The sequence below is a fragment of the Pogona vitticeps genome, chromosome 13 (assembly GCF_051106095.1).
Source record: "Pogona vitticeps strain Pit_001003342236 chromosome 13, PviZW2.1, whole genome shotgun sequence".
Lineage (NCBI taxonomy): Eukaryota > Metazoa > Chordata > Lepidosauria > Squamata > Agamidae > Pogona > Pogona vitticeps.
This window is the reverse complement of record NC_135795.1, coordinates 5,889,290-5,959,974: the sequence shown is the minus strand read 5'-3', so window position 1 is coordinate 5,959,974 and position 70,685 is coordinate 5,889,290. Positions and strand designations below refer to the sequence as shown.

The 70,685-nt window shown below is 45.7% G+C and overlaps 3 protein-coding genes and 1 non-coding gene across 5 annotated transcripts; 2 read left to right on the top strand and 2 right to left on the bottom strand.

Annotated features, from left to right (window-relative positions):
• Positions 1-334: 334 nt before the first annotated feature.
• On the bottom strand, positions 335-7,263 carry MCRIP2 (MAPK regulated corepressor interacting protein 2). Its single transcript, XM_072983026.2, has 5 exons — positions 6,828-7,263; positions 6,309-6,465; positions 2,531-2,658; positions 1,698-1,799; positions 335-755 (listed from the first exon to the last, which is right to left on the bottom strand). The coding sequence occupies exons 1-5, from the start codon at positions 7,063-7,065 to the stop codon at positions 685-687; spliced, it is 696 nt and encodes a 231-aa protein (XP_072839127.2). The 5' UTR covers positions 7,066-7,263; the 3' UTR covers positions 335-684.
• A 9,647-nt stretch (positions 7,264-16,910) lies between these two features.
• On the top strand, positions 16,911-16,981 carry TRNAG-CCC (transfer RNA glycine (anticodon CCC)). Its single transcript has one exon. It is a non-coding gene; the product is annotated as a tRNA-Gly (tRNA).
• Positions 16,982-18,085: 1,104 nt separating this feature from the next.
• Positions 18,086-32,030, top strand: METTL26 (methyltransferase like 26). Of its 2 annotated transcripts, none has more exons than XM_072983019.2 (6): positions 18,086-18,490; positions 26,533-26,695; positions 27,807-27,866; positions 28,523-28,590; positions 29,165-29,243; positions 29,818-32,030. In XM_072983019.2, the coding sequence occupies exons 1-6, from the start codon at positions 18,102-18,104 to the stop codon at positions 29,863-29,865; spliced, it is 807 nt and encodes a 268-aa protein (XP_072839120.2). In that variant the 5' UTR covers positions 18,086-18,101; the 3' UTR covers positions 29,866-32,030. The 2 variants fall into 2 exon arrangements, with proteins under 2 accessions (XP_072839120.2, XP_020663844.3); XM_020808185.3 differs by lacking the exon at positions 18,086-18,490 and adding an exon at positions 21,378-22,706.
• Positions 32,031-34,344: 2,314 nt separating this feature from the next.
• On the bottom strand, positions 34,345-50,849 carry WFIKKN1 (WAP, follistatin/kazal, immunoglobulin, kunitz and netrin domain containing 1). Its single transcript, XM_072983018.2, has 2 exons — positions 50,538-50,849; positions 34,345-36,249 (listed from the first exon to the last, which is right to left on the bottom strand). Exons 1-2 carry the CDS (start codon positions 50,697-50,699, stop codon positions 34,753-34,755), a joined length of 1,659 nt encoding a protein of 552 aa, XP_072839119.2. The 5' UTR covers positions 50,700-50,849; the 3' UTR covers positions 34,345-34,752.
• Between the last annotated feature and the right edge of the window lie 19,836 nt (positions 50,850-70,685).

Genomic DNA, 70,685 nt, shown 5'->3' with positions numbered 1-70,685 from the left:
TAAAATGTAAGCCAAGAACACTGAGGATCTGCGTTTCACAAAAGCTGCTGCAGTCTAAGGATGGTGCCGCTCTGAGCCCCCACCTCGAAGGGGAAGGCGCCATGAAGTCCTCCAAAACATGAGCACAAAGCTTGGGGTCAAGACAGCTTTGTGAACTAGCCCATAAAAACTCAGGCTAGCTTGCTGAAGACAGAGAAGCCCATGTCCTGCCTCTTTTTCGCCTTTCCTCCGGGCAGGCAGGACCTTGCGCTGGCTTTTCCCAGGAGGGGCGTCCTTGGGCATCCCACCTCTCCCTCCCTCCCTCCTTCCTTCCCAGATCAAGCTTCATTCCACGGACAGGGCCATCAGTGCGTTTATTGTGATCCGCCGTCTCGGCCTTACAGGTCAGCGCTGGTGTAGAGGGAGGGCACCATCTCCAAGCAGGAGAAGGCCACCAGACCCTCCCCAAATTGGCTGCCGCGGGAACAACACAGCAGTACCTAGGAATTGTCCTTGTGCGAATCCTCGTGCTTCAAAAAAAGGAGCACGAATCGGGTGGTTCTTCCGCTCCCCAGACAAATGAGGACAAGGACAGGACAGCTGTGGTCCACTTCTCTCTCTCTCTCTCTTCTTGCTTCGACAGATGTGCATTTAGAGTTACATTCGTTTATTTTGCTATTTGAATCTTCCAAACCCCGCCACTCACTAAGACCCATTCTCAAGTCCGGCCAGGAACTGCTGGGCCCACCAGTCGTCCAGGTCTATAGGCACAAAGTCTGGGGTGGGGAGGGGGGAAAAAAAGAAGTGGTTTAAATCAGGGCTCCATGGAACAGAAATCTCACCTGCAAACGACAAGGACATGCTGTAGAGGGAGCGTCCCTGGGCGGGTGGGGGGGCTTTGCAACGTTTGGGGCTGCAATTCCACAGTTCCTGCCCATGCTAAGAGAGACAGATCGGAATGGCAGGCGAAAAGGTCTACTTTTCATGTTCGGATAAGTAATGGGAGAGGACGCTGAGAACTCTTTTGCAACTTGGAATACGATCTAAGTCAGAGAAGAATTCGGTGGGTGGGGGGCCTCTACAGTTCATCTTTTATTTTAAGGAAGACTTTGGAGGATGTGCAGTTTATTTGGCGAATAAACAGAAATTTAATCCAGACAAGACAGAGGTGCTCCTGGTCAGACGAAGAGCGGATCAAGGAATAGGGACGCAGCCTGTGCTGGATGGGGCGACACCCCCTCTGAAAACACAGGTGCGCAATTTGGAGGGTTGCTCCTTTTTCTCCTTCAAAAGGACCCATGGCAGCTTAACCTCATTAAAAGACATTTATAATTCATCATCATCATCATCTTACATTTATACCCCATTTATACCTAGTAGTAATCAAGGTAGCAGAACAATAATTGTAAATAAAAGGAAATTCCAGCACGTGGGGGCTCACAGGACAAGGAGCCCTGTTCTCTTTTGAAACTGCAGAGATGCCCCAGATGGGGCCCTGTGCCATATAACAGTGGTCCCCAGCCTTGGGCCTCCAGATGTGCTTGGACTACAACTCCCAGAAGCCTTCACCACCACCTCTGCTAGCCAGGATTTCTGGGAGTAGAAGTCCAAGAACATCTGGAGGCCCAAGGTTGGGGACCACTGCCATATAATATTCCTCATTGGGTTGTAGGCATTCTCTCCATGCTGTGTCTTGAAATTAGACCATAGGTACTTACTTTTTAGTTCTGGGCAAAGTGATTTCTCTACGTATGATACCGGGCCAGACGTCTTGTCTCCTGGTTGACTGTCATTCAGCTGTTGTTCTACTTGTTGCCATGCTAGAGTGAGAGAGGAAAAGAGTGCATGAGGCGGGAAAGGCAACCGATTCATCAAAGCCACACATCAGCCCTGTACCCAGACTTTGGAAATCCCTCCCTCCCTCTTCTTGGCCTACAACTCTCAGAAGTCCCAGCCACCTTACAATCCAGAAATGTAACTTTTCCGATCTGGGAATTACTTGTCCTGAGTCGAGTCAACAAGTTCTTTGTACTCCAAACAAGCGAAGTGTTGCTTTTCTTTCCATGGACTGGAGAAGTAATACTTGTTGAGTTTTCCCCACAACAGGCGATAGATAGATAGATAGATAGATAGATAGATAGATAGATAGATAGATAGATAGATAGATAGATAGATAGATAGATAGATAGATAGATAGATAGATAGATAGATAGATAGATAGATAGACAGACAGACAGACAGACAGACAGACAGACAGACACAGACAGACAGACAGACAGACAGACAGACAGACAGATAAGAGAGAGAGAGGACCTTCTCCTACCAAATCAGTTCTGTTTATTTATTTATATAAACACTGTGGGTGCCGAAAGCCACAACGAACTGAACACGCTCCTGTCGGTAAAGGAGTCAGGCAAATGATATGGGGAAGAACATGTGTGTAAAACACCACAAAAGCGACAACGACATGCCAACAAGAGGCACTGGAAATGAAGAAAGGGGCTTTCAGCCGAAGTGGGCGGTGGCCCCTGTTCCCAGGTAGCTCACTCACCTTCGTGCACAAACCGAACGTTTTCCTCATGAGCCGCAGTGTAGCTTTCTTCTGTGGTTGACATGGGGAAGGGCATCAGCGGTGGTCTTTTGCCATTTATCCTGTTGAATACGAGCTTGGGAGCCGGGCTGCCATGAAAGACAGAGACCAAAGACTTCAATAACAAGTAATAACCCTAAACCTGTCCTTGAGTCAAAGCTTTTGCAACTGCATACAAGCCCATGTGTAAATGAGATGTGAGAATTGTAAATCACACGAATGCAGTTGCATCACTAGAACAATTCCTCCAGAACAAACAGGAATGCATTTCGTAATCCGGGGGAACAGAGCGGGTAGACCAGGGAAGTTGATTACATGGTTGTTTACCAATATCTCTCATCCATTCACAAGTTATATCACTATGTGCGGTTGTAAGTTAACCAGGTCTGAGGTACTGAGCATGCAAACCAAAGCACACCATTTCCTGACCTTTGAGGGAGGCATGGAGAGTCCAGTGCCAGCTCAGGATAATTTGCTGCCTGAGCCGGAGGACAAAAATGGCACTGTTTGCCTCTGTCCAGTCGGAGCAGCCATGGACTCTTGCTTCAACCCTGAGACCAAGAGTAAACAAAGGCATCTCTGAGGCAGCAACGCAGGCTGTCTCATCTTTCCACACCTCCCGGCTGAAACACAGATGCCGACATCAGGTGCCTTGCGATGCCCGAGGCCAGCTCTGGGAGGTCCCTCGCTTCACAATCGCCTTGCGTTGCATAATAAATACGGCAAAACATGAAAACAATCCCAGCTACAGGCCTGCAGATTTGCGTGGCGGACTGCAGCTCCTATCATCCCCCCAGCAGGAATGGGTGATGCCACCTGAGGAGACCATGGGCCACACAGCCTGGGGAATTCTCGGAGCCGCCACCCGAAAGAGCGGATCTGCACACTTCTTAATCATGGTGAACATTGCTTGAAACGTGTCTGTTCCTTCTCAAGAAGCGAAGGTGGTCTTCTGACCCCCCCGAGCCCCTGCAGCATCTCATCCAAAACCGCTGGGAGAGGCTGTCTGTGGAGTTTCAGAATCAGGTGTCATTCAATCCTCTCTCTCCTTTTCATCCAAATCCAAGGATGTTATTTCGGCTCTACATCATCATCATCATCTTGGAACTGCAGAACTGGAAGGGACCCTATGGAGCATCCAGACCAGCTCCTGCCAAAGAGGCACCGTGGGGGAATCGAACTCCCAACCTCTGGCTGCACAGCCAGAGGCCTGAAATTTTTTCAAGCTGGCTACAGATGCACCAGGCGGGGGCCCTGTGCCTTTCAATTCCGGAGGCTCTCCTCCCTGAGCTTCCTCTCCAAGAGGGGGGCTTTTGGTCATTCAAGAACATTCTTTCCATGGACTGTGTCCTGGCACCATTACTTTTTAACATCTACACAAATGATCAACTAACATTCCCACACTCCCCGAGTTTCACCTACGTTGACGATTTTGCCTTGACCGTGGGGAACCTTTGAAGCCACCCAGAACCAGGCAGTTGACCTCTACCTTAGAAGATCATTCCTTATCTTATAAAAACAACCAGCTGAAGCCAAACTGCTTAAAAACACAGGTCTTCGCCTTAAAGAATGGAGAAGCAGAGAGGAAGCTCTGAGTTATCTGGAAAGGTGAGTTTTTGCAACGTTGTCCTGCCCCAGAGGACTTGGGAGTCACTCTGGATCCAAGCCCTGACCTTAAACAAGAATTGGCTAAACACCAAACAGAAAGTTGCAGGCCGAAATGACATGCCTAGGAAACTGGCTGGATCAGATTAGGGTGCGCATCCACAAACGACAAAAGTAACAGCTGTGTCCATGTGTTACTCCACTGAATATGCTAGTGCCACGTGGTACAAATCATTACGTGCCAAATCATTATGTAGCTCTTAATGAATCATGCAGGGATATCATGCCGGCTGCCTGAAACCTACCCCCACTAAAAAAGGTCTGATTATTTGGCTGTTATTGACCCTCCGCAAGTACATTGAGAGATGCTAGCGGATAACGAATGAAATAAGGTAAACCTGTGTACTTCATGGACACCAACCCTCCCCCCCCAGACAATGGCTAAAATCAACCTTTCCTCAACCACTGTGCTGTATGGTGCGGTGGTTAAACTGCAGTACTGTAGTCAAAACTCTGCACAAGACCTGAGTTCAATTCCAGGTAGCTGGCTTGAGATTCACTCCTCCTTCCATCCATCCTTCTGAGGTTGGTAAACTGAGTACCCAGGTTGCAGGGGGCAGGGGGGAGGAATGTGTTGCCTGCATAATTGTAAACTGCTTGCATAATTGTAAACAGTCTCCTTTCGTCTGCACATTCCCTCAACCATGGTGTTTGGCAGCTGTTTATGGAATGTGGACCCTCTTACCCGAACACGGAAATGTTCCCATTTTCGGTCTATAGATCCCAACCTGATGGCCATTAAAAGAGTTCTGGGAACTGTATTCTTTATAAAGTAATCGTTTCAAGCCCTCGGTTCTATTGACAATGTAGGCAGCTCTAAACCATGCAGGGTTCTTCCCCCACTCAGGGCCGGCGCTATTGTTAGACAAAGGTGGCCGATCATTTCTTCTACAAACAGCACAGTCAAAATGTGGAACTCATAGCCACTAGAAATCAGCATCTTTTAGTAGAGTCAGCTTTTTAAGACAAAACAGTGGCCCTGCGTACCCCAGGGGCCGCCCCCACAAGAGCTAAATGCAATCCTAAGGTGAGGCCCTAACATGCACCCCTCCTGATGTGTTGGGACTACAACGCCCATCCTCCCACCCAAAAGAAATCTAGTTGGCCACCAAGGACATGGAGAAGGTTGTTATATGATTCCACCCGGGCTTGATCCAGCTGAGCGCTTCCTAGTAAGTAAACAAAGGGCTGTTTATGCAACAACGCTGATGGAAGCAAAGGAGCAAATTCCCACAAGCAACGCACGTGGTCGCGAAGGAGGAGGCTATGGGGAAGGTGAAGTGCCTCCTCCCGAGGGGTCACGATCCAAACTTGGACGAACGGGAGCGGGGGGGGGGGGAGAAGCGAACGGAGAAAGGAAGCCCTGCCGCCCTCCGCTCCCGCTGGGAGGGGGTCCCCCCTCCAGGCTCCACCCCCACCCGCGCCAGCCACGCCTCCCTTTCTCTCGCCCCTCCCTCCCCCCCCCCGGCCAGGGGGTGTGTCCGTCCTCGTGGTCTCGGGGGGGGGGAAGGTGACCAGGAGTCTGGGGCTTCCACCGCCCTCCTGCAAGCGCGCGCCCCCCCGTGACGTCACCGCGAGAAGGGGAATCCCCCCCTCCGCACAAAACACGTGCCAAGCCTGCCCGCTTCTGCCATCGGCGGGTCCCGCTCCCACCCACCCCCTTCGCTCTTCCTGGCCCGGCCCTCCCTCCTCCTCTTCCTCCTCCTCGGATGGCGACAAGGACAAGCCCGGTAACCTTTCCACAAGGTCATCCCGCCTCTCTCACCCCCCACCCCCGAAACGCCCCCACCCCCCAGCCGGGGCCCGATGGCAAGAGCGGCCGGCCTGCCCCCCCTCCCCACCCCGAGCCCCCTCCTCCCGAGGAAGCCCCGAGGAGGAAGAGGAGGCGCGTCATTCCCGGCGCCCCGCCTGCCCGGGATCGCCTCCGTCCCACGCGGCGCGCAAGGTCACCGGCGCTCTCCCCCCCCCCCGAGGGACGTCCCTCTCGCCTTCCGCCGGCATCGCGACCCGGAGGAGGACTGTCTTCCCCCCCCCCAGCCACCCCCGCTGACGCTCGTCCGCCTCCGCCGCTCACCTTGAGAGAGGCCCGGCGAGGATCGGGTGGCTGTGCTGCGCAGACGGGCTTTGCCCCGGGTGGGGGGACGGGTGCGGGGGCTGCTGCTGCTGCTGGTGGTGCTGCTGCCGCCGGCATTTCAAGTCCGCCAGCTTGCTCTCCACCTGCTGCGTGGGACCTGCGGGGGGGGGAAGGGGCAGAAAAGCCAAGCAACGTCAGGATCGCGCTGCGTCCCATCCACCGGCCAGCGCGCGCGAGAGGGGGGGAAGAGTTCATAGAGGGGGGGCGCAAAGAGGGCTTTTCTGTTCAGACTTCGGGGGGCGGGAGGGGATCCCGGTGGGTTTTGATGGGAGAAATTAAAAAAAAAAACTTCCAGAGGGGCTCCTGCAAAGGTCCAGGGAAAGAAAGCAGGCGAGGATCGAGGCCCCGCGGCGCCCGAAGGCGATGCTCTTCTCCCTCCCGGGGATGGGGAGGCAGGACTCCTCGCGTGCAACCGTACACCCCGGGCGGCTACCTCTCCTCTTGCCCCCGCTCCCTTACCTGTCCGCCTCTGGGTGACCAATTTACTCGGTCCCTTGGTGATGGTGTACATGATCATGTGCTCTCTGCGCCCGGGCTGCCCGGCGGGGAGGTCAAGGCGAGGCGGCGGCCAGAACTTGCACGTGAGCAGACAAGGAGGAGGAGGCCCTTTGGTCCGGCAACTCGCGTGCACCACTTTGTCCCGCAAGGTCCGGCAATTGCAATGTCCTGCGAGTCTCCTCGGTAGCAAGCGTGGCATTAAATTAAAAGGCACCCCAGGCCATCTCTTGGTCTCGAACACCTATGCACGTGGAGATCGGGCTGCGCCTCCGCTCCAAGGGCCGGATCGGGGCCCCCCGGTGCCGCCTGTTGCAGCGTCCGCGTCCCCTCCACGGCAAGTGGCCGCCGGGCGCTCCGGGTTTGGCGAAGGGAGCCCGCGAGGGAGGCTTGCCCGCAACACCCGCCCCCCCCGTCCTCCCGCCTCCCTTAAAGGCGCCGCGACTCTCCAGGACTTTCCGCGGGTTGCGTAAGGAAGGGGAGAAAACTTTTGGAAAACTGCCACGGCTTCCCTCTTGCGCAACCGGGCAATTCATAAATAAGTAACACAAGCCGGGCTCCGACGAGGCGCCTGACTCGCGGGGCTTGATTCACACGGGGACGCGTGTCCGGGTCGCTGGCTTCATCATTCCCACCTAGCAGGGGGAATCACAGTGGGTCGGAGCCCTTCATCGGGCTGGTCGGGGTTAATGTATCTCGCAGATGCTGGTGTGCGACTCGGGACCTTGGCAAGTCTTTGGTCTGGAGTCCCAAGTCCGAGTCCCAATTAAAAACGAGCTTTTTCTCCCCAGAAAAAAAAGAGAGGGTTCGGTGGGTGCCGAGTCCAGACCAAGCCTACTCGCCGGTGCAACTGAAGTCCAATTTGACAGCAGTCCCGGCCACTCGAGTCCCCCCCCCCCCCACTTTTAGGGACAGAAGCTGAGTAACCTACAGCCACCCAAAAGTTGCTAGAATTAAGTTTCCACCCGTTTGGGCAGGGATGAGGGATGATGATGGGACTGGAAGTTGGGGTTGCTGACCTTCTGGGCCACCGCAGGATCTTCATCTCATTCATAGAATCATGAAGTCGGAAGGGGCCTCTAAGGCCATCCAGTCCAACCCCCTGCTCAACATCAAAGCAGATCTGCCAGGTGATTATCTTGAATGCCTCCAGGGTTAGCGCCCTGGTTCCATCGTCGTACTGCTCTAACAGTTAGGAAGTTTTTCCTGATATTCAACCAAAATCTGGCTTCCTTTAACTTGAGCCCATTGTTGCATTTCCAGCGTTCCTGGAACACATCCTGCTCTCATATTCCAAATTTCTACTTAAACAGAGGTTTTGGGGTTGTTGTTTTTTTTGGAAATGTAACGGAGTGCTTTCTGAAGTCATGCAGTCTTAATTCTGCACCCAACAGTTTTTTTTCTTTTACAACTTGTCCAATTTAATACAGTAGATGGCCCAAATAAGTAATAATGCAGCTGGTGAAACACTGTAGAGAAATTAAACCCGGGACTTCTTGAAATATGATGATAGCACATTCCTGCACAGATATAAGTCCAGCCATATATGACCTTAGAAGAGTCAAAAAAAAAAAAAACTTGAAGAACTGCAAGGCTCCTAGGAAGAATGTGGGGCAGAAATGGAGAAAGTAACTTCTTCAGACCGTGCAGTTTTCTGGGAGTCGTTGTTCAAAAGAGCAACTTCTTCCATGAGGGAGTTGTTTGCCACACCCCATCTACCCAACACCATCCTTTGGAGCCCACCCAAGATATTCTGTTGCCTGAAGCGAAGAGTCTTGGCTGCAGTACTGCAGTCTAACCACTGTGCCATGAGGCTCTGTTAAATCCTGTGCCAGAGTGGCGAGATAGGGCTGCCTGTTTCCTTGTACTCCAACTCCCATCAGTGGTGAGGGATGATGGGAATGGCAGGCCAAGAAAATAAATGGAGACCCACTTGTTACCCACTTCTGCCTGATAGGAGGAACTAGCCTCTCTCCTTTGAGTAATTACGTAGAATGAGATTTTGCAAGACGGGAATATTCTCTTTCAATTCCTTCTTCCAGATGTGCAGGCACGTCTTTCTCTTCTTCTGCTTCTGCTATCTTAGCTTTTGTTGACACACTTTTATGTATACTGTGAAAATATAATACTTCTGGATTCGACCAATATTCTCTCTTGCCTTTGTTTTGTGTATACAAAATAAAATGACGGTAGCATTTATTACTCCTCTGCGCTCACAGAGCAAAACAAAGAGTGAAAGATAAAACATTGCAGAAAATCCATATTTTACCAAATATTATGACAGAAAGGCAGCAATCAATTGCAGTCAAGTTTTTTTTTTCTTTAAAGGCAGAACTAAATCGATTTCCTCCGCTCGAGAATCTGCAGCCACGAGTGCATGAATGTGTGATCATATGACCAAGCTTTGGAACTGTGCGTGAATCACAAGTGGTAGCTGGCAGCTCTGCTTACTGGGTCTTCTGAAACAGTGAGATGAGATGAGATTCAGAGGCCACGATCCAGTGCAAGCAGAACAGGATTGTTCTTCATTTTTCCTGCAGCCCCTGAGTACCAGAGAGAGAAGAATTATGGGCCCAATTCCATTTCCACTCCACATTTTGTCAGCAGGATTCAGGCCACGGACATTAAGACTACAGCCAAGTATGCTGCAGTATTAAAACACCAATTAGATTAAAAAGAATTGAAATCAAAGTACAGTAGGACCCCTGTCTCTGGGGGGGAATAGATTCCAAGCAGATGCTGAAAAATGTGGATCAGAGCAAACGCTAGACATGGCATGATCTCTGGCTATTGGTCAGTTCTGGTAACTTAGAAATATGTATTACTAGAATTTAAATATATATGTATATGTATGCATGTATGTATGCATGTATGCATGTGTTTATACACACACACACATATACACACACACATACTGTATATATATACACACACACACATATATATATATATATATTCAGACTGTGGATAATTGGATCAGCAGATATTGATCCTGTGGATAGGGGAGCGCTACTGTAATTAAAATTATTAACAGTTGCACCCCAAAAAGCATGTTCCCCAGCTAGCAAGCAGTTGGCCAAAGCCTGCCTGAAGGTAAAGCTTTTGCCTGCAAGTGAAACTGACAACAGGAAAACGGCCAGCCTAACTTCCCTCAGAAGGAATTTCCCCAATCTGAGGGTCACCACCAAGAAGGCCCTGCAGTGGCACGCTGAAAAGGACTGGTTTCCTCCTGGGGAGTCTTGTGGCAGGCCTCCTGCTGCGCTTCATGGATAAAGTATCCCTAATTACTATAAATTCATTGTTTACTCTCCCATTTTTTTCACCCTAATAGGGCTTTCAAGTTAAGGAGTGAGATATTTAAGGAGTGGCTTTACCAGTTCCACACCCTCAGTGAATTTCCGTCACTGTGTGTGGATTTGAATTCAGGCTCCAGAGACCTAGTCCATTACTCTGTCCACTACACCACACTGGGTATCTCACGAGGAAAGCTTAAGTTACATTAAATCATTTGCCAAACGCCAGCTGTAGAGACCAATTAAAAGCCCCCACCCTCAATTATCTATGGAAGCTTCCAAGATAACACATTTCTTGTGTGTTGTCATGTTATTACAAAGGGTAGGGTGGGGTTCATGGGGATATAGGCTGCAAACTGGCTTAAAGCGTAACAGGAAAGAAGTGGCCAATAAATCTGTTTGTCACTATTAAACGAGACCAATATATCTGTCAATCCAGTGTGTGCATGTTTTTAATGTATTTGTTGCATTGGGTAGCTGTGGTTTGGTTTTTAAAGGTTGTTAGCCAGCCAAAATAGTGCGGAGGCACTAGATGGGCAAAGAATCAAAGTAATGAATAAAATAAAAAAATAAAATTTATCTCCCACCTTTTCTCCAGTGAGCTCAAGACAAGATGCATGGCTCTCCTCTATCCTCCATTCTCACAACAAACCTGTGAGGTAGGACACATTGAGAGGGAGGGACGGGCCCCAGGTCAACCAGCCGGTTTCATAGCTGAGTGGCAAAGAGATGATGAATCTCCCAAGTCTCAGTCCAGTGTGCCAATCACTGCATCACAACGGAGCTCCCAGATCTACTCCTCCAGAAACCCTGCTGTGGCTAGCAAGGATGATGTTGGGATGATGCGAGACTGGCAGTTAATCAGATCAAAGCAGGCTTGGCAGAGGAGTTTAATCCTTTCCATAAATCAGAAGCTAATTGACAGCACGTAATGACAATTTGCATAGGAACTGCAAGGTTCAGAAGAGGGGTTTTACTCAGCTTTGCTACATCAAAAGGAAGGCTTAAACCTTCTCCCTTTGCCTGCTGCAAACACAAGAGTTATTATAGACATAACTCTTCCCCCCCTCATCCCAAAATAAACAGGACCCTTAGATCGGAAAGACAGGATTCAGACACGTCGCACAGAGTTTGAAAACAGACATCCTTCAGCATTTTACAGATTCATATCTTTCCCCACTTCTTATCCCAAGGATCACTTGGGGAAACCACACATACACATCCTATATACACATTGCAAAGGGCACTATGTGAAGAAGAGGGAGGGCCAATTCTTTCCTGTTCATCCCGCTTCTAGCAAGTTCAGGGTCTATTCTGGGTGGGACGTACAGTAATAGTTATTAGTTAGCCTGCTATGTTTTTATAGCAGGCTAACTATAGTCTCATTCTTTCTTCAATAAACCTTTTATAGTCTTCATAGTCTTTTTTTCCGTAAACTCAAGGAGGCATACAAGGCTGGTCATCTCCTCCCTTATCACCCTCACAACAACCTTATGAGGCAGGTCAGACTGAGAGAGTGGCTGGCCTCAGGTCACCTGCTCCATTTCACAGCTTAGGAAGGACCTCATTCTTTCAAGTCTCTGTCCAGCAACCTAACTAACTGCTTTTGTTCCGTCCTACAACCTAATCAACTCTTACCTGAGACTTTTCAGAGATTGGAATATACGAACATGCAACCCAGCACGTTTGTATGCATATACAAGAATGTTTGAGTTGTGTCGTTTGTACAGTGATGCCTCGCAAGACGAATGCCTCGCTCAATGAAAAACTTGCAAGACCAAAGCGTTTTGCGATTTTTTGGTGACTCGCAAGACAAATTTTTCTATAGCCATGCTTTGCAAGACGAGTAGGAACGCATTAATTAAATTTCAATGCATTCCTATGGGAAACCGCGCTTCGCAAGATGAAATTTTCGCAATACGAAACGACTCATGGAATGAATGATTTTAGTCTTGCGAGGCATCACTGTATATTGAAATTTATGTAATGAATCAGATTCTCCCTGATACAGTATTAGCCAACAGGTGTTAAGTGAGTTAACTGAGAAATAGAAAAATAAGTGACAGCCATTATTCTGTTAGAAGAAATAACCTGTCTAGTCTGTTAAGTATTGTCTGCTTGTAGTCTGATAACTTGTTTGTTACTATGTCTGAAAAGAATGCATTATGAAAAGGTTATAAGCACTTTTAGCTTATTCTACATATATGTTATACTGTACACTAAAATGTTCTTTGAAGTTTCACCAAGACGAAATGAAAATTATTTTCAACCGTTGGCACACGTAAAAGTGAATACCATTCACAATCTGTGTGGGTTTTTAATATTGTGCTTGTGCATAGTATTAAACTCTTAGTATATTCAACATCAGATTCTTCTGCCCCATCACATCCCAAAACAAGATCCAGCACCTATGGTTTAAGGTCAAGCCCACCTCCTACCCCCCCACACCACTGTCTTTTTGTAATGTTACCTGCTGAAAAAGAGCCACCGCTTTATAAGATCTTGCTGTACGTGGTTTTAGGCAAGCTGCTCTTTCAGCTCTGCTGCCACCTAATATCTGACATAAGGGAATGATATGGTGGCTTGCCTTACAAGGTAGTCAGAAAGATTCCTGTATAGTAATAAGGTATACTGTATGAAACTCTCAGGTTGTAAGCTGAGTCTTGACTGCAGTACTGCAGTTTAACCACTGTGCCATGAACCTCTTTCAGTGCTCAGAAGATGTTAGGTTCTTGTGTACCTATAGCTGTTACAAATCAAAACTTGTTTCTTGTTTCTTACACTGGTCAGCCGAATTAGTTTGATCCCTTTTGAAATCAGGTCGAATTGCAGCTTCCCTCGGCCCTGAAATTGTTGTTACCCTCCACACTGTACACAAAACTGGTGTGAAATGAATTGCTGCTCAAAAAAAAGAAAAACACAACCCAAACAGCAACCTAAATCAAATCAAAACATAAGCAGCCTCTGCCAGGTAAGCAAAAAAAAATAATAATAACAAATGACCACAGAAAAAGGCTCTGCTGACTTGTGTTCAGCTGTACACAAGTACAGTTAGCAGGAAAAAGTGCCACACTACGTTATTTGACAATGTAGTCACCTCCGTAGTGAAAAGAACATTAGAAGCATTAGACTGCTAAAACGTTTCTCCGGGCAAGTCTATAGTATGAAATCCAGACAGTTTTGTGTGCAATTAAAAATATATATTTACACATTCCAAGGTCCAAAGTCCTCTTACAAGATATTGCATTCTCAAACTGGACAGGTAACTGCATCCACCAATGTCTGGGACATAGGTGACTCCCGTTTACTCAAAGATTATCCTTAGGTACAAAGAAGCCCTCGTAGGATCTGAGCAAATTGTCCCTCTGTTTGTTTACCTTATCTTTATCGATCCCAAATTATTCCTCACTCCACCCTATGTACTTTGTGTTTGCTTCCCGCTTCCTCAAGCTCAGAAAAGTTCTAAGTGCAACTTTACGGGCTCACTTGGAGAACCGTGCTTAGATGCACAAAAGTTTATGAAAAATAAAAAACTATGTGGTTCATCTTATAAGTGCCCCATTACTCTTTCTGGCATAAATTCTTATGGGATTTTCTTTTATAGCTGCCGTGGGAAGACGGTAGAGCTGGACAATTCCCAGTAGACCAAGAAGGATGTCTAACTGCAAGCTTTGTTGTTTAGTCGTTTAGTCGTGTCCGACTCTTCGTGACCTCATGGACCGGAGCATGCCAGGCCCTCCTGTCTTCCACTGCCCCCCGGAGTTGGGTCAAATTCGTGTTGGTCTCTTCGATGACAGTGTCCAACCATCTCGTCCTCTTTCATCTCCTTCTCCTCCTGCCTCCACACTTTCCCAACATCAGGGTCTTTTCCAAGGAGTCTTCCCTTCTCATGAGATGGCCAAAGGATTGGAGCCTCAGTTTCAGGATCTGTCCTTCCAGTGAGCACTCAGGGTTGATTTCAACCCTGCAAGCTGGATAGGAACAAAATGTTACAATCCTCCCAAATTACATTTCTGTCACAAAGAGAGCTTGGGAGTGATTAGAAGCAGATTTTTATGAAGTGGGCCTCTGAGGCCCAAAACATGTAGTGCCCACCCTCTTACAAAGATCTTGTCTCAAAGTGGCTGAAGCGTGAACAAGGGAAGGTAGCTCACATTTTGTTATATGTAATCCCACGTGGGATTTTAATTTTAATCTGTAAACTGCCCAGAGTGGTGGTAGCACCAAAGGGGTGGTATATAAATTGAATTGAATCAATCAATCAATCAATCAATCAATCAATCAATCAATCAACCAACCAACCAACCAACCAACCAACCAACCAACCAACCAACCAACCCAACCCAACCCAACCCAACCCAACCCAACCCAACCCAACCCAACCAACCAACCAACCAACCAACCAACCAACCAACCAACCAACCAACCAACCAACCAACCAACCAACCAACCAACCAACCAACCAACCATCCATCCATCCATCCATCCATCCATCCATCCATCCATCCATCCATCCATCCATCCATCCATCCATCCATCCATCCATCCTCCTTACTTGGCTCACCAGCCACTAATGAGCAGAATGTTTTAATTCTTTGGCACAGGACTCTGCTTGGCGGATCTCAGGTTCAACTGGAAGAACAACGTTGATTACACAAGTCCAAAGTCTGTGTCCATACTGTTTGGTAGAAAGACAAAGCACTGGAGATGTAGAGTGTTTGTAATATTGCTTTGCTTATATATACCCAAGTAGGACATGCCTGGAGGCAGTTCCATGCAGGGAGGTTGGCAAGTCTTTGGGTTCCAGACTCCAAGTCTTTCAAGTCTTTGGTACCAAGTCCCAAGTCCAAGTCCCTATTAAAAACAAGCTTCCCCCCCCCCAGAAAAAAAGGAGGGGTGGGTGAATTCCAAGTCACAAGCCCAGTCCGAGTCATTGAAAAAACCCAACCCTGAATGAAGTCACAGGTGTGACTGCCCCGCAACTTTCTTTGTTGCAAAGTAAGTTACTTTTTTGGATTACAAACACCCAGAACCCCAAAGAGCCACGCAGTCCAAAAGCAACTTTTCCAGCAGTATTGTAGTCATGGAAATCCTGCTCACAAACAGACCGTTGAGCTTCAGATTTAAGTAATGGTTTTTCTCTGTGCAATTAAAAACATGTTTAATGGATGGGAAAGGCAACGGAGCCTTTCTGAGGGTAACTTTAATTTATGCTGTAGTTGATCTGCTATATTATACCTTCCACTCTTGTTTGTTTGTTTGTTTGTTTGTTTGTTTGTTCGTCCTTCCTTCCTTCCTTCCTTCCTTCCTTCCTTCCTTCCTTCCTTCCTTCCTAATTTTAATGGGATTTGGAGCCCTTCTATAGAATACATATTTACAAAACATAGAGGTTATATCCCAACACAAGAATAATTTTATTTTTGGAAAAAGACGGGGCACATGATATAAATTAAGATGAAACATATGGATGAGAAATGTATATTTATAATAAATGTATACAGTATTCCTGATGGTGGTGGGCTATACTGTATATTTGAGCTGTGATTCTACAGTATTTGTTATTTTTTGTTGTTGTTATAATAAATTTTTTAAAGGATACAAACTGTTTTGATTTATTTTGAGCTAGTTTGGCCAGGCCCCTCCTGTCCTTTCTTTTGTCGCCAAAAAAACAAAAAAACAGTACCCTATCTAAAATGTCTCTCTGGATCCTTAAGACTGTAATCCCATTTCAGGGGCGGGAGAGTTAATTCCAGGGGACTTTTAAAAATAATACATGTATTTAAAAATAATAATAATTACATCAGAACTCAGAACTTTACTTTTTAACAGTTACTTATTGTTTCCGTTATAGGTAATAACAAAATAAAAGTAAAGAAAAAAATTAAAAGACCGAATAAAAAGGCTGAAAATGAGGTGGCACCTATATTTAGTGGGTGAAATATATATATAAGTTAGCTTGCACATTAAAAAAAATATATAAGTTAGCTTGCACATTAAAAAATATATATAAGTTAGCTTGAAAGATGCCACTCCATTTTTGTCTTTTTAAATTTGGTCTTTTCATATATATATATATATATTACTTTTATTTTGTTATTATCTATAATGGAAGCAGTAAGTGACCCTTAAAAAGGAAAGTTCTGAGTTCTGGTGCAACTAATTTTTAAAATTAGTTATTATTATTATTATTATTATTATTACTATTACTATTACTATTACTATTACTATTACTATTACTATTACTATTACTATGATGATGATGATGATGATGATGATGATGATGATGATGATGATGATGATGATGATGATGATGATGATGATGTTTTTACCTATAATGCTTGCAACAGACTTTCTTCTTCTGCAACTACACTTTATGACTTCCAGGCAGCCACGCTGGTGTTAAGCCTGCCTCGGTAGCATCAGCAATCTCAGAAAATTCAAGCCGTTCCTAAAAGATCTGCGGATTTGAGAAACCCTGTACAGTATTGTACTTCTTTTCGAGCAGAAACCCAGATAGGACTGCACTGTCTTGCGAGGGTCCGATTATCTTTCATTTCCCTGCTTTACGCTGTGCAAAGGGCACTACGTAATTCCTTGCACAATTTTTAACGTGCAAAAGAGCTTTCCCGGGGCAATACCTGGACTAAAGAAAAATACGTTACACAAACCCCACGTTCCTTAACACCCACATCTTCCTCCAGAGGGCACACTCCTTTCGCTTCACAGGAATTGCGAAAGAACAACTTCGCCAGCCGCGCCGCTGGTGTAGTGGTATCATGCAAGATTCCCATTCTTGCGACCCGGGTTCGATTCCCGGGCGGCGCAGGAATTTTTGCTCCGCTGTTCATTTACAAATGGATGGCTGCACTGCATAAAGTCACGCGTCTCCCCTTTATTTATTTTATTTATTTATTTATTTATTTGATTTTTACCCCGCCCCTCTAGACCATGTCTACTCGGGGCGGCTTACAAAATAAAACAAAACAGTATAAAAATATATAAAATCATAAAAATTACAACTACAGTTTCAATTTAAAACAATTAATTTAAAGAGAGGATTACCAAGATGGAATAGCAAAGAAAAAGAAAAAGAGAAATACTTAATTGACTGGAGGGAAAGGTGTGGGTCCGTTCCCTGTTTCTTTAGCCCTTTAACCCCCTGGGATACTCAGGGAGCGTGAGAGGGTTCTCCAGAAAACCTAAGAGGAAAGCAACAGCGCCTGTTTCCGCACGCACCAACAGTCTTGTGGACTAGGAGCTTAACAATTTGTTGCGTGGCATCTACTTGGGAAGAAGACGAAAATTTCACCCCCCCCCTTTTTTTTTTGCATAAATCCAATTAATACCACAAGGCATTAATTGGATTTATGTACGGCTGCTGTAAATTTCTTTTATCTACCAAGCATAGTACGCAAGGAATAAATTCCACTAAGCGCACCAATGTGATATGTGTCGATGGAGGGACCGCACACAGCACATCTTGTGGTTTTTAAAATAAGATTCACCTCTCCAGCCTCCCAGAATATGCAGCGCGACTTCCAAGCGAATGACCCTCTTTTTTGCGCTGCCTTCTGGGCATTGTAGTCTTTTATCCACGTGGGTGTCTGTTAACCCAGGAAAATCACTCCTCCCTTCTCTCCAGTTTTCTGTCCGGAAAAAACAAAATCTCGAGCTGACTCTTGTGTGGTTGCGTGGAAGGTGGTGTGGGGTTTTTTTGGGGGGGGTGTTCGGGTTTTTCTTTAGTCTTGGGCCTCAGGAAACACGGGAAGCATGTAAGGAATTGGGGAAACCTTTTTTTCAGCCTTTGCTAGTCATATGTAGGCTTGGTTCTGGGCTTGTTTGTTTGCACTACAACTCCCATCATTCCCCATGATGGGAGCCACAGCCTCCTGGAGGATTCTGGGAGCTGTAGTCCAGACAGGCACCGACCCTGCCCCCCTTGTCAATGTTTGCAGATGGTTGCACAGCCTCTCGCTCCCTTCCTGGTCTTGCACCCATCCGGTCTCCTCCAGGGATTCTCCCCATCCCGCCCCACCGCCTTATCCGGGGGGCGAGCCGGCAGCTCAGGTCTAGGAGGGGCTCTGCGCCCTCTTTCTACCGGGACCCCCCCCAAACCGGGGGCTGCGCGACTCCCAGCATGATCGTGGCTGCAGCGGCGGACCGGAACAAGGAGCCCATCCTGAGGGTCCTGAGGCAGTACGTGGACGCCCACGAGGCCCAGGTCCAAGTCCTGGAAGTGGCATCGGGCCCCGGGCAGCACGCGGCCCATTTCGCCCAAGCCCTGCCCAACGTGGTCTGGCAACCCTCCGACGTGGACCCCAAGTGCCTGGAGAGGTGAGGGAGCGCGCGGGGGCCGGGGATGTGCAAGCCCATCATCCGCGGGGCCTTAACCAGTGGTGGGTCCTCCTCCTCCAACTCTGTTGCGGTGTCAGACTTCCGACGATTTTGATCACACTAGAACCAGCGGGATCAGTCCAGATGTTGGCAAGGCTATTAACTATTCATTCATTCATTCATTCATTCATTCATTCATTCATTCATTCATTCATTCATTCATTTCTTACATTTGGTTATCAACCAACTTATTACAAAGCACCACTCAGAATAGTTAGTAACAGACATTAAAAATATGTCGACCTTCCCCCAAATTCCCAACAGTAAGATTAATTTAAAAAATAAAAAACCCTGCTCATTCACCATCTTCACCTGCTAATACCATAGAAAAGACTATACGTAGAGAGCATAATGGTTCATAGAAATTTCTGTTCTGTGCAGTTATTTTAGATCACAGCATTTAATTCCTGACGCATGCACTCCTTCCAGGCAAAAGTCATAAAAACTGAAAGTTACTGGCTTCTCATCTTGTGTGAATAATTCAATTTTTAAAATGCTGTTAGAAGTATGAAAACTACTTTTAGTACAACTTGAAACAAAAGCTGCCTCTGACTCACAAATGGAAAAATTTAGGTCCATAACGTTTCCTCTGAGCCCCCAGCCTCTTCTCCCCACTTTGACTCAGAAACGGGTTTGCTTCAAATGATAAAAGCATTTTTGAAACTCCTAACAGTGTTTTTGAAACTAAATTATCCATGGAAAACTGGAAGCCAATAGTTTTCAATGGTGTGACTTCTGCCTGGAGGCCGTGCACGCTGGATTCCCAGTGTGGTATAGTGGACAGAGTGACAGACAAGGAATCTGGATAACAGGGTTTGAGTCTCCAATCATCCATGTAAACTCACTGGGGGAACTGGTAAAACCAACTCTTAAATATCTAATTTACCTTGAAAAGTCCTATTAGGGTCGCTATAAATTGGTTCTGACTTGATGACACGAAACACACAGTGCATTGATTAGAAAATCTGTTGCTGAGCTTTAAAAATAACCTTTGTGAGATTATGCAAGAGAGGTCATGTTAAAGTGGGTAAAAAGTTATTGCTCCTTTACAGCCAATTTCGGGAGCTGTACAAGTATGTCAGGTTTTACTAGACCCGTGTAACCTATATGTTACGAGATTTGTTCTTTAGATAAACGCACCAGACTGACCGAGGAAAGGAATCTTAACTAGTGATTGAATTAAATAATTGCAAAGGAGGTCAGCAGTAAAAGGCCAAGCGAATCCCGTGTTTTATTCCAGAACCAGCAATTCGAGTAACAAGCTAACTCTTAACATCGGCAATCTGTGACACTAATCATTTAAATTTTTTGGCACAATTTACCACAATTCAAATAGAAGGGGTGGCAAAACCTGGCAAGTTACTTCTTAAATACATAGTTACAGTCCCTGCTCCGCAGTGCTAAGACTATTATTTTGCAAATCCTCCTTGACTGCAGGTGTTTCCTAAAAACGGAGGGAGCAGCAGATTTTAATATTTGTTTGTTGTTGCTGTATTTTTTTTTTAAAAAAATGCCCATAATGATAAAATTCTACAGATGGCGACTGCTTTTCTCCCTTGGAACGGTCGCTTTTCTTGTCTGATGGTCTCTGTCCCCATTTAGTTGATGATGGGACAGGTTTCATTCAATTTGACGATAGTCTGGTACCGGAATGGGAGGCACAGCCTCCTGGAGGATTCTGGGAGCTGTAGTCCAGACAGGCACCGACCCTGCCCCCCTTGTCAATATTTGCAGATGGTTGCACAGCCTCTCGCTTGCTTCCTGGTCTTGCACCCAATCCGGCCTCCTTCGGGAATTCCCTCCCCATCCCGCCCCACCGCCTTATCCGGGGGAGTCGGACAGGCAGCTCAGCTTTAGGCGGGGCGGGTGGACGGGGTCTCTGCGCCCTCTTCATACCGGGACCCCCCTCCTTCCCCAACCGGGGCTGCGCGACTCCCAGCATGTTCGAGGCTGCAGCGGCGGACCGGAACAAGGAGCCCATCCTGGGGGTCCTGAGGCAGTACGTGGACGCCCACGAGGCTCAGGTCCAAGTCCTGGAAGTGGCGTCGGGGCTCGGGAAGCACGCGGCCCATTTCGCCCAGGCGCTGCCCAACGTGGTCTGGCAACCCTCCGACGTGGACCCCAAGTTTCTGGAGAGGTGAGGGAGCGCGCGGGGGCCGGGGATGTGCAAGCCCATCATCCGCGCGGCCCTAACCAGTGGTGGGTCCTCCTCCTCCAACCCCGTTGCGGTGCGTGTGCGCTGCAGACTTCCGACGGTTTTGATCCCACTGGAACGAGCGGGGATCAGTCCAGATGTTGGCGAGGCTTCCCCTCCAAGTCCGAGTCTTTGGCACCAAGGCTCAAGTCCCGAGTCAGTCCGAGTCCCTATTAAAAACAAGTCGCCCCCTCCCATCCGCCAGAAGAAGGTAGCCGTGGGGGTGGGGTTCCGAGCTGCAAGTGGAATAATCCGAGTCATTGGTGGGGGGGGGGGGGGAAGTAAAACCCGAGTCTAGTCCGAGTGGAATCCCCGGTGGGACCTGAGTCTGACTCGAGAGCAAGAGTCCCGCAACGCTAGTCCCCCCCCCCTTGGGATCCGACAGTTGCCCTCTGCAGGGCTGGTATTGTTAGAGGAGTGCAGAGTTGGAAGATTTGGACTAGGCATGGGGTATTTTGCGCCAAATATCGGCACCACAGGTGGTGCCAGGGGAAATTATTGAGCCCTCTCCCCAGAGCCCCACCCTCCGTGCAGTGTGTGTGATTTGCCATCGGTTGCATAGCCCCAATCGTAGAAGTAGCCCAGTGGGCGCATCCCTGCCTCTTGCTCAGCCGCTGAGTGGGGAGACTCTGGATAACAGGGTTTGAGTCTCCAATCATCCATGTAAACTCACTGGGAGAACTGGTAAAACTGCTCCTTAAATACTGTATCTCATTTACCTTGTATGTCCTATTAGGGTCGCTATAAATTGGTTCTGACTTGATGACACGAAACACACAATGCTTTGATTAGAAAATCTGTTGCTGAGCTTTGAAATAACCTTTGTGAGATTATGCAACAGAGGTCATGTGAAAGTGGGTAAAAAGTTATTGCTCCTTTATAGCCACTTTCGGGAGCTGTACAAGTATGTCAAGTTTTACTAGGCCCGTGTAACCTATATGTTACGAGATTTGTTCTTTAGATAAAAGCACCAGACTGACCGAGGAAAGGAATCTTAACTAGTGATTGAATGAAATAATTGCAAAGGAGGTCAGCAGTAAAAGGCCAAGCGAATCCCGTGTTTTATTCCAGAACCAGCAATTCGAGTAACAAACTAACTCTTAACATCGGCAATCTGTGACACTAATCATTTAAATTTTTTGGCACAATTTACCACAATTCAAATAGAAGGGGTGGCAAAACCTGGCAAGTTACTTCTTAAATACATAGTTACAGTCCTTGCTCTGCAGTGCTAAGACTATTATTTTGCAAATCCTCCTTGATTACAGGTGTTTCCTAAAACCAGAGGGAGCAGCAGATTTTAATATTTGTTTGTTGTTGCTGTATTTTTTTTAAATGCCCATAATGATAAAATTCTACAGATGGCGACTGCTTTTCTCCCTTGAAATGGTCACTTTTCTTGTCTGATGGTCTCTGTGCCCATTTAGTTGATGATGGGACAGGTTTCATTCAATTTGACGATAGTCTGGTACCGGAATGGGAGGCACAGCCTCCTGGAGGATTCTGGGAGCTGTAGTCCAGACAGGCACCGACCCTGCCCCCCTTGTCAATATTTGCAGATGGTTGCACAGCCTCTCGCTCGCTTCCTGGTCTTGCACCCAATCCGGTCTCCTTCGGGAATTCCCTCCCCATCCCGCCCCACCGCCTTATCCGAGGGAGTCGGACCGGCAGCTCAGCTTTAGGCGGGGCGGGTGGACGGGTTCTCTGCGCCCTCTTCATACCGGGACCCCCCTCCTTCCCCAACCGGGGCTGCGAAATTCCCAGCATGTTCGAGGCTGCAGCGGCGGACCGGAACAAGGAGCCCATCCTGGGGGTCCTGAGGCAGTACGTGGACGCCCACGAGGCCCAGGTCCAAGTCCTGGAAGTGGCGTCGGGGCTCGGGAAACACGCGGCCCATTTCGCCCAAGCCCTGCCCAACGTGGTCTGGCAACCCTCCGACGTGGACCCCAAGTTTCTGGAGAGGTGAGGGAGCGCGAGAGGGAGCGCGCGCGCGACGGGGATGTGCAAGCCCATCATCCGCGCGGCCCTAACCAGTGGTGGGTCTTCCTCCTCCAACCCCGTTGCGGGGCGTCTGCGCTGCAGACTTCCGACGGTTTTGATCCCACTGGAACGAGCGGGGATCAGTCCAGATGTTGGCGAGGCTTCCCCTCCAAGTCCGAGTCTTTGGCACCAAGGCTCAAGTCCCGAGTCAGTCCGAGTCCCTATTAAAAACAAGTCGCCCCCTCCCATCCGCCAGAAGAAGGGAGCCGTGGGGGTGGGGTTCCGAGCTGCAAGTGGAATAATCTGAGTCATTTGGGGGGGGGGGAGTAAAACCTGAGTCTAGTCCGAGTGGAATCCCCGGTGGGACCTGAGTCTGACTCGAGAGCAAGAGTCCCGCAACTCTAATCCCCCCCCCCTTGGGATCCGACGGCTGCCCTCTGCAGGGCTGATATTGTTAGAGGAGTGCAGAGTTGGAAGATTTGGACTAGACGTGGGGTAATTTGCCCCAAAGGGGAAATTGAGCCCTCTCCCCAGAACCCCACCCTCCGTGCCGTGTGTGTGATTTCCCATAGGTCGCATAGCCCCAATCGTAGAAGTAGCCCAGTGGGCGCATCCCTGCCTCTTGCTCAGCCGCTGAGTGGGGAGACTCTGGATAACAGGGTTTGAGTCTCCAATCATCCATGTAAACTCACTGGGAGAACTGGTAAAACTGCTCCTTAAATACTGTATCTCATTTACCTTGTATGTCCTATTAGGGTCGCTATAAATTGGTTCTGACTTGATGACACGAAACACACAATGCATTGATTAGAAAATCTGTTGCTGAGCTTTGAAATAACCTTTGTGAGATTATGCAACAGAGGTCATGTGAAAGTGGGTAAAAAGTTATTGCTCCTTTATAGCCACTTTCGGGAGCTGTACAAGTATGTCAAGTTTTACTAGGCCCGTGTAACCTATATGTTACGAGATTTGTTCTTTAGATAAAAGCACCAGACTGACCGAGGAAAGGAATCTTAACTAGTGATTGAATGAAATAATTGCAAAGGAGGTCAGCAGTAAACGACCAAGCGAATCCCGTGTTTTATTCCAGAACCAGCAATTCGAGTCACAAGCTAACTCTTAACATCGGCAATCTGTGACACTAATCATTTAAATTTTTTGGCACAATTTACCACAATTCAAATAGAAGGGGTGGCAAAACCTGGCAAGTTACTTCTTAAATACATAGTTACAGTCCCTGCTCTGCAGTGCTAAGACTATTATGTTGCAAATCCTCCTTGACTACAGGTGTTTCCTAAAACCGGAGGGAGCAGCAGATTTTAATATTTATTTGTCGTTGCTGTATTTTTTTTTAAAAAAATGCCCATAATGATAACATTCTACAGATGGCGACTGCAATATTAGGTGTGGCACGCCTTCAGAGGTGATGCCTCCTGCTTTTCTCCCTTGAAACGGTCGCTTTTCTTGTCTGATGGTCTGTGTACCCATTTAGTTGATGATGGGACAGGTTTCAGTCAATTTGACGATAGTCTGGTACCGTAATCGAAAGACATTTATCCATATTTGGTATCTAAAGACATTTATCTATATTTGGTATCTAAAGACATTTATCTATATTTGCACTTTGTTATTTTGCCTTTGCATTCCAGAGAAATGTGAAGGCCCTTTGAGTTTGTACTTGCTGGGTGCAACCTTCTTAGTAGGTGTGCAGAGGGAGACGGTGGCCATTCATTCCACCAGGCTGTGGAAGTAGGGGAGAAAGGAGGTAGTCCATTCCCCCCCCCCTTCCAGAAAAGTCAGCTCTGTTAGGCTTTCCTCCACGATTAGATGCATGGCATCTCCCTGTAGATGAAGGGGGAAGAGGAATCGGGATGAGATCATTGGTTTGGGTAATCAGCAGGGGATGTGGTGGCGCTGTAGGTTAAACCTCAGAAGCCTCAGTGCTGCAAGGTTGGAAGACCAGCCGTTGTAAGATCGAATCCACGCAACGGAGGGAGCTCCCTTCGCTTGTCCCAGCTCCTTCCTGCCAACCTAGCAGTGCGAAAGCATGTAAAAATGCGAGTAGATAAATAGGTACCACCTTGGTGGGAAGGTTATGGCGTTCTGTGTCTAGTCGCGCTGGCCATGTGACCACGGAAACTGTCTACGGACAAACGCTGGCTCTACGGCTTGGAGATGGAGATGGGCACCGCACCCTAGAGTCGGACACGACTGGACTCAATGTCAAGGGGAACCTTTACCTTTACCTAATCATCAGTTTTGGACTTCGGAGAGTAATTTATCTGGAAATAATAATAAAAGCATGAAGTCCGATTGCATTATAAAAATGGTTGCTGCTCTGGTCATGATCTGAAAAAGGCATGAAGCTCGGCTGTGTTGTAGCAGTATAGCTTCCTTACTTTTGGTCATTAAATGGATTTTATGAGCCAAATTCAATTAAACTCACTGAATAATAAGAGTCACACTAGTCTTGTTCTACCAAAGTCACACGGATTCGGTACGTCTGCTGTGGCTGGGGGGTAAGGACTGGGTGTAAACCTGAAACAGACCAGATCTCATTTTCCTTCGCCCCTCTTCTTTTCCCTTTGTGTTGTGACTTTTCAGGATGTAAACCTGGGAGCAGGAAAATGTGTTTTCCTCTTTTTACTGATGCAAAAGCTGCTTTCTACAGTTGGTTGGCTGAAGGAGTTGCTGTTCTCTACCTCCTCAGTGAGTTTCTATGGCTGAGTGTGGATTTGAACGCAGGCCTCCTGAATCCTAAATCCATTAAACCATCTGCTCAACCGCTTTGGATACATTGTAATCATATAGCATTATCTAACAGTGCTCCTCAACCTTTTCTGTAGTGCGGACCGGGGGGAGCCTCTGAGGGAGCTGGGGCGGCCCCTTGCGCTCGCGCATTCCCCCTCCCGCCCTCCCCTGTACACACTTCCCTCCTCACAGCTGCTTTGCACGCGCCGGGCGCTTGCATGAAAGGGGGAGGGAGCGCTCGCGCTGGCAAGCGTGCCCACAAAGCAGTTCTGGGGAAGGGAGTGCGTGGGGGGGAGGTTTGTCTTCGCTGCCTCCTGGCTCTTGCCCACCCCCACCCCCTCTGCTGTCGCTGCTGGGAAGAGACCAGCCGGAGTACCCAGCCATTTGCTGACTCCGGCTCTTGGCTACCCCCGCCCCCGCCGCTCTGAGTGCGTGCGGGGGAGGGGGGCTGGTGGGAGGTCTGTCTTCACGGCCCGGTCAGGGTCAAGCCACGGACCGGCAATGGGCCGCGGACCGGGGGTTGACGACCTCTGATCTAAAGGGCAAAATCCTGTTGGCATAACTTTGCATTGATGTAACATAGATTGGGCAATGGAACCAATTAATTTACACTAATTAAAAGCTTCCTGTCCTCCTGTTTTAGGTTCCAAGGCTCCCTTTTGCCCTTGGGAGCCTTGAAAATAAAATTTAAAAAATACCAAAAATTGCTGCCTGCTCGCTGTTGGTGGATTGGTACTGCTGGCAGTGACTCCACCATGAATTTTTTAAAAAAACTAAGGTCCCTGCCTGCAGTGCCGAGGCTCCCAAGGCTTCCCTGGGGCAAAACGGAGCCCTGAGAGCATAAGGAAGGGGGAGAGGAAACTTTGATGGTGTACATTCAATGTTTCCAGTGCCCGATCCATTGCAAAGTTAAGCCACTAGAATTTTGCCCAATGTCAGAGAAGAGCAAACTTCCACAAGGGAGTGATCGACGCCAACTCTACCCTTGACTGCCATACCATGTGATGTACAGTGCAGGAAATCCATCTCTTTCTCTCTCTCTTTCTCTCTCCCCCAGCATCTCTGCATTTACCAGAGCACTTCACCTCACCAATGTCAAACCGCCCATTTACCTGGATGCATCTCAGAGCTGGGAATCATGGGGCGGCTTGCGTCCTGGCTCTTTGGACCTCCTCATCAACATCAATATGATTCACATCTCAGAACTGAGCTGCACGGAGGTGAGGGTTTCCTTTGAGGTCCTTTTTAGCAGAATCTCACGTGGCAATTCATCTCATCGATCTGCTAGACTACTGTAATGTGCTGGATGATGGGCCGCCCTTGAAGTCTGGTTTGGGAGGGTGGTTAGACCTGGTTGTGGCTGTTGTATCACTAAGTGAGACCAGGTTTTATGAATATGGGCATATTAGGCTTGTCCTCTGTTGGTGGCACCAGTTTCCAGTTCATTTCAGGACCCAATTCAAAATGTTGCTTCTGATCTTTAAAGCCCTTCACAGCTTAAGCTCTAACTCCTTCACGACCCCTTGTCTCCATGTGTACATACAAGTATATGGAGATCTTTGGAGCAGGGGAATCTGGGGGGGGCATCTCCCCATCAAACTGGTGACTGACAGTGGGACACCTTAAACTGCAGAATGCTGGCCCCAGAACGATTCCCCTGGTGCCTTCTTTATTATCCTTTTAGCACCATTGAAAGGTCTTTTTATTCTCCCTGAAAGACGTTTTTATTCTACTGTAAATATGGTATAAACCATAAATGATTTTTATACCATATTTATGAACTGGTGGTTCAACTTAATTGAAGTGGTTCAACTTAATTTAATTTTTGTGGATGCATTTTACATAACATGTACAATGGTGCCTCGCATAACGAGCGCACCGTTTAACGATGAATCCGCATAGCGATCCGTTTTTTGGGCTCGCTAATGCAATTGCATTGTGATGTTTTTTTAAACAGCTGATCGGCGGTTCCAAAATGGCCGCTGGGTGCCTAAAATGGGCAAGAAGGTGCTGGTCAAAGCATTAAAATTGCAGCTGTTTTTTTGTTTTTTTGTTTGAAGCAGACTTTATACAATAGTTAAGGCAGGCAGTGCGCCATCTAGGTGTTTGTGGAGGGATGATTTTTTTTTAAGAAATGAAAGATAGTGATAGCAATAGCAGATATATAATGTGGTGCTTATAAATGCTTGTACGGCAACAGAGGATGAATGCAATGGGCAACTGGTCATTCATGATTTTGATAAATGCCTTGCAGAGTTTCCAGGATTGGCTGACCTTTGTTTTTCTTTGCTTTTTTTCTCGTTATCCTTTTTGGTCTTCACTCTTCACCAGGGGTTATTCAAAGGAGCAGGAAAGCTGTTGAAACCCAAAGGAGTGATGCTCACTTATGGGGTAAGAGATTGTTTGTTTTATGAGGATGTTCCCAAAATTCTTTCGATTACATTAAACGGTTTAGGACCTCGATATCTGGCAGAGCGCCTTCTCCCACCCAGTTCTGCCAGAGTCATTCAGTCCAGCCAGGCCGGGTGGCTGAGAGGCCTAACGCCGAGAGAGGACCGGCAGGAAAAACCCCCATCCTGCCTCCTCATCGAAGTGGTCAGCTGCCAGAGGAGGTGGGGAAAGGAAGCCCAAGCTCCTTCCCATATTGGACAGTCCATGACCCGTGGGGTGCGTGGAGGGTTTTGAGCGGGGCAGCTGGCCAGAGGTGGGGGGAGAGAGAATGCACAACACCTGTGGAGCTGTGCCGACGAATTTCATCACTCCAGCCCAAATTAATTTGGGACTATCTCTATTTAGAACAGTAAAGCCAGCCTTGGCTTGCTTTGGTAGTAGAAAGATTTTGGCCCCGGAAATCTATTAACAGATCTAGAGCCCCCCCTCCCAACTGAGATGAGATCCGCTGGTTCTATAAGTGAGGACTTTTCTCCTTCCGTTTTTTTATCTGAGTTGGGGGTATGGGGAGCCAAGAGAAGGAGAGGACCCCCCAACTTGACTTGAAGTCCTGAAGCAGGTATTATCTTCTCCAACGTGGTTTTGCTTTCCAACAGCCCTACTCCGTGAATGGGTGCATCACCCCCCAGAGCAACGTAGACTTTGATTACAGCCTAAGACAGAGGTAAGCCTAGTGTGGTGCAGTGTGTTTGTTTGTGTGTGTCCATATGGCTATAAGAGAGATAAACACCCAGCCAATATGAAAATGAGAGTAGTGTATATTGTACTCTTCTATCTACTTCCAGGAAGCTGGTGAAATATTACAACCCGGGGAATCTTTTATTTGTTGTTCCTGTTGTTGTGTGCCATTAAGTTGCTTCCGACTTAGGGGGAATCCTGTGAATTAATTGCCTCCACAGTTCATTAGCAGCCCCGTTCACCTCTTTGTAAACTCAAGACTGTGGCTTCCTTCATTGAGTGAATGCATCTCATCTTTGGCCTTCCTCTTTTCCTGCTGCTTTCAGCTTTTCACAGCCTTATTGCCATTTCCCAGTGAGCCTTCCCTTCCCAATTTCTTGTTTATTGAATCATTTAAATAATATTGTTCTACCAAGAGAATATCATAGAAATTATGAAAAATACTTGGGAGGCATGTTGGGGGGGGCGGTCATCTAGTCCAAACCTCTCGTTCAGAGCAGGCATCTTCGAAACACAATTTTCTAAACTTGAGGCTTATTCTTTCTGCTTCTCATTCTCAGAAATCCAGCCTGGGGCCTCCGGGATACGACTCTGTTGCAGCAGCTTGCCGAGGCCAATGGAATGCAACTGGAGAAGATGGTATGTTGGACAGTGACCGAGAAGGAGGGGGAAAGGTGGGGAAAAGAGATGGGATAGAACAAAATAACCCCTTCGGTTGGCACCTCCAGCTTTAACAAGGATAGAGAATATCCGGAATTACAACTCCCAGTGTTTCTTGCTCTTCACTGTATGGGCCAAATCCTGTGGCAGCTGTCGCCCAGCAACATCTGGTGGCCCTCATCTATCCTAGCCCCAAACCATCAACATGTCCTGTTCAGAAAACAAGCATGATCTCCCACCATTGGAGACTGTTTTCTATAGAGTAGGGCCAGTCATTTTCTCCAGTGGTTTTTTAAACTCACCTCCAAGCAGAGGGTCGGCAACGTACAGACCTGCCCATCCTTATACCTTAGAAGGCTCTGCAACTGACCCCCCCCTCCCCTCAAATCCTTACAAATTTGGGGTGGTGGTGGTTGCTTTTTACCGAAAAAGCTGCCTTTCGTGCTTTCGTGGTCGAAACTTTTTTTAAAAAGTTTTAACGGCATATGTCAATCACTACCAATGGTTCGGTGGGTGAAACATCCCAATATGACGACGGTGTGTTTGTTCCCAGGTGGACATGCCAGCAAACAACAAGTGCCTCATTTTCCGCAAACTCTAAACGACCAACGGAGGGCGTCTTATGGGCCAAAGCTTTCCTCCCTTCGCTGGATGTGTCTGTCGGTGTTTGACTCTTTGCTGCTTGTTGCTTCCTCCACCTTCGCGGGGGGAAAACGGAGTCCTTGGATGCCGAGATAATGCCCTGTGGAAGATTTGTCCTGGGAGAGACAAGTTCTCTTTCTCTCCTTCTCTCCACGTTCTGTAGTTATGTTTTTTTGGTATCATGTCCTTTCCTCTCTTTTTTAATGGTGTTCGAAATTAGATGCAGCATTTGGAAAAGTTGGCTCATTAGACCTACACCAGCCGGCTCAGAGATTCTGGGAATTATTGCCCTAAAAGGCAACTTTTCCGAGTTCTGGGCCGATGATGTTCATGCGCCCGTCTTGGGCCACGCCAGCTCTCTCCAGGGGCTTTGAGAGAATGGGATGTAGGTCAAGCAACCCAGTCCTGTATCCCTCCACGGGCTTGTGCTATATTCCCTCTTCTAGGCTTTTAGCATCAAGGTCTTGCGGTGGCTAGTAATTAATTTCGTAGAGCCCAATGAGACAATGAGAAACTCTAATGAAGTCTAGGGTTCCTGCTTGTATGGGGTGGGGGTTCTACTGGTATCTATTGCTGTGTCAGCAACAGAGGCAACCAACGCAGGATTTGCGGGGTATAAGCTGGTACGTGCAGTGTTCTCCTCCATGGGTCCCAGTTTCCTGTTCAGTCATAATGACAGAACGAGGGAGTTGTCTCTCATGATGTCTGTCACTTGCTCCAGCAGTGCAGAATGAAGGCTTTATTCGCAGGCCATCTGATCTAGTGGTTCCCAACCTTGGGTAACCCAAAGTTTTCTTGGACTGCCATTCCCAGAAGCCTTCCCCACCCACTGTACTGGCCGGGGTTTCTGGGAGTTGCGGTCCAAGAACAATTTGGGTTACCGAATGTTGGGACCCAGTGTGATAGAGAGTGATCATTGACCCCGTATGGTGATTGGGTGGCGGCCGTAATGTATTAGGGAAGAGGGAAGCTCGTATTCACTTTTCTGTGTTTTTGGACTCTAGATCTCAGAATTCTCCACTGCGGGAATTCCCACCTGCCAGACCGATGCCTAAACGGCTTGCAAGCCGCGAGGCAATGTCCGTTTCTAGCAGCCAGCTTGGCCTTTTCTCCAGGCGAGCGCAATTTAGGTGCCTGTCTGGCAGGTGGGCCTCCTCCCATAAGAAAGAATTTGGGATTTGGAGTCCAAAAAAAAAAGAGGCCACGTGTATCAAGAGCATGGTGATGAAAAAAAAAGGGTTCAACACATTTGGAAAAATCATGCGGTACAGCCTACCCAAAACGGTAAGCTGCAGGTGGGAAATTGTGTGTTTGAACCCACATAAAGCTAGTATGTAAGGCAGAGAGCAGTGTTGGGCATTTTTTTCCACCAGGCTTCTTTTCGGCATGCAAGAAAGAGGAAGGAAGGAAGGAAGGAAGGAAGGAAGGAAGGAAGGAAGGAAGGAAGGAAGGAAGGAAGGAAGGAAGGAAGGAAGGAAGGAAGGAAGGAAGGAAGGAAGGAAGGAAGGAAGGAAGGAAGGAAGGAAGGAAGGAAGGAAGGAAGGAAGGAAGGAAGGAAGGAAGGAAGGAAGGAAGGAAGGAAGGAAGGAAGGAAGGAAGGAAGAAAGAAAGAAAGAAAGAAAGAAAGAAAGAAAGAAAGAAAAACAGACAGACAGACAGACAGACAGACAGACAGACAGACAGACAGACAGACAGACAGACAGACTAAGCAGCATTCAACCATGTATCTCTACTTTCTGATCTGAAACAACTCCAGGAATTTTGTGCCATATGATTTATCTGCCTGTGTTTATCAGCTTATAGTCTAGCAGTTTTAATATGTCACTCCTTTGGTGACAGTCATCAGTAAGGTTGATGAGCCTTTTGAAAAACTTGCTTTGTTGCTTCTCCACCATCTAAATTTTTGAAAACATGCCACTTCCAACTGTGGGTTGTTGATTTTTTTTAAAAATTGAATATGTCTCACTCAAGTCTATATGTGAAATAATGGTTCCCTCTTGTGGTGATCTGTAGATTTGCAAAGATTTAGACTACAGAGGTGGGAGATCATTGAGAAGGGAATCTGGTGTAAGGAATCGAGGTGGAGATATGTTGCATTTGGAGGCAAATAAATACGATGCTTGAGCCTTGCCTTTTGAGATTGTCTTAATGTGCATGGTATTCAAAGGCAGTTACCAATTCATTACCCTCCTGTGTGGTTTGGACTGATAATTAATGCACTCTGGAAAATGAGACTGATCATATGCAAGCAGAAGGTTCCACAGCCTGTCACTGGGAGTTTGAAAGGGTCGTTTGTTTTTTTTACATCAAAATACTGCATTCAAAGTAATCATCATTTTAATTATCCAAATACATGAAATTGTGAAGAAGGAGAAACTTTGCAATTGTCTCTGTGTGTTGCACCAAACAGTCCTACTTTAGCTCAGTAGAGACCCCACAGCTTGTTTTAAGACTTAAGGTGGACAATATGGAGCACCTCCACCCCACCTCACCACCCCCCAAAAAAACTAGTGGAAAAAAGAGGTATCACCATGCAAAAACAAGATTTGCAGTGAAGGTGAACCTGGTTTTAGAAGTGAGTCATACTCCAGGAAGTCAAGTTCTTCACTAAAGCAATGCACACTCCCAATGCGTACCTTGCTTTAGTACTGGAAGGCAATTTCCAAAAATCCCAGAAATGTCCCCATCCCCCAATTCTGTCTTATTACTGAATTTAAGTACAGTGGTGCCTCGCTTAACAATTGCCTTGTTAAACGACAAAACCGCTATACGATGACTGTTTTGCAATCGCTTTTGTGATCGCAAAACAACGTTTTAATAGGCAAAATTCAGTTCCCGACAATCGGTTCCCTGCTTCGGGAACCAACTTTTCGCTAGACAATGTTTTTAAAACAGCTGATTGGTGGCTTCAAAATGGCCGCCCGCTGTGTAAAATGATTCCCCGCTGTGTTTTTGGATGGATTCCTCACTTTACAGGCACCGAAAATGGTGGATCTTCACTGGACAGTGAGTTTTCAGCCCATTGGAACACATTGAACGGGTTTTTAATGTGTTTCAATGGGATTTTTTATTTTGCTTAATGAGGATTTCGCTCTACAGCGATTTCGCTGGAACGGATTATCCTCGTTAAGCGTGGCACCACCGTAGTGTGGCATCATGTGGGGCCCATAGGGGGACCTGAGGGAGCTGAAATTAGCCCCTGAATACACTTAAACTTGCCTATCCTCTGTTTAAGAACAGAACCTTACAGCAGTGGTCCTCAAACTTGGGCCTCCAGTTGTTCTTGGACTTCACCTCCCAGAAATCCTGGCCAGGAGAGGTGGTGGTGAAGGCTTCTGGGAGTTGCAGTTCACGAACATCTGGAGGCCCAGGGTTAGGGACCACTGCCTTACATTATATCTGAGTAGATTCTCAGACATTCAGGTAAGGTTATCTAGAAGTTGAATCATGGCCACTGGACTTCTTTCTTATTAGGTTGAAACATTTTGCTACTCCTCCAAGTAGCTTCTTCAGACTGAAGAGAGTTATATCAGCCTAATAAGAAAGAGGTCCAGTTGCCATGAGCGAACTTCCAGAGTACCTTACAGTGTTTTTCTAGCATAAAAAGGGGGCTTTTTCAGTTAATGCTAAAGGGATCACATTGTTCCAGTACAGATCTTAAGAGGCAAGAGATATTGACAAGACTTAGTCCTTACAAATAGCTTCTTTCTACTTCCCCTTAATGCACAATTGAACAAACCAGGAAACCTCTTACTATACGATGGTTTCTGGTTTTATCTGAATGAGGAATCTATGGTTCACCAGCTTTGAAACAAGCAAGGATGTTAGAAGTTTAATACCCAGACTTGTTCTGGACCTGATAACCCTAACTTTCTGGATTTAATCAGAAATTGTGGTTATTGAAGAATTAAAAATCGGTTAGTGAAGCAACAATTGGGCTGTGTGTGTGTTCATGTCTTGGCTTGCTAAGCCAAAATCTGAAAATTGAAATATAACCTAATGACTGCCTTTTCTTTCTTATGAACCCTGTTTCTTATGAACCTTTTCTTTCTTCAGCCCTGTTACAGTAAGGCTGGTAATTCTCCTCTCTGTCATTGTCACAGGGTGGTCACTTCAGATAACACCGCCCACCGCTCCTTTTGGGTGTGAGCTAACCCTCTGCACAGGCTACCCAACAAGCTATTTATGATCCCTCTGAATCTCGCCAAAAAGAAGAGGGGCCCTACTGCCGTGCCACAGAGGTGCAGGACAGCTGTTGAAGGGGCAGGATGGGATCAATCTAAGTTGAAACAGGCATGGACGCTGTTATTTGGTTCAAACCAAATTGTACCAACAGCAATCTGTATACCAGTAATCTCTATGCCAGAATGGCTAGGCCCTTTTGTTAATCAGAGAGATGTTAAAACAGAAAGGGAAGGGAAGCAATCAACCTTCACTGTGACTGGAGAAGAAACACTGCTTGTTTTTTTTTTATTAATATTACAGTATTATTAATTGTACACAGGATAGACTGGGATGAGGACGTGGTTGTCACAGGCACAGATAAATTACAGCTCACACAAAAAGCAGATGATAGGTAGTTACAAGCATAATAGAGCTTCATTGTAATAGGATAATGATAATCTTTGAAAAACAAGAGGCTGGTCCATGGAACCGACTGAGGAAAGAAGTCAGCGTTTACCTCCTCTGTTCGTACCGACGTCTAGGGCAGTCGCTCTTCCTAGAACAGATTCTAGTCCAGTCCTGCGCAACTGCGGTGCATGAGCAGAGAAGAGCTGCGTCTTCGGGGTGTGTGTGGCACGTTTTGTCTCTCTTCCCTCCCCACCCGAAGGGCAAACAGCCCACCTTAGTCCTGGAACCGGTTGAGAAGCTCACAGGTCTTCTTCTCAAGAAGCTCATAGATCTTCTTCACCCGCTTCTCGTTGGCAGTCCGGACGTAGCTGTTTGGGTCCAGAACCGCCATGCCGTCGTGCACTTCCCCCATGATGATCAGGGGCCCGTCCTCCGTGGTCATATTGGGGCAGGGGCAGTTCCAGTCCATGTCCGTCAAGGTCACCTCGAGGTACTTGATGTTGAAGAACTTGAGGCCCATCTTCTCGTCCTTCAGGACATCGTCCAGCGCAAAGCGGGCAATGCCAGAATCCTGGTCTTCGATGATCTCCATCAGCCGCCCCACGATGGCAAAGTCGCTGCGACAGAGACTCGGGACCATCTTGCTCTTTAGGCGGCAGGCTTTGCACTGCAGGGTCTTGGGAAAGGGGCACAGATCCTCGCAGCTCTCTTTGCTGTCAAAGTTGTTCTCGTTGCCCTCACAGCCACCGTAGATGAAAGAGTGGCATTGTTTCATCAGGTGGTTGTAGGCCCAGCGGGGTTCCCAGTTCTTACAGGGGCCCTGGACCATGGGGAGCGTACACAGGTTGACCGCGTTACTGACGCAGGCCAACTGGCACTCCTCATAAGTATCAAAGTGGTTCTGGTTGCCCCCACACCCACCATAGCGGAATGTGGCGCAAGAGCCTTTCTTGGCATCGAAATGCCAGCGGACTTGGTGGGCCTCGCACTCTTGCTTATCTGGTTCCTTCAGGCACTCGTCAGGCGGGAGCTGTGGGGCGGTGGGTGTCTTCGGCTCTCCTCTGGAGTGCTCCCTCTTGATGACGGAGAGCGGGAAGTCTGCTCGCAGAAGACCGGCGGAGTTCCTGGCCGTGCACGTATAGATCCCAGCATCCTCCAGCTGTGCATTGTAGATCACCAACTGGCCAATGTTGGTCACGACGACGTTGCCATACATCTGGTCGGGCCGCATAATGAAGTTCTCCTGGTGGTCGCTCTGCTTCTCCCATGTGATATCCGGACGGGGCCGCCCGCTCACGTCGCAGTGGAAGCTGACGGTGCCGCCTACGTAGACCGACTGGTGGAAGGGGTTGTTGTAGAGGGCGGGGGGTATCGGCAGCTCAGCGGCCACGGCGCCAGGGGTCGGGTGAGCCGTGGTCTCCACGGGCACCGGGCTGGTGTTGGGCCAGGTGAAAATGTACTTGCAGGGCACGACGGCGAGGCTGATGCCCCGGATGCAAGCCTCAGCATCCATGTAGCACTTGTTGTAGTAGGTGAGTCCATCAGAGGCGCAGGTGAAGTTGGGCTCCTTTTCACACCTGTCCTTGCACTTGCAGACCGGCTGCCCGTCCCAGATGTCGCAGTCCGAGCCCTGCTGGGTGCAGACAAAGCTTTCGCAGGTGGCCTCCTGCACCTGCTCCAGGGAGGAGAGGCTTCCGTCAGCGTAGCGGGCGGCCACGCAGCTCCGCAAACCACAGACGTTGGTGCAGCATTTCTCGAAGCCTTCGCAGTCCTGTTGGAGGAGGAGGAGCAAAGCGTGTCAGTTCAAGCCACCTTGGGCCCTTCTCGCCATCGCAGTGGCCATTCTCTGTCTTAAGAACCCAGAAACCCACCCCATCCCAGACAGAGCATTGGTACATCTAGCTCAGGAAGGCACCAATTTTTTTTTCCGGGGGGATGCAAGGGACACCTACCATATTTGGCTCAGGAGCGATAAGCAAACTTCTATCCTACCTCTCTCCTTACTTGGAGGGAGCTGGGAGCTTTTCCTCCACCCCAGATCCCAACAAGATCTATAAAACACTGGCAAGTCTTCTCATTTGGCTGGGGGGGGGCATCGGATCAGGGCCAACGACAGCCATTGCTGGAGGCATGAATTGTGCAACTGCCCAGCTGGTGGGTTTTGTCCCCTGTGTCTACACTGGCCAGCAACTACTCTCAGCATTTCAGGCACAAACCTTTCTCGCCCCTAAGTGAAAGAACTGGGGATCAAACCTGGGACAGCCGACATGCCCCTGAACTGCTCTGCCTTTAAACCTGATGGAATGAAATTATTTTATTTTATTTCATGTCTTTTTTTCTTTTTCTTTTTTGCAACAATGCTGTCTTAGGTCACAGAAAACAGTGAGCAAAATCCTGTGCCATGAAGTTGCACCAGTGTAGAACAGATCCAACACCAGAAATAATTAACTTAAATTGAAAGCTTTTTATCTCCCTCTCCCTTTCAGGCTCCCTAGAGGTCTTTTACGACCCAGAGAAGCTGTTGGGAGACTCGTAAGAAGTAGGGGGGGGAGCCTTCAATAGTCAAAAATTGTTGCCAGATCGCTGCCACTGGGATCGAAAATGACAGTGATCTATTTATTTATTTATTTATTTTAATATTAAAGGCTCCTCGTTGCCACCATTAGTCCTCGGGAACCTCAGAAGCTGAAAGGGAGGGATAGGAAGGTTTCAGTTCATTTAAATTTATTACTGTATTTCCTACACGGGATCTAGTCTATGTCAGGGCAATTTGACGCAACAGGATTTTGCCCAATGACCTATACAACAAGAATCCTTTTCTATCACAATTCAAATATTTCATTTTGTTATCAACTCTATAACTGTTTTAAAATAAAATATGTTTTAGTCAGCATAAAGGTAAAAGGTTCCCCTTGACATTTAGTCCAGTTGTGTCCAACTCTAGGGGGCGGTGCTCATCCCTGTCTCCAAGCCGCAAAGCCAGTGTTTATCCGGAGATAGTTAGTTAGCATAATATTCAATAACCCATAAAACATTATTTAAGAATATTTGTATAATGCTTATTCATAATAATAAATAATATATCAGAAATTAAAATAACCATAGGTAAAAGGTAAAAGTGTCCGACTCTAAGGTGCAGTGCTCATCCCCGTTTCCAAGCCATAGAGCCAGCGTTTCTGCGAAGACAGTTTCCGTGGTCACGTGGCCAGCGTGACTAGACACAGAACGCCGTTACCTTCCCACCGAGGTGGTACCTATTTATCTACTCACATTTTTACATGCTTTTGAATGGCTAGGTTGGCAGGAGCTGGGACGAGCGACGGGAGCTCACTCCATCACGTGGATTCAATCTTACGACTGCTGGTCTTCCGACCTTGCAGCACAGAGGCTTCTGCGGTTTAACCCGCAGCGCCACCACGTCCCATACACAAGAATTAAACATTGCATAATAAAAAATAACCTGAAGACATTCGTAAAATACCACAGACCCGTGCAAAGGAGGCCATGTTAACTGCAAGGTGACATACTCCATCAGAATGTAATCTGAAATATTATTTTTTTTAAACTTACAATTCCTCTAAGGATCTCAAGATGTCATCCATAATGACGCACACACCCTTATCTTTACAATAAGCCCCTGTGTCTGCCCATGGCCACCCAGAAGACTTCATTGAGGATTTGAACTGAGGTCTCTCTAGTCCTGGTGCTTACACCAAGCAATATCTTTATCAAAGAAACCCAGGTGTGGTAAATAACTTTTCTTTAGGGTTGGCTGCTAGTTTAGCAGAAGCAGGACAGCTTTTGGCAATAATGCACGAAAAAGCATTAATCATACATCTGTTTAAACCACAAACATTAAATTCATTAGGTTTCCAGCCAAATGACCCCAAAAGCTACCAATCAATGTAGCTTTATGAAAATAACATTTTACAGATAGCAGTAATGACAATTTTAACCATTAAACAACGGCTAGGTTGTGATCAATGTTTGTGTATGGTCTGCGTAGACTGCTGTGGGTAATTGCAGCTAATTGATTACGTGCCGGCACAGTCGTGAATTACTTTTATAAACATCTGTTTAAATGCCCAGTTGTGCCACAGCGAGGCCTTCTGGCATCTTGTCTCTTAGCCATGACACATTTCACCAATCTTGGGCAAACATCGGTAGGATTCTGGCCATTTATTTAAAGCACACGTGTTCACACGCTCCCTCCCTTCATAAAGAAAAAGAAGAAGGATACATTGATCTTCAGTAGAAGACAACCAGGAGAGAACTAACATTTGTCTTAAATAGCTGCTAGCTTTTCTAAAAGTACCGCGGTCAGAAGCTATGGCCAATAGTGGTCAGTTCTTCAGGCAGATCCAGGAGTAACTTGTACAGAGTTAATAACTCATTAACTCCTCTCACATAGATTTTTATAGCACACATACAGAAGCTGTTAGAGATTTCTTGGTAGATTAGATTTGAATGTAAATGCCTTTGCTTACATCCAGCCACCTCATCTTAGCCTTTTCCACCTTGAGACAGAGACGGTTTCGCTTCCAGTTCTTGAAATGCTAGAATAATATTTTGAACTTCAAACAGCATTTTGCAATTACATTATCCATAAGAAACAAGAGGCACTAGCTTTCTGATTGGATCTTCCCGGGGAGGGTGGGGGTGGTATGGGTTAGGAAATGGGCTGTTGTGACCTGCAGAAGTAGCTGAGATTTTGGCAACCCTAATACTGTGTCCTGTATCTAATGGTTTCTGTGGTGTGTGGTTTTATTTATTTATTTGTTAAATTTATACTCCGCCCATCCAGACCAAAGTCTACTCTAGGCGATTTTGTAGTCTACAAGAAAGTGGGTACAGAATTTGGTCTTCCTTTTGCATATAACCATCTGGTAACATAGGGTGTGCTTCTTAAAGAGCAGATAGACATGGTTCCATCATCTTTAGACTGTCCTCGGTATTGTCATATAGGCCTATCGCCTTTCTTTCTCAGCTGAAAGTTTGCGTTGTGGTGTTCATTGTCTATTTTTTTAAAAAGAAGTCCATGAATCCAGAGGGTGGTTTAAAAATTTACACTCCTGATGGTGTCAACAGTGAATAAACTCTGTAAACCCCACTGTTTATTTTAGAGTTAGCAAATCAAGTAGCAAATTAATTCTGCTACTTCAGCATGTTAAACAAGGATGTCAGCGCCAATGAATTAATTTTCCAGTTTCTAATATTGGCTAGTGTTTAACATTAACAAATTAAAGTTCTAAGCTGTAGGCACATTTTGTTGCCCAAGGTAAAAGACAAGATAGTGTCCCTATAGGATGATTTAACAGCCAGGGACGTGATTCTGGTACTCCCACTCTCTTCCAATGGCAAGAGAAAGCTTCTCCATGTGCTTCTCCGCCAGGTGGAGGTAGGTGTACAAGTTTTTAAAACTATTTCACAATCAGAAATCAAGGTTTCTCCTCTAGGACTACTCACTCTGAGATTTGTCTCCTCAAGCCCAGAGAACTGGAGAAGTACAGAAATTCCCTCTGACTCCAAGGGGCAGTCTAAGACTCGCTCCCTGGGGCAAATATCTCACTCTACCTAATAGCAGGAATGGTCTTTGCAATCAATAAGCATTAAGGTACCTTAGCAAAGTAAAGTTGCTAAGCAGTTCTAAAACTTCTTTAGTGAAGATGGCTCCGGTAACCAATCCCCCTTTTCAAGACAAATTTTTCCACCAATTTTTAAGTTGATATCTGTTTAATTCTTTTTAAGGACTGCAATGACTTATGGCTTTTAATATTGTTTGTTTTTAATACTGTGAGCTACCTTGGGTCCTCTTGAGGTGTAGGGTATAAACACTTTACATAAATAATAATAATAATAAATAAATAATTTGTTCCGGGATAAGTTGGTTTCAACTCAGCCCAGTATTTGCTCTGAATAACTGTGAATGTTAAAAATTGCCACCCCCTCAAAAAGCTTGGGGAAAAAACCCTAATTACCACTATGACTTCATGAAGTGCCTGTTTTACATCCTTAATGAGAATAAGATTCCAGATATATAAGTGGATATTGAATTTTGGCCTCCAACCCCAACCCTGTATGGCTGGGTTCTTCTCTGCCTAACATTAATTAGTTGTGTGCTGTCAAATTGGAACTGACTTATAGGCACCCTGACGGATTTCAAAGTAAACGAAATATTCTAGGCAGGGGTTTTACCAGATCCACACCCCCAGTGAGCTTCTATGGCTGAGTGGGGATTTGAACTCAGGCCTCCTACATCCTAGTCCATTATCAGTCTATCTACTACACCACTCTTAGTCATCTGCAAAGGGAAGCTATCTTATGGGCTTCCAAGTGATCAAGCATTCAGTCTGAAACTATCAAATGTCCTACCACAAACCCCTGCTAAAGTCATTCTTTCACGCTTCATCCTGGTCTGAAATTCCAGCCCGTCCCTACATCTTATCTTAGACCATGGCAGCTACCGAAAGCCTAGGCTTCTTAAGCAACCCTCCACCCTCTCCCTCAATGCTGGCTAAGCCTTCTTAGGGTTCTTTGTCTTTAAATGGGACTTGGCAGGGACAGCTCCGATAATAAAAGACGTATTTGCACAGACGACAGTCCTCTGTAAAACAGGACATCTACGGTGACCCTAGCCAAAGAGCAAACGCCAGCCTCCTCTCAAATAAAGGGATGGAACACCCCAAATCAGATAAGTTACTTTAGCACAAGAGATTTGAAAAAACCCAAACAAGCCTCTTCTCAGCTATGGTAGGGAAGAAAATGCAATAATTTCTTTCCCTTTCAGGGCATCTAAAATGTGCTGCAGTAGGTAACTGTTGCTCTTTACCTAATGACAGACCTGGTCCTAGAATCATAGAATAATGGAGTTGGAAATGATCAATAAGGCCATCGAAGACAACCTCCTAATCAAGGCAGGAATCGAAATCAAAGCAGATCTGAAAGATGGTGGTCCAATTTCCTCTTGAATGCCTCCAACGTTGGAGTGCTCACCACCTCCCTCTGAGGTCACTGGCTCTACCGTTGTCATACTGCTCTAACAGCTAAGACATTTTTCCTGATATTCAGCCTAAACCTGGCTTCCTGTAGCTTGAGCCCATTATTACCTGTCCTGCACTCTGGGATGATCAAGAACAGTTCCTGCTCCTCCTCTGGATGACTTTTTGTTGTTTAGTCATTAAGTCGTGTCCAACTGTTCATGACCCCATGGACTTGAGGCATGCCAGGCCCTCCTGGATGACTACTTTTCCAGTATTTGAAAAGTGCTATCACATCTCCCTTCAGTCTTCTTTTCTCATGACCAGTTCTTTCAGTCGTACCTCATAGGTTCCGGTTTCCAGTCATTCATGTTGCCCTCTTCCAAAATGCTCCAGTTAGTTGGCATCCTGCTTGCACAGGGAAACTAGTGTGCATGTGAATGATTATTCTTCACTTGCAACAATATTTCAGCCAGTATCTACCACTTAAGGAATCAGAAGCAATAAACAGTCCTATGGGACTTAAAACAGTTAACACATGCATTATTGCATGAGTCTTCCTGGATGATAATACAGTACATCTATTACAGTATAAATGTATTAGTCTTTATTAGGCCATGCTTTTCTGCAATAAACTAATTCTGAAATTACGTGCTGGTGCATTTTCACCCAAACCTGTCACAAGTCAGTTCAGCAGTTGAGAGAGAGAGAGAGAAGAGAGAGAGAGAAGGAAGCCACAACCACAGCAGGCCTATTGAATCAACAGAACTTACAGAGGAGTTGACTCACCAAAGCCCCAATGATTCAATGGGCCTACTCCAGTTGTGGTTCACTGTTGGCAATAACAACAAGCCAATAAGCAGAAAAATGGTGTTAGTCCATTTCACTCTTTTGCATGTACAGGCCAGATTCAAACCTATGTAAGGCATTGCCTAGGTTTTCTGGTCCGATTCCTGGCAGTGGGATGTTCGGCTTGGTAATAGGGATGTTCCATTTATTGCTTAAGTTCTTTTAAACTACAAATCCCATGGTTCTCCATTCTGGGAGCCTTACCTGACAGACAGGTGCTTCCCAGCTCCTAAATGTGGCTCACCTGGGAGAAAGGCCCGAGCAGGCAGGAGCCTGTGGTCCAGCATAGGCTTAGCTCCACCCACCTTCCCGTTTGCCCCTCCATCCTTGACCGGGCTGGCAGCCGACTCTTACTGCAGGAGGGCACCCAAGGGTGCTGTGCAGGGTGGTGGCGGCACACACAGCTTTATCCTCTACCCCTCACGGATGCTGGCTGCCCTCCCACCTGTTCCTTGAGGCACCTGCTGCCTTCTGGCACACCGTAGAGTCAGGCCTGGTCAGGGAGAGGGACTCAAGTTATGGGACTTGCTGTCAAATCAGGCTTAAGTTGCACTCGTGACTTGACCCAATTTCCCCCCCAATGACTTTGACTCAGAACACACCCACCTCATCCCTTTCTTCTGGGGAGGGGGGACTTGTTTTTACTAAGGATCAGGCTTGGGGCTTGGAGCTCCGACCCAGAGTCATCTGTGCATTTTATCTGGAGTGTATCCATCTATCTATCTTGGGATATTATTCTTGGGGGGGGGAAGGTTGACTCGTGGATATTGGTTAACTAAAAGCATAATCAAGCAAGGCAAGGTTTGGAAATGGGGCTCCTGTTCCTCTCTTTCATCAAACGGTTTAGATCATGCACAGATGCCACCCAGAGTAGACTTCGATCTAGATGGGCGGGGTATGAATTTAATAAATGCATTAAATAAATAAATAAAAAGTATCCTTGGTTCTGTCAGAAACCCTATTTTTTTTCTAAATATAAAGTTAAAGTGATGAATAGACTTAAGAAGCTCATGATTAGTCTATTCATATTTCTTTAAACAAGGTGGCAGCCCTAATTTTAAGACAGTCCAACTGCCTTGCTGTCTTTACAATTACTGGATCTAAAAAATAGCATGCATTTCCTTTTCCTCGGTCCCTGCTGGCACCTGAGGTGGAGAGTGCTAATTTGCCTCAGCGTTTAGGGTACAGAAGTCAGCAGGTAGAGTATTGCAGCTTGAATGTTGCAGGAAAAAGGGTGAGATTTTAGGTGGTATTAGAGCAGAAAGAGGGAAGAGGGAAGAGAAACATGGTCTGGCTTCGGGGCATCCTGGCTTTGTAGTTTCCACTTTATAACTCACCACTATCTGTCGTAATTCTGTGTCTCCTTTCAGGACTGACCCAAGACATTTACTTTTTCGAGGCAGAACAGCAAAGGATGCCTTCCACAACAGTACAGTGGTGCCTCGCTAGACAATGATAATCCATTCCACTGAAATCGCTGTCTAGCGAAATCATTGCCTAGCGAAAAGCAAATCGTAGTCGAGCGAAAATCGGTTTGCGAAGCAGGGACCAAGCAGGGACCACTCTAGGCGGTCTAGGGACTGCCCAGAGTGGTCATGTTACCAGATAGGCGGGATATAAATAGAATAAATAAATAAATAAAAATAAATAAATAAACATTGTCCAGCGAAATTCCCCCATAGGAACCACTGTTTTGCGAATTGCTATAGCGATCGCAAAAAGTCAGTGTCTAGCAAAAAAAACCTGTCATGCGGGGTAACTGTCTAGCGAGGCACTATTGTACTCAGAAGCAACATCTCCAAAGCCAACCAAGGTCGAGCAAAAGCAGACAGAGGGACACCCACCTGCCCTTTGTGCTCCCCTTTGATGACTCCAAATTTGAAGCGGAAGAGGACAGGAGGGGAAGGCGGAGAGAAAGGAGTGAACAAACTCAGAGAAGGGAGGGTCATGCGTCCTTCTACGCACCCTGATCTTGCCAATGGAGACAAGAGAAAAAGATTCTCTCACGCACACACCTTTCCCCCTGCTACTGTACTCATGAAATTGTACCCTATGAAGGTCCCTTCCAGCTCTGCAGTTCTAAGATGATGATGATTAGTAGTAATAGTAGTGTGTTCAGTTTGCTGATATCCTGAAACAGCTTGTTTATTAAGCACTTCACAATACCAGAAATTCTAACTGGAAGGAACCTCGTCAGCTTGGACAGCTGGAAAGTCTGACTGGTGGTTTGTTCCCATTGACCCCACGCATAAAAGGAGAGCATGCCAACCCGTGCCAAAAGGAGTAGATGCCCCAGACACGGCCTCCGGAAGGCGCAGATTGGGGTGCCCTCAGGACCCATTGCTCTCCTCTTAATGTGGATGCCAGAATCATAGAATAATTGAGTTGGAAGGGATCAATAAAGGCCATCAAGTCTAGCCCCTTGCTCAATGCAGGAATCCTAATCAAAGAGTATCTGAAAGATGGTTGTCCAATTTTCTGTTGAATATCTCTCCACCTCTCAGGGTAATTGGTTCCATTGTTGTACTGCTCTAACAGTTAAGAAGTTTTTCATGATATTCAGCCTAAATCTGGCTTCCCGTAGCTTGAGCCCATTATCATCTGCCCTCCATTCTACTAATAATATCCTGTCAGTTTTGGGATAATCATCTTTTGTCATGGATGGCAAAAAGTCAGAAAATTGGGTGTTTTTAAGGTGGCTTTCAAGCACCTTATGAGCGAACTGGTGAGGGACTTTGCCAAGGCTTTGCGTGGCAGCAGGATCTTCATTTGGGGTTGGGATGATGCTGGAAGCCAGACAAGGCAGGGCCTGAACCCCTCACACCTCCCCGGGAAAAGCTCCCCTCACACCAGGAATGGGGTGCCCTGCTTTACACCAGAGGGGGCAAGATTCTTCCATCTGGAGAAGTACAGAAAATGAACTTCCAGCCTGTCCAGCTAAGGGTAGGAAAACCTGGATTCAAAGTCTTACTCAGTTTTGATTGTTACTGGGAGACCCTGACGTGGTTGTGACTTATGGAGTTCTTGTTTGGATAACGTAGTTGGAGGAAATGGGGAGGGGAGATTACATAGATCAACCTGAAGTACTGGAGGAAAAGAAGGAGATAAATATAAAGAAATAATCAAGTTGGGATAATGATAAGAGTTCTGTTAAGAAGAATAGACATAAAAATGTGTGAAGGTTTTGACAGAGAAGTGAGGTAGCGCTCCCTTAAGGTAAATTCCCTCAGGCTGTCTCCTGAAGACAGTCGGTTGGTTTGTATTTTTTATTATATTTTTATACCACCCCATAGCGCACAAGCACTCTCTGGGCAATGCACAATAGCCAGGCTATCAAATTACAAAACAGTAACAGAAGCCATTCAACATATTCAAGATGAACTATATACAAACATAGCATTTGTAATATACTATTTGTATAGTCATCAAAGAGTAACAAATTCAGAACATAGTATCCTCTGATGATGATGATAGTTAAGGAACTTCAGCAGGTCCAAAATGCAGAAGCCAGATTACTAACTGGGGCTGGTCACAGGGATCACATGATCCCTCAGTTACAGCAGCTCCACTGACAGCTGATCTGTTTTCGGGCTGAATTCAAAGTGTTGGTCCTAACCTATAAAGCCCTAAATGGCTCGGGTTGAAGCTATTTCATTGATCACCCTCTCCCTTCATGAGCCTGCTTAATTGTTAAGATCATCAGGAGAGACCTTTCCCTCGGTCCCACCACACACAACAGGGCATTTGGTGGGCACATGGGAGAGAGGGCCTTCTCTGTACAGTAGCTGCTCCCAGACTCTGGAACTCCCTGCCACTAGAAGCCAGACTGGCTTCATCTTGGCTGTCGTTTCGCAAGTAGGCAACTATCTTTCTCTACAGGAGACTCTCCCTGAGTGGCTGGGCTCCCTGAGTGGGGGTGTGAAATGGATAGTTGCACCTTATTGCTTTGAATGTGTTTTGGCGTTGTTTATATTTTGATAGTATGGCATTTCTTTGATCCCTTTTTGTATTTATGCACTCACCGCCATTAGCTTTAATATTGTATTTTAATGATGTAAGCTGCCTCCGATCCTTTTTACAGCAGAAAGGTGAGGTATAAGTGTGTGTGTGTGTGTGTGTGTGTGTGTGTGTGTGTGTACACCTACCTGGAACAACAGGGCGATTACTATTGGAAGAGCACAGGCAGAGTTGGAGAAGGTTGCTTTTCTTGGACTGCACCTCCTGCAATCTAAACCAAACTGGTTGGAGGATTCTGGGCCTTGTAGTCCCCCAAATTATTTCTGTTTCCAACCTCTGCTCCTGCTTGTGCCACACCATGACCCCTTGGTACTACTAACACCAGAAATCTGAGGTCAAAGCGGGTAGGAACACGTGGTGTGGCTACTTGCTTGGCCAGCTGCGAGGGTGGGAAAGTCACCTCTGGCATGGGCTTCTCCCAGATGACCTCGGCCTTCCAGTGGGAAGGAGACACCTTGGCAACTTTCTAAATTAATAGAGTAATGTAAGCCTCCTTGTAGGTACAGTTCACAAAACAGCTTGCCTTCTCTCCTTGACAACCCCAGCCCTACCATGAGGCAGAGGGACGTCACTATCAGAGGCAGCAGCTCCAGGAACGCAACAACTTATAATGGCAATGGTTAATTTGCTGTGATGGGCTAGAAATCTCATGGGATTTGACTGTAAGCATTGAAGCTGCTTTCTTGTTTTGCGGGCTTTCCAACACGCAACAGGGACGCAGCTGAACACATGACAGACGGCCCCAGAAGAACATGTACTGCTTGTGTGATCACCCTTCCATAGAGAGTGAAACAAACAAAAAAGGGTATTAAAGAAAGCAACTTTATGGATAAGTAGGTAGCTAGCTTTAAAGCGAAACAAAACTATATATTTTCATAACCATATATAGAATCCCAATTGGGTGTTCTGACTTCCTCCCTTCAGAAGTGCCAGTAAAAATTCTCTAGACTGTTTTAGGATGATGCCTGAGGTTGAAGATCCTAATCACAGCTCCTACTTGAAAGAAATTCCTTCAGGATTCGTATTAGCGTTCCAGCTAGCTCAGTATATCTACACTGCAATAGGCGGAAGATATGCAGTCATACAGAGGGTCCATGGTCTGGAGGATTGAAGTTCTTCTAGGATCAAAGCAGGATTAGCTGGGATGCTAATATGGACTTTCCTGTTCCTTCATAGTTGCTCAAGAAAAGCAGAGCTTTTTCTAGCTGCAATATATAGGTATGGGCTCTCTCTTTCTTAATGCACCCTATTTTGATGTCGTTTTGTCATGAGATGGCAATTAAGACCCATTAGAGTTTTAAAGAATGGGTTCTGTTGAAAAGACAAAGAACTTCTAGGACTATGGAACAACACAGCCTACCTACATTTTTAGACTTTGCTTGGCTATAGGAATTCTCAGATTGCCATGTCTTCTTCAGATTTTACCACTAAATACCATTAGGTAGATCTCGATCAATGCTGGTGTCAACAGGAATATTTAATTTCTCATTATTTAACAAAAGTAGCAATAAACTGATTCCCTCCCCCACTTGAAATAATGCACTGATTTTAATGGATTTACATTAAATCCACTATTTTTAACAAGCAAGCTGTGCATAAATATTGTATTATAAAAAGCGTTGTTGGTGCCACTCAACAGCATTATATATTGCTGTGGTTTCTATCAAGAACAGATGTTTGCACAGCTCCTGCTGGGTAAAGGAAGCACACACACACTTCTAATAAAGAATTGGTCTAGAAGCAGTAAGAGGCTAGATATTTTCCAAAAATTAGGTGTACTGTAACAGTTGCAGTCCAGATTAGGAACCATGGCTATAGACGAAATCGATAACTCATCATCACTTTTGCATATATCTTTGTAGCATACTTCCCCGGAAGCCACTGCAGAAAGTAAAGTGACCGGGTACCAGTAAAACTCACACCTCTCTGTACTACGCCTTCTCCTGCACAGCTACCTTAAAAATATTGACCCGTTTCCTAATGCATGGATCCCGCCATGCAAAAATCACACAAACAGAAATCATTGGCTTCTAACATCCTATGGATAATTTAGTTTTAGCAACAATCGCTGAACCCATTCACACTCAAAGTTCTTCTGTCAAGAAACCTCTGATTTAAGGTTGGTCATGTTTAGCATGTCATCCAAAATTCCTGTTCCACTTTGAGACAGACGCTGGTTCTGCTTCAAATGCTAAAACAAGTCTTTCAAATTCTACAATCATTTTTCAAATATCAAACATCAACTGCTGAAGCTAAATTATCCATGGGAGGCTTTGTAACTTTCAGATTTGTAACTTTCACACGGAGGGACTGCATGCAATTAGAAAATTGTTGTCTGTGATCTGAAACAGATATGAAAAGAATTTACTGGCCCAAGAGTTCTGCATACATTAATGAGCTGGAGTTTCATTCTGTAGGAACTGGTAGACAAGATCCAGTGGTGAAAGTTTTCTCAGCTTCACAGTTTTCTGATCACATCTTATTACAGTATCCCCACCTGACAGGTGCATCGTGGCATTTGTGGTCTCTTAGCAAAAAAAGTCAGATTGGAAAAGGCAATTTGAAAACCCTACAGGAACCAATGCCAAATGAATCTTTGGGGTCAACCGTAACATCCCATTGCTTATTTGAGAGCAAACGATCCAAGTGACAAGTTAATACTGCTAATTCAAGGAGTTAAACACTTTCATTTTTACTATTTATAGCCACACATGCATCATTCAGCATCTAATGCTTAACATGAACAAATAATTTTTAAAAACCAAATGTTCCAAGCTCTGCTCCCCACGATCTCCCCAAATTTTCTGCCGCTCAAGAGATGCTGCTTAAATGAAGAAAAGGCTGGGGTAACCAAGTGTGAATTTTAGTGTGGAAGGGCTGTGAGTGCCATTCAAACTTTGGTACTCAAAACAAACGCTTGGGTGCAGAATTCCTTAATTCTAACTTCAGCCTAATTGACAGGTATCAGATTTCTAGTTTTTAAAAAAGCATGTATTCTACACTGGCTGGCTGCAAGCACTCCAGGCTTCCATGAAGATTTTCTCAACCTTTTGTGGAGATCCTGGGGACTGGATTTAGGACATGTTGCATGCAAAAATCTCTATGTCATATATTACGCTACATGCCATCCTTGCCTTCTCTCGTTAGTTTTGGGCCAATTCACCAATTGCACACCCTACTGTGGTCTTGGGTGGCTCCTATTCATGACCCAAGTGGGCTCCTTGATGGATTTTTGTCCCACTAGCACAATCTCTCTCTTTCCCGCTGCCCCTCTGCCAACTATCTTGGCAATCTGGTACCCAAACTCTGCCATCACCTGGAGAGATCATCCCTTCCTGCTGCTTCACAATGGAGCTCCATTGAACCCCGACATTCTTCTGGGCAGGACAGAGGAGACTGTGGCACAACTCACAGAAGCAGGAAAAAGCAACCTTAAATGCTTCATCTGTCCTTAAATGAAGGTGTTGGCTTATGAGCCAAAAAAAAAAAAAAACGTGCTGTTTTGGAAGGATTCCAAGCGGTCAGCAAAGAAATTCCTCCAAGCGTGCACAAAGTACTTCTATTTTGCTCTTGAGACGTGGGACAGTTGGGAGCATTGGGGAGAAATGAAGATACAGAAGCCAGGGACCCCGAAAGAGAAGCAGCCTTCGTGACCCATGAAAATAAACCACATTTTGGGCTGCCCCATCCTAGTGCAGGTTGGCTAAAAAGTTAACAAGCAAGTAGAGCTTTTGAATTCCCCAGGATTACAGATCCATGTTTGTGCCACCTACTCACTGAATAAGTTCTCAGGCGTTCAAAAGCCTCTTTTCCTGGGAACATGGTCAGGCTCCAGCAAAAGTATCAGGGCAGCCGATGGTTCTGAACCCAGTGGGTCCATCTCGGTGATCTTCTCGCCCTGCTCATCCTGAATGCGACCGGTTCTCCCCATCCCGTCCAGTCATCTTTTATTTGGAAACGGGAGAGCTTGAAACCATCACACACACCCCCACCCCCGGACCTTCTCTATGGGAAGCGCCGGCACAGCTGCCCAGCTAGGTGCCCCCCCACACGATCCCCGCCAACCTGGCGCAGGCTTCACCCTCCTTTTGCCATAGAAGGGCATTTCATCCGAAGATCGTCGTCCCCCCCCCTCCCCGCGAGACGGCCGTCCAGGCGGGGATGGCTGGAGGCGCGCGCCCCGTCGCGGGCAGAGGTGGGCACCGCCGGCACTCACCTGGTCGGCGCGGCACTCGCGTTCGCAGGTGCTCTGGGCGTCCACCCACAGGTTGGGGTTCAGCTGGTTGGGGCAGACCCCCAGGTGGCTCATCCGGACGGGCTGCCGGCCGGCCCCTTCTGCCAGGATGGAGAGCAGGGACAGGATCAGTGCGGGCAGCATCGGGTCGGGCTGGAGGTGGGGGGGGGGGTCCCAAGCTGGCCCTCCTCCTCCTCCGTGCCGTCTCAGGCCGCCTTCCTCTCTCGTCGGTCCCTTCCTCGGGAAAGCCCCGCAGGCATCCGGCGGCGGCGGAGGCGGTGGGATCTAACCCCCCCCCCGCCTCTAGCCTTTATCCCCCCCCCCCCAAGCCGCCCACCCTCCCACCCAGCCCGGGCAGGAGCCGTCTTCCACTTTGTCCGGTGCGATAGACAAAACAATCACATTCGCAGACGGGAGCGAGAAAGAGAGGAGAGGTTGGCGGGGAGGAGAGGGATCGCGCTCTCTCTCTCTCTCTCTCTCTCTATATATATATATATATATATCTTTTTTAAAAAAATTCTTCTTCTTCTTCTCCTTCGACCTCCGCGCTTAATGGTCTGAGCGCAGTGTCCTCATCTTATCTCCGTCCTTGGTGACTTCGCCGCTCCGGCTGCTTCTTCCCAGCACCCCCCCCCCAAATCCGTGGGGGTCCGGCCTCCGCCAAAGAGCATCATCCAAGCCAAGTGGCCACCAAGAGCCTCATCGCCTCGGAGCCTCGTCGGGCGCACTCCCCAGCTCCGGAGGGTCTCCAAATGGCCAAGGCTCTTTCGCCCCCCCCCGAAAAGAAGTGGGGGAAAAAATTGAAGCAAAAATCAAAACTGACCCAAAACTGGGAAACCAGGGGAAGGGGGTCTTCCGATCCAGGACACAAGCAAAAGGGAAAGTTTCTGGTTCTACAAAAATAAATAAATAAACATCTCCCGGACTTGGGGGAAAGGACCCTTTGGGAGCATCCACCGGGCAAATTCTATCCCTGGCCCCAGGGCTAACAGAGTTATAAAGCTGTTCAAGGGGTGTGTTGGGGGGGGGAGAGGGGAGAGGGGAGGGGGGCTGTAACCTGAATCTCCTCCCCCTCACCGATGAGTCTGGGAGTTTGGAATGGAAAAGCGACTGACCTCAGACGCTAACCCTGTCTGGGTTGATCGACTGGGCAAACACTGGGAGGAGATCAAAGGGGGCGGGGGGGGGGAGAGAGAGAGAGAGAGAGCACAGAGAGAGAGAGAGAGAGAGAGAGACCCACTGAGTGGGGGGAATTCTTTCAGGATGAGAGAAAAGGCCCCTTGTCCACTGAAAATAGGTTTGACCCAAAAGGCTCAGACCTGCCCAGACACATTTCCTGATACCTGGACATCATTTGCTGGTGTGTGTGTGTGTGTGTGTGTTCTTGCTTTCCTTTGCTTTAAATCTGAAGTGAGCAAAGCAGGCGATGGGAGTTAGCACAGGCCTTAAGGCATGGGCTGAAGTCTCAGGGGGCTGCTGTATTTCTTTGGGTCTCCCCTGCAAGGAGACAAATCTCAGGGCAAGCGATGGTGGAGGAAGGGAAAAGTTTGATTTTCGAATCCTTTGGCTTTAAGCATCCCCACCTATTCCCATTGTCACTTGATCGCACTAGCTTAACACAAAGCTCTGTGTGTGTGTGTGTGTGTGTGTTTGTGTGTTGGGATTTCTTCCCTCCTCGCCCTTAGTCGTTCTGTTTCCATTTCTATCAAAAAGACCCTGATTTCTGCTTTCGCTCCCGAAATTTCAGGCCGTTGGAAGCTACTGAGCCGACACCCGTGGTTGTAATCTCTATTGCATTCCAGCGATGGAGGAAGTTTGAAACCTGGGAATGGTGAAATGGACCAGCCTCCGGAGCAGTACGGTGTAGTGGTTAGAATGGCAGGCTACAGTTGGGAGGGACCTGGATTCAAATCCCTGCTGGTGGGCTGGTAAACAAAGAGTACAATTTATAAATTTTACAGATGTCCAAAACAAACATACCATGAATTAAATCTGAAAGGCATGTTAGTGTTCCTATCCATAATGAAATCGGGAGCTTTTGGGGGGGGGGGGGGAAGATGGCGCTGAACGCAGTGGCACTTTGCTTCTGACCGCACAGATTCAGCTTGAAAAGACTTTTAAAAGTACTGTTTGTTGTCAGGTGGCACCAGGTGACTTTCCACTTTAGGGAAACCCTAGCAATTAGTGATGTCCCAAAAGTTCTCTCTTTAACAGCCCTGCTCAGCTCTTGTAAACTCAAGCCCTTGAGTTGATCTACAACTCACTTAATTTATCTTCCTTGCAGTCCATTGCTATCCTTAAAATGCTCTCCCGGGACCACATTTCAAATAAATCTCTCTCTCTTTTTCCCATCACCTTTCTTCACTGTCCGGAGTTCATATCCATCCATAGTTAACCGGGAATACAAGGTCTCTTGAGGCCCAGTCTCTCATACTATCCACTATACCACGCTGCCCATAAGTTTAACACTAGCAATTAAGAAAGTGAAATTGTTAAAAGATGTATCCCTTCAACTTGGTCCCCAGTTGATATGCTTACACTTGAGGAGCGTTCCTAGTTCTTTCGTAGCTGCCCTTTCGAGCCTCTGTCTTCTTCCTCATTTCTTGACTGCAGTCTCCATTTCGACCGACGACTGAACAAAGGTATACAAAATCTTTAACAATTTCAATTTCTTAATTGCTAGAGTTAAAAATTATGTCAGTGTGGTGTAGTGGACAGTCGAGAGATCTTCTTTCGAATCCCTACTTGGCCATGGAAAGTCATTGACGGCTTAATGGTCAACCACCTCTTAAATATATCATGGCCAACCACTCTTTATATCAAATGCTTTGAAAACCATATTCGTGTTGCTATTAGACAGATGTGACTTGATGACACCTAACAAGATCAATTTCTTCATAGTCATTATTTTTTTCCTTTTTTAATATTCCACTGCAACCCTGTTTTTGTGCTTTCTTCCTAGCTGTTTAAAGTAGTTTCTGCTTTGTGCCAGTAATACAGTGTCATCTGCATATCTTACATTTTTGAGATGAGATTTATTCCATCAAATTTCTTTTGACTTATAAATACAGCCAGTCTTGGGGAGAAATTTAAATTAAATGTCCTCATTCTTTGATTCCCCTCCCCCCAGTCAGAATCTGTTGGAAAAATTAGTAAAACCTGAACCCTTTATTATCACTTTGAATGTACTGTGTGCAAAAGTTAGTTCTTACCAAAATTCTATATTTTAACAAAACTGTTTTTCTGGCCTAAGAATTTTATCTGGATAACTGTTAATAGATACTTTGGAAAGAGCAGTATGACTCCAAAGTCCAGATAGGGATGCTGGTATGGAAGTTGTTATCCAGAACAGCTGTAAAGTTCAGGAGACACGCAGATTTCTAGAACACTAGGCTGGCTCTAAGCAAGATGCATGATTTATTTATATATTTTTTTATTTTATTTATATCCCGCCTATTTAGACACTTAAGACCACCCTAGACATGATGCAATCAAACCTTTACATTTAACAGAAATATTGAGAAGTAGCAACTTCTGTCTTGTAAATATATCTCATTTGCTAAGCTAAAGAATGATGTTTATCACCAAACTACGATGCACTGAATGTTTTTCTCCATGCCCCCCTTGAATTATAACTCCTACAATTACAGAGACCTTGTACAACAATATACCAAAATTACTGCTAGTCCAAACATGTCTATAACGTGAAATAAAGGTACACTTTACAAACTTCTGTTTCGTTCCCCATAACTAATCAAGGATCGAAAGGCTTCCCCTCTCTGCTTCTGGATACCTTCTTATTGTTTTTTTCTTCTTTTTAAAGAAGTCATAAAAGAAATCAAATGGAAACAGTATTACTGCTGTAACCCACTGGTGGGTTACAGACCACCAAGATGCCTTTCTTAGAAAGGCAGATGATTATCGGGGGTTATCTTTTAACATCATGACGTGCTGGATAGCTCAGAGGTTTAGGCATCTTGTGTTGGGAGTTTCCCAACTTCCCAAAGTTTCCCACTTTGTCTCCTTGACAGAAGCTCTGCCGTTTAGGATTTTAACTTCATGCATTACATTTGGAACATGGCGTTGCACCATGCAAGTTACAGCTCATTTAAAGAGAGAAAGTCATGTGGCACCCTTAAAATTAGACAGCTTTATTATAGCATAAGATTTCATGGACTACAGCCCACCTCCTTTGAGGCATCAGTATATTAAAATGTAGAATTCCAGGTAAATATGCAGTGCACATATGGTTGGGACGGGATGTTGACAGTGAAATCATTGGAATAAATTTAGATGCAGTAAGTATGGCTTTTTTTCAGCACCGTATTTCACCAAGGTTGTCTGACTGAGCGACACTGTGGTTTACTGATTAGGGCAGAAACTTTGGAGCTTGTTCTTAGTTATGGGGATTCTCACATTGCTATCTGCCCTTCAGATTTTACCACTGAATACCACTGGCTAGGTCTCAATCAACAGAGATATTTAGCTTCTAATTATTTAACAATACTAATCATCCCCCGCTTGAAATAATGCATTGATTTTAATGGATTTACAATAAATCCATTACTTTTAACAAGCAAAATGCCACGCATAAATATATTATTATAAAAAGCATTGTTGGTGCCACTCAACGGCATTATTTATTGCCATGGTTTCTATCAAGAACAGATGTTTGCACAGCTCCTGCTGTGTAAGGAAGCACGCACACACTTCTCATTAAAAAAACTGGTTTAGAAGCAGTAAGAGGCTAGTTATTTTCGAAAAATTAGGTGCTCTCTAAGAGTTGCAAAAATTAGGTGTTCTCTAAGAGGTGGGCCATAAAGAAGGCTGACCGCTAAAGAATTGGTGCTTTTGAATCATGGTGCTGGAGGAGACTCTTGAGAGTCCCCTGGACTGCAAGGAGAACAAACCTATCCATTCTGAAGGAAATCAACCCTGAGTGCTCAATGGAAGGACAGATCCTGAAGCTGAGGCTCCAGTATTTTGCCCATCTCATGAGAAAAGAAGAAGAGTGTACTGGTGTTTTGTTCTTTAGGAATGGGTAGACAAGATCCAGTGGTATAAGAAAATTCTCCTTTGCTTCACAGTTTTCAGACACCTTATGACCTATTATCCACACCTGACAGGTGCATCATGGTCTCTTAGCAGAAAAATCTCAGATCGAAGAGGGCCATTTTAAAACACTAAAGGAACTAATGCGAAATGTGCCTTTGAGGTCAACACTAACTGTCTATACATCCCATTGTTTACTTCAGAGCTAACAATTTAAGGGACAAAATCATACTGTACTGCTAATTCAATGAGTTAAACACTTTTACCTGTTAAAACACTGCCTTTGACCAGGGTTGTCTCTCCTGACTGAGGCTGGTTTACTAGTTAGGGCAGAGAGGAGGGGATTTTTCTTCTGCCTAGAGAGACCCTCCCTCACGATCCTCCACTCACTTTCTAGTAACTAACAGGACACCGGGATCTTTTTTAACTTACCGTAGTTTTCGCACCACAAGATGCACTTTCCCCCCACAAAACAGGGGGGTGGAAAGTCTGTGCGTCTTATGGAGCGAAGAAAACAGATTATATTTTCCTGTTTTCTTCTCCTAAAAAATTGGTGCGTCTTATGGAAAGGTGCGTCTTATGGAGCGAAAAATACTAAGCCTCCCACTGCCACCTGCTACCTTAAGCAACATTTTCCCTGCGTCTGGCTGGCCCCAACAAAGTTTAGCTCTGTGCAGCCAATATACTGAGATTCTATCTTACATCGTTCTTGCCACACACGCACACACACACACACACCCAACTGATGCTCGTACCAATCTGTTACCTGGACAGGTTACCATTACTGCTCAGTGTGGAAAGCGAGGATACCACAAGGAAATGACTACTTTGTACATATTATCCTCTTGACTCAAATTGTAATAAAAGGAAGCCAGGTGGTCAATACAAAATAAAATAGGTGGTACCTTTATCATAGAAATCATAGAAAAGTGAAGCTGGAAGGGGCCTACAAGGCCATCAAGTCCCACCCTCTGCTCAGTGCAGGAATACAATCAAAGCATATCTGCCAGGTGATTACCTAAGTTTTTCTTGAATGCCTCCAGTGTTGGAGCACTCACCAACTCCCAAGGTAACTGGTTCCACTGTCATACTGCTCTAACAGCTAGGAAGTTTTCCCTGATATTCAACCGAAATCTGGCTTCCTTTAACTTAAGCCTGTTATTGCATGTCCTGCACTCTGGGGTGATCAAGAAGAGATCTTGCTCCTCCTCTGTATGACAGACTTTCAAATATTTGGAAAGTGCTATCATATCACCCCTCAGCCTTCTTTTCTCAAGACTAAACATGTCCAATTCTTTCCTCAAAAGGCTTGGTTTCCAGCCCCCTGATCATCCTTTGCAACCTCCTCTGAACTTGTTCCAATTTGTTAGCATCCTTCTTTAAGAAGGGTGTCCAGAACTGGACACAATACTCAAGGTGAGGCCTAAACAGTGCTGAATAGAGGGGGACTAGCACTTCGCTAGTCCCCCTCTATTGCTCACTGGAAGGACAGATCCTGAAGCTGAGGCTCCAATACTTTGGCCATCTCATGAGAAGAGAAGACTCCCTGGAAAAGACCCTGTTGTTGGGAAAGTGTGAAGGCAAGAGGAGAAGGGGATGACAGAGGATGAGATGGTTGGACAGGGTCATCAAAGCGACCAACATGAATTTGACACAACTCCGGGAGGCAGTGGAAGATAGGAGGGCCTGGCGTGCTCTGGTCCATGGGGTCACGAAGAGTCGGACACGACTAAACAACTAAATGACAAGGACGAGCACTTCGCAGGATTTAGAAACTATACTTCTATTAATGCAGCCTAAAATAGCATTTGCCTTTTTTGTAGCTACATCACACTGTTGGCTCATATTCAGCTTGTGATGGACAACAATTCCAAGATTCTTCTCACTCGTAGTTTTGCTGAGCCAGGTATTGCCCATCTTGGAACTGTGCAATTGGTTTCTTTTTTCCCGAGGTGCAGGACTTTGCACTTATCCCTGTTGAATTTCATTCCGTTGCTTTCAGCCCAGGGCTCCATCCTATCAAGATCATTTATAGACCACTAAACAATATCAGCATATAATGCACCAGTTTTTGTGAATCCAGGCTACTTGGTTAGGCTTGCACTGTTGTGAAGAACTTAGTCCAAACGTTCACCGCAAGCAGGATTTCATCAGGCACATCTTTTCTAGATGAACGTCAGGAAAAATGCAGGCAGCATTTCTTGTTTAAACGCTTCAGCTGACCGGATCTGATGGCCCAGTTCTTCAAACAAAGAATTTATCTTTACACATTTTAAATTATTCACAGTTTAAAGCTTCATCTATGATTTTGTACATACAGAACCCTCTAGAAGGCTTGCCAATGTGTCTATTTCTCAGTCCCCTTTATCTTTATCTAACAAGAAAATCTAATTTCAGGAAGAATCCTGACAGCACTGAAATTCCTTCCCATTCTACCTCACCAGATTGTTTGTCCCTTGGGCAAAGCAAGAAAGCAAGCAGCGTCAGGAGGCATATTATCTTTTCTAAGAGTGACCTGGTGCACGGTGACCATAACTGCCCATTATGGAGGGGAGGACTGACCTGAGTACGGCCTTTAGCAGCACCAAGTTGTCACAAAACGGTGACCTTGGCAGCTCTTAGATAGCGGATTTTCCTGCATTGTTGCCTCATAAGATGACTCTTTGGTTTGACCTCCGGCTCAGTACAACTTAACCCCAATACAGGTGGCTTTTTACAGTCACAACAAAGATATTCAAACAGACAGGCCTTTAAAAAAACACACACACCACTATTCTGATGTCTGACAACAGCCAAAACATTTCAGCTACCATCCTATACATACTTAAGCCTTATTTCATTGACAAACTGGCAAAATGACGTGCACCCACCAACCAGAAACCAGAGGTTGGAAAAAGTTACTTTTGGTACTTTAACAAGTCTTTGAGTGTCCCGGTCTGTGACCAGGCTGGTTGGGCATTTCTGGGATTTGTAAGGGGGGGGAAGTAACTTCTCTGCCTCTGCCAAAAATTAGCTGTTCTTCATGGCTTGCCCTGACACATAAGCAATAAATTTGTTGTGGTGGACATCTCTTTTTTTAATGCAATCCTGCAATCCAAGCCAGTGTTTGTGGTGAATGTAGGGTGTACAGTGGTGCCTCGCTAGATGATGATGATCTGTTCCACTGAAATCGCTGTTTAGTGAAATCATTGTCTAGCAAAAAGCATTTCCCCATTGGAATGCACTGAAACCTGTTTAATGCGTTCCAATGGGGAAGAATCGTCGTTGTCTAGCGAAGATCGGCCATAGGAAAGCCGCTTTGCGAACCGCCGATCGGCTGTTTAAATCGCTGTCTTGCGAAGCTTAGGTCCCGAAAACACCTGTTTTGCAAGCATGGAGGGAGCTGTCAAAATTGTTTTCTAGCGAAAATCGGTTTGCGAAGCAAGGACCAAACACTGTCCAGCAAAATTCCCCCATAGGAATCACTGTTTCGCAAATCGCTATTGCGATCGCAAAAAGTCAATGTCTAGCGAAAAAACTGTCATGCGGGGTAACTGTCTAGCGACGCACCACTGTATAGTAATTCCGTAAGGCAGCTCCTAAATAAGAGTGTTATTAAACGAATCCTTGGCCGGCTCATCCCAGCAGAGATGCAATTACCGATGACACCAAGCTTATATGGATTCTCCTCTCTCTGGGACTTCCTTGATTCCCTAGCTCAAACGTGATGCAGATACACTCAAGCTGTTTTGCTGGGTGATCAAACTTCCTAGCAACAGACAACACACAGTTCTCTGGGGATTTATTTTAGCTCTACCAACTGTCTATCTGGTGTGTGGTGCTGGCCTCTTTTTCTTTTTCCATCACATACGTAGCTTTTTAGAGACCTAGCAGCACAACGGGCTTCCCCAGGCCACTCTGTCCCCTCTCATCCAAAGTCAGCTCTGATGTGAACTTCATCTCAATCCCTTTTTCTGCCCCTGTGAATCACCTCCCTCTCCTCGGTCTCAAGCTTAACTACTCACATTGGAAGCTACTTTTACATCAGGGTTTATCCAGGCAATGCATCAACTCCTGCACGGATCATTTCAGTTTGTTTCCCAACATCCAGACGGCGCATGGCTTGATCCGATACCCTCGGCAGTGTTTTCCTTTGTCTTTCTATGCTTTTTTGTCTCTGCTCAAAGGCTGGTGCATTTTGCTGTGGAGTTTGTTCCTGAGGGTGGCGTTTACGGCTACAACACTTTGCACAAGAAGTTTATTTCCACATTATAGGCTTCCCATTGGCAACTTTTAATGAGTTCTTCAGTTGGGATTAAAAATAGAAGTGCATTTTGAAAACAAAGGAAGTTCCCCATTCAAAGCTCCTTAAGGAAAGTGGATTTATAAGGATTTTGCTTCTAGCACTGCAACGAGAAGTGGTTTTCAAAGACGTGACTAGGGCTGTGCGGTGCAGATGTGAATCCTTGCCTTGACCTCCTTCTGGATGTCCCCCAGCCAACCAAGGTGGAACCTTTGTACCCTCCCCATTTACGAGGGCTTGAGTGAGGCAGGGGTGCTCTGTCCCTATAAGCTGGCCTGTGGCCTCCAGGTACAGTGAAGAATGATGCCCCATCATATGTACTAAATACAGGCTGTGGCATCGGTCCAGATAGCTTTTGTACATAGATTTGGCAGGGGTCCTCATCAGGGACATGGTGGCGCTATGGGCTAAACCGCAGAAGCCTGTGTTGCAGGGTCAGAAGACCAGCAGTCGTAAGATCGAATCCACGCGACGGAGTGAGCTCCCGTCGCTTGTCCCAGCTCCCGCCAACCTAGCGGTTCGAAAGCATGCAAATGCAAGTAGATAAATAGGGACCACCTCAGTGGGAAGGTAACAGCGTTCCGTGTTTAAGTCGCACTGGCCATGTGACCACGGAAAGATTGTCTTCGGACAAAACACTGGCTCTATGGCTTGGAAACGGGGATGAGCACCGCCCCTTAGAGTCGAACATGACTGGACAAAAATTGTCAAGGGGAACCTTTACCTTTACCTTACCTCATCTTGTTCATTGCTATTGATCATTGCTTGTCTCTCAGGTTTCCTCCAATGAGCTCAAACATGAGCGTGCATCACTCTAATCCCTTCTGTTTTATTTTTCCTACAACCTGGGAGGTCAGTGAGACAGAGACCACTGCATGATACTGGCTGTCAAGCTGGTCCCTACATTAGCCCACTACGGTCTTCTCTGAGTGACAGTGAGAGGTCTCTGAGCACTGTGGCAGGCAGGCAGAGAGATATATAGACTATAGCTCCTAAATTTAATGTTTGCAGTTGTAGTCCAAGAAGATCATTTCCAAAGCCTGCTGATTTCACAGAATCGCATGGTTTCCTGGCTTATCCTACAGTCGCCCTAGTTTGCATACTCATGATGAGGGATGATGGGATATGCAATCGAGCAACCTCTGGAAAGACATGCTTTCTCTCTCGGCCAGTTTTCAATGGTTGGAATATTTTTTTTCCAGGAAGGCATCCTTCCGTCCTTTTACACCTGACCTCCAGATATTGAAACATTACAACAGAATCTGAATTTTATATCAATTTTTTTGACATGACAAGACAATAGTCTGCTCCTAAAAGATGTTGGAATAAGACTGTACAAAAGTTTCCTTCTCCAGTGCTAATTTGCTGGAATATATTTTAAAATTCAGAGTCTCTGTTTGAGGCTTTGCCTCTGTTTCCATATAATTGTATCTTAGCCTGTACTGAGAGTAAACGATTAACTGTTCGCTGTTCCTTCATGACACCTAAAAACTGCTGCCTGAAGAAGCTGCCTCCCGCAACCTAATGTTAGGGCCGGCCCTCTCGAATGCTCGCTTACTTATAAAGAGATGGATCATATGGTAAAATAGAATCGCCATCTCCTCACATGGCTTTTCTCCCAAGTCATTCATTCTGATTTTTAAAGCAGAAGGAAACCGCAGCAGCTCTATTAGGGTCTGAAGACCCTTCTTTTGATCCAAGGTAGAGAACATTTGCGCCCCCAAGAGACCAAGTCCAATCCTTAGCTCCCTCGCCCACCAGAACCTGACAATTTTAAATAAAAAAACCCGAAGGAGTCTTATTATGTCCTCTTGGAGGTGTGGGGGCAATTTCGCCATGTGTTGAGGGAGCCTTGTTGTTGTTGTTACATACCGTCAAGTTGCTTCCAATGTATGGCAACCCTATAAATCAGTGATCTCCAAACTGTCGTGTTCTCTACAGCCCTGCTCCGTTTTGTAAACCGTGGCTCCTTTAGGGAGTCAGTCCACCTTGTATTTGGTCTTCCTCTTTTCCTGCTGCCTTCAGCTTCTCCTAGCATTATTGTCTTTTCCGAAGACTCATTCCTTCTCATGATGTGCCCAAAGTAGGACAGCCTCACTTTCATTATTTTTGCCTCTGGAGATGGTTCAGGCATGATTTGCTCTAGGACCAACTGGCAATCCAGGTTTTTCTATCAGTTTTCTTCTCTGCACACTTTCATACCTGCACACAGAGACAGAGAACACAACCGTGTGGATGATCTTGGTCTCGGTCTCCAGTGGCACATCTTTACACTTGATGATCTTTTCTAATTCTTTCATTCTTGCCCTTCTGAGTTTTAGTCTTCTGATTTCTTGCTTGCTGTCTCCATTTGGACTGATGGTCAAAACAAAATATATAAAGTCTTTCACTATTTCAGTTTCTTCATTGTCAATGTTAAAGTTCTTCAGTTCTTTTGTAGTCGTGATTTTTGTCCTAATGTTCAACTGCAGACCTGCTTTGCTGCTTTCTTCTTTCACTTTTCTTAACCATCACTTCAAGTCATTGCTGCTTTCTGCAATAATCTTAGATTATTTAAATTTCTTCCACCAATTTTCACTCCTTCATCTGAATCTAGCACATCTTTCCATATGATATGTTCTGTGTACAAATTGAATAGATAAGGAGATAAAATCCACCCTTGTCGGATACCTTTGCCTAGAGGAAGCTGTTCTGTTTCCCCATATTTTGTCCTAATGGTAACTTCTTATCCCTAGTACATCAGAGCAATCAAGTGCTAAGATACATCTGTTTCTTTCAGAACAATCCATAGTTTCTCATGATCTCCACATCAAAGGTTTTTCTCTAGTCTACAAAACATAGACAGATATTCTTTTAAAATTATTTGGTGTATTCCAGTAGCCAGAAGACATGTGCAATCTGATCTCAAGTTCCTGTTTCCTTTTTTGGAACTCAGTTTGAACATCAGGCATATCTCGCTTCATATAAGGTAAAAGCCTTTGTTATAACACCTTGAGCATAACTTTGCTTGCATGGGAAATTAGAGCAATGGTTCTGTAATTCCTTGGAATTTCCTTTCCTGGGGATTTTGGCATGTATATTAAACGTTTCTAGTCTGAGGGCCATTGCTTTCTTTTCCATATTTCTTAGCCTGTCCTTGTTAGGATTTTCATTCCCGGTGGCTTCAAACAATTCTATTGTTATCCCATCTACGTCTGGTGATTTATTTCTTCCTAATCCTTTCAGATCAGCTTTCATGTCACCTTCTAGAACTGCAGGTTCTTCAGCAGAGGATTTGTCTTCAAAGGAGACTGTCATCATTTCATCTCTTCCTTACAGGTCTTCAGTATATTTTTCCATCTTTTCTTTATTTTCTCCTAGCCAAATAGTGTGTGCTTCCCTGTTGGTCCTCCATGATTCCTAACCAAGGCTTAACTCTTTGATTTCTTGGATCTTCTGGAAGAGATCTCATTCCCCCCCTTCTGTTGTTCTCTTCTATTTGCACTGGCTACTGTGTGTACAAATGACTGAAAAACTTCATTAAGGGTTCTGACCTTATTTCTGACACTTTTTACTTTTGCTGCTTGCCTGCCCTTAACAATTTTAGGTGTTTCTTCCATCATCCATCTAGGGTTTTCTTTTTACTATAGGAATTATCTTTTTGCATCCTGACCTCATGATATGTCTGATAAAGGTAAGGAGGGTTTGTTGAGAATTTTGATTATAACGTGTATTCTCATAACATCAGCAGATTATTGGTTAGCAGTATTGGTTAGATATTGGTTAGCAGATGTACTTATGACACTATGACACTGAGAGAGTAAAACCAACAACTTAGTCTATTTACATATATACATAGTGAAGACATTCCTCTGGCAACATAACATGACATGAAGCAGCACACACCATAGGAAAAAGTGATCGGACTTACAGCAGATAAAGACGTTCATTTTACACATGACTTACACAGTTCTGTGACCAATCAGAAAATACATTAGTTCATGTTCTGTTACACCAAGCTTCCTCATGTACACAGCTGCTCAACATTAAGTCTCAATCCTTAATGTTGGTGATAAATGGACTTAATCCAAGTGGTCAATAGCACAGGGAGGCTGGGAAGTGCCAGCCAGGCTACTCCCACAATTGGCCCGATGTTACTGATGGTCGTGGGCTCTCATGTCTAGCAATCACTGAACTGAAATGGCCAGTGTACTTCGAGCATCCTAGTGCTGGATTTAGAATAGGAGCCATGTTCAAATCTTTTCCGAGTCACAAAACTTACTTGATTTTCTTAGGCCAGCTAGTATCCTATATCCAAACCTTCCTTACAGGGTTGTTATGGAGATAAATGGGAGAGAGGAACCATATAAAAGAGAGATGGGCACATCCAGATGGTTCATACCCATCTGGCTTGGTGGTTTGGGCTGGTTCACTTATTGTCTGAACAGGTGTTTGGTGCTTCCAAGGCCCGCCTCCTTCAGCGAGGACCCACTCAGAGCAGCTGAGGAGGCAGGGCAGGGAAGCTGGGGCACCTGCTGGAGGAGGCAGGGCTCAGAAGTGCCAAAAACCTGTTCAGGTGATAAACGAGCCAGCACCACCTGCTGAACTGGCAGTTCATGCCCGTATCTACGTGGTGCCCATAATTAAATAAGCGATTACGCTTTTGTCATGTGTAGAGGGTTCTGGTGGTAATTCTTGTGGAAAGCAACTTTCCTATGGCCGATCTTCACTAGACAACGATGATTCTTCCCCATTGGAACGCATTAAATAGGTTTCAATGCATTCCAATGGGGAAATGCTTTTTGCTAGACGATGATTTCACTGAACAGCGATTTTAGTGGAACGGATTATCATCGTCTAGCAAGGCACCACTTTACTTGGAGTATTGTCCCACACGCTGTACAGGGATGCCTTTGAAGATTATTTGGAAAACTTGACTAGTCCAAAATGCTGCAACCAGACTGCTCTGCGGTGCTGGTTATAGTACATGCAAAGCTACCACCCAAAGTAGGAGAACTGTTGTCTTTTCTTGTACTGTAACAGCTAATAAGAGACGGAGTCACCATGCTGATCAGGTATTCTGGGAGTTTCAATAATAGTTTGGGAACTGCAGAGCTGGAAAGAAATCTATGGGTCATCAAGTCCGGCCCCTGGCAAGGAGGCACCGTGGGGAACTGAGCTCCACGCCTAAACCACTGAGCTATCCAGCTTGTAGCAAAGAGATTTCCCCCATTTTTGTATCTTCAGTACAGTTTTGTGTATTTTGTACTGGACACTCAGAAGTGTGCAAGTGACGTGCAATATTGCTGGCCTCTCTCGCCCGTCTTTCTGTTGTTCCTTTCCTCCTCTAAAGGGTGGGAAAAGCATCTTGGCTCCTAGGTCAAAGGGTCACCCATAGAGGTTGTTGGAGCAGCTCTCGGATCAAACACTGGCGGCAATTGCTTCCTGCCTCTTGGGGAGGGGGGAGGCGAGTGGTGGGCCTCTTCCCTTCCTTTCCAGCATGCTCTGTTGCTGTTAAACACAAGGGACGCCGTCTGCCCCCTTGATCCTGCTTTCTCGCTTTTGATCTCTATGGCATGATGGGTCGTAAGCCTCTGAGGATTGCCTGTGAAATGCATCGAGTGGGAACGGGGGCAGGCGGGTCTGGACCCACTTTCTGCCTTTATGAAGTCTTTCAACTTATGGGGTGGGGGGGGTCACAGGGAAGGGAGAATATGCTGGAGGGGCACACTTCATGTGAGCCTGGGATTGCCCCCCCCCTCTTTTGTTTATTTTGAAAAAAAAATATCCTCAGTAACCTGCTTCTACATGGATCTTCTTCATGGTTTCCCAGTCAGAGCTTTGTCTCTGGCTTGGAAATAATCACATTTTTGTATTAAAACTTCCACAAGCCTCAGTCAGCATGGCCGTGCTGAGTGGGGGTGGGGGTGATGCACTGTGTCATAGTCCAGAAAAGCTCCGATTTCCTTGGAGGGACACCCTCTGAGCCCTGGAAATTCCACGGCACTAGGTGGCCCCGAGGGACTCCTTGCCTTCTCCCCCTTTGTCAGATCTGTTCCCCAAAAGCAGTTAACACCATGAACACGTTCACAGTGCCTCTCCTTGCTGAGTTTCTCTCTTTATTTCATTTACGTCCTGCCTTTCTCCCACTCGTGCCCAAGCTTACAAATATTTTATGATCTATAAAATGATATTCAAAGGCCATTAAAAGAAACAGCAAATAAAATAAAGACATGCATCAAAAAGACAAATTTATAGAGAAGTGTAGTACAGTGGTGCCTCGCATAGCGAACGCTTCGCTATGCGATGAAACCGCACAACGATGGCCCCTATGGGCTTTTTTCACTATGCGATGATCGCGCGGACGCGATCAAAGCATAGCGAACAGCTGATCGGCGGTTCCAAAATGGCCGTCGCTAAAACAAAATGGTGACCGCTGTTTTGCCTCACTAACGAGGCATCCAAAATGGCCGCCGCAATGGAGAAAACTCGCAGAACGATGAGTTTTAAGTCCATAGGAACGTATTAAATCAGTTTTAATACGTTCCTATGGGCTTTTTTGTTTCACTTAACGATGGATTCACTGAGCGAGGGTTAATCCGGAACGGATTAACCTCGCTAAGCGAGGCACCACTTTTCCTTGTCCAAAGCTGTTTTATTTCTCTGATGCCTTGTGGGTTCAGAAATGATCTAGACTGGTGGTTCTCAAATTAGGCTCTCCGGCAGTTCTTGGGCTAAAACTCCCAGAAGCCTTCACCACATGCTGCGCTGGCCAGGATTCCTGGGAGTTTTAGTCTTAAGAACATCTGGGTTACTCAAGGCTGGGAATCACTGGCCTAGACCCAGTTCTTGGGTGTAGTTTGATACCTGCACAACATCCAGTAGCTCATCCAGTCTCAAAAGTAAAAGGCGTTGTGACATGCATTGAATGCTCATAAGGCAGCCAGAGAACATGATCTTCAGGCAGAAATGCATGCATGTTTGCTGTCAGCAAAGACAGAGATTAAAATTTAGGTTGTACTATTAAGAGTTAAAAAGTCGATTGAGGCCAAATTATTTGTTGGAGAGGATCTAGTGACCTTAGCCACTAGATGAGTGAGATAATAAATAAATGCTAAACCATGTTTGGGTCCTGTTGGTTGGGTTGAAGGGAGAGATGTACACACTGTGGACTTTCTAATAAATCTACAAGACTATGGATAGAATCTTAGTTGGGGTCCACATCCAGCTTTTCCATTGCTAAGTGTAGTTTACTGATAGCGTTAGAGCATGTCTCAGTCCTATGCTTGGTCAAGCATCCCCTTGCGCAAGCAATGTATGCCGAGGCACCTCATCTGCTAGTCACAACTGGCTGCAGCAAATTACACAAACCGCATACAAACACCAATAGGATCCTGACCTATTTTGGTTCTGCAGCAGAAGGGACTGCAACTCCTAAACAGCGTATTGGATCCCGTTTACAAATCTGTGTAAACATCCTTTTTTAACACATATTTGTCAATGATACCAATTACTATTGGGGAGAAAGTATTTTGTAATGATACAAATTACTCTCGAAGGCTTTCACGTCCAGGATCCAATGGTGGTTGTGGGTTTTCTGGGCTGTTTGGCCGTGTTTTTAAGGTTTTTCTTCCTTTAGAAAACCTTAAGAACACGGCCAAACAGCCTGGAAAACCCACAGCCACCATACAAGTTACTGTTGAGGAAAGTAATGATGCAAACTGCTATTGGGGAAAATGAATTTCGAAGCTTGGGGTCAAGAACAAAATGTACAGGAACTAACCAATCACCTGTGGAATCTGACTTTTCAAGCAGGTCCCAAAACAATGATCCTCCACTGCACCCAAGACCAACCCTCTAGCTTAAGAGGTGCACACCACTCTTCTTCAGCGGCTTCCGGTCATCCAGCATGTGCTGCTCAAGAGGGCGAGGACGTTTCTGCTCAATCACACTGTAAGCCAACGAAATGCTGGTCTGTGGTCTACAAGGACGTTAGGTAAGCCTTTTCAATGGATGAGAAAAAAATATGTGTTTTTTTAGAAGGATTTCTTTTTTTCAAAAACTAAGCAAAGTAGCTGACCAAATTAACGAGAAGGAATAAAAGTGAGTGGATGAAAGTAATGGTTATTGTGTCAGAAAGAACAGGAAGGAGCAAATACCGGAGTGTCATCAAATTATACAATAACAGGCTTTCGAAGTACTGCAAAGGGCAGTATAATAAATGCTAGATTCAGTTTAAAAAAAAAGTACTCTGAAAAATAGATCTTAACAGAAAATCAAGCCAAGTAAGCTTTTTAAATCTCTTGCTACTGACTTGCAGCTTCTGCATAGAACTGGCAGGGATTTCTGTTTGTTCTTAAGAGGTCCATTAAATTTTAAGTACTAGTTTATACACATACTGGCGTGTTAACAGATCAGCTGAGAACAGCCAAGAACCACAATCAACGGGGATCCTTTAGACTGATTCCACAGCAAAACTGGAATGGATTGCAGACACTACCTCTTGATGCTTTCAATGATTAAGAATCGTTTCAGGAGAGTGTAAAGCAGCAACCTTCTGTTCCTTTAGATATCCAAAAGGCAGGATTGATACCGGAATGTGTCTGACTAGAACTGTTCCAGTTGTGAAGCAACCCAGCAGTTAAATTTTTTTGCTTCAGATTTCACCCCGACCCCCTTTACACAAAAGACATCTGCCCAGAAACAGAATGTACTGCACAAGCGATCGTCATCTGCTCCCACTGTTTGTTTCTTAATTGCACCTGAAATCACACCAACTCCTTTGATTAGGCTCCTTGGAGCGAGAGTGTACCGTGCACTTCCTGAAACAGTGAGGGGAGCACATCCATGCCCCCTTTTTTTTCGCTTACTCTTTCCTATTTTTGTTTTTCTTCTACTTCTTCTTTTTTTTTAAGAAAAAAGAGAGGGGACATCTGTACAATACAATCCCCATCTAAGCTTCCTTTGGCGTTCCCCACCGCTTGATGCCTAGTTGCTGTTTTGAAAGAGAGAATTTTCTATCAATAGGATAACTAGAGTGCCTCTCCTCACACTCTTCTGTTCCCAGCTTACAAGGATTAAAGGGGGGGGGGATCAAATAGCAAGAATAATTTCTTCCGAGGACATGAAAGGACATCATCCAAAAGCCTGCTTCTTTCTCTCACATGAAAAATGTGGATTTATGCAATTAACATCAGTGACCAGGGAAAGGGGGTATTAGACCTTTACTACCTGCTTCTAAAACAGTAAGTCGTTTTAGAGGAGGTCAGGTAAAAGGCAGCCCTGGATGTAAATTTTCCACAAAGCTGAAGCAACTCAAGTAGGAAGACTTGCACTCTTTTTGTTCCTGATTCTGTTTTAAATTAAGGTGTCATTTTGTAAAGGTGTGTGAATTTCTTGACTACAACTCCAGACAGCTTGGCCAGTGAACTCCAAGAGCTATTATCCAAACATACAGATAGGGACACCTTTAGCTCTCCCCCCCCCCTTGTCCAAATCTGGGGAAACTCTGCATTGGATATTTAAAAACCTAGGATTAACTTTCATCAATTAACTGTAGTTGAAACTCATCAGCATTCAAGCCTGCATGTAATGAGGAATTTGTTTAAAAACAGAAGCAAAAACTTCCAAATTCCTTGCAGTAGCTAGAGCACAGGAAGGGTTCATAAGCCTCTGTGTTTCGCATGGAACATTAAACCACAATTTAGCATTATGTATAAACCCGGTTATGTTTTGTGACAGCAATGATAATAGCCATTATTGAAATAAGTATAAAATGTAAGTTTAAATGCAAGTTTAGTTTTCGAGGTCTAAAATCTCAGAAAGGACTGCAAAGCAAAGATATACCCATTCATATGCCTAGAGAGAACTGGTATAGTATTACTCGTGTGGGTAGTGGGAAAAAGCAAAATCCTGTTCAAAGTACATTGCATATTGCAAACAGAATGGGATCTGAAGGTAGCCTGCTTTAAGCATTTTCGATAACTCCTAATATAGGCATGATTCTAACAAGGGGCTTCATAACGTATAGCTCAAGTCTTAGTCATTTTGCTACATGCATTATATCAGTTGTGTTCACCTTCCTTTCTCTGGTGAGCAAGTATTGTATGTACACTTTGCTCGTGTCTCAGACCAGTGATGATTTGAGACAGAAAGGAATGCTGGCAGGATGATTCAAGCAAATTTTAAAAGATGCTCCAATGTATTTTGCTTAGGGTAGTCACCTCCCCTCCTCAGTCTTTCTGAAAAGATAGGAAAGCGCAACTGTAAAAAATAAAACCAAACATTCGTTTTAAAAAGTTAACAGACTTCATATCTCTTCTTTTGATAAAGTATACTAAACTTTTTCACTCATGGAAGAACAACATGGTTGAGTGTAGTCTGGATGCCTGAGATTTTGCGATGATGTTGCTGAAGCTAGGCTAGTTTGAGTCAGTATCTGTATGTCAAAAAACACGGCAACCTCAACATACTCTCCATTGAGTTCCATGTGGCAAGAAAGGCAGGCCGTCAATCTAATGAGTGAAATAAAAGCCTTTATAGACGTAAGATTTCCCAAAAGATTTGCTTGGTCCTTTTATCAATGAAGAACAATTATTGCAACTCAACTCGAGTGGAGGCTATACCACACTGTGGTGTTTTTCTTCACAGGTTCCTATTTTCTAAGATGTTTTTCTGTGGTTAAAAAGACCCAGAAAGCATCTATGGAGTGATGGGCAAATGCTGGTTCTTTTGGCACAGAATGGAGATTCTCAATTCACGCAAGTGTGAAGAAAGCTTTGATCCAAACCTCTGGTCCATGGCCAAATGCCTGTTCA

Bases quoted from the DNA above. Each gene is read 5' to 3' on its own strand.
- WFIKKN1 (XM_072983018.2), bottom strand. From the start codon at position 50,699: ATGCTGCCCGCACTGATCCTGTCCCTGCTCTCCATCCTGGCAGAAGGG. The intron at 36,250-50,537 runs GTGAGTGCCGGC...CTCCTCCAACAG, and splicing joins GCGAGTGCCGCGCCGACCAG to GACTGCGAAGGCTTCGAGAA.
- METTL26 (XM_072983019.2), top strand. From the start codon at position 18,102: ATGTTTGCAGATGGTTGCACAGCCTCTCGCTCCCTTCCTGGTCTTGCA. The intron at 18,491-26,532 runs GTGAGGGAGCGC...TCTCTCCCCCAG, and splicing joins GACCCCAAGTGCCTGGAGAG to CATCTCTGCATTTACCAGAG. The intron at 29,244-29,817 runs GTATGTTGGACA...GTTTGTTCCCAG, and splicing joins GAATGCAACTGGAGAAGATG to GTGGACATGCCAGCAAACAA.
- MCRIP2 (XM_072983026.2), bottom strand. From the start codon at position 7,065: ATGCCACGCTTGCTACCGAGGAGACTCGCAGGACATTGCAATTGCCGG. The intron at 6,466-6,827 runs GTAAGGGAGCGG...CCCCCCCCGCAG, and splicing joins GGTCACCCAGAGGCGGACAG to GTCCCACGCAGCAGGTGGAG. The intron at 756-1,697 runs GTAAGTACCTAT...TCCCCACCCCAG, and splicing joins ACTTTGCCCAGAACTAAAAA to ACTTTGTGCCTATAGACCTG.